Below are 72,089 nucleotides of genomic sequence, written 5' to 3'. Positions count from 1 at the left end.
ACTACATCAGAATTCTATGTTTACTCTGTTTTCATAGGGGAACACTATGAGGGAACAAAGAGTTGCGTGACTTGCTGGTACCCTCATCTCTTTAGAATGTGACCTGGCCCCAAACCTGGTAGTCACCTCAGCCACATCTTTCATTCCTTCATGTGTGCACCCATTCAGTAATCCACTCATTGCTTTTATATGTGAGTCCTATAATGTGCATTTCTTCTCACTGGCTTTTCTAGTTTCGTTGGTGTGGCTGACGGTCCATACATCCTGGGCCTATGGATCTTTAAGCCTCAGAGAAGAAGCTTTCCAAGAACACAAACAGCAAGAGGGTTCCTTCAGATGGAGCATGACAAGATGGAGGCCTTGTCCACAGGGCTGGGGTCATATGGGTGAACTTGAGGAGCGCTGGTGTACATGTTGTACATCCACGAGGGCTTGCTGTAAACACTCTGGTCCCCGTTTATAGAGCTAAGAGTAGAAGGGAAACCGGGCCCTTGTTGTCCAGGGTGGGGGTACATTCAACAGCATGTTCACTATTTGCCATGAAAACCACACACTCTTAAAATATCAAGAAAACATCCTAAAGAAGGTTCCAATTAGATGGGTATTTTTACTCAGGTTTATTGGTACTGGGGGAGCATAACATAAGTCCCAGACCAACCACAATTATGCAGAGTGGGTGTCAGCCAAGGAAATTTAAGAAGATGCAAACATTTAATCCCCAATATTAGAAATGTGCTCTTTATGCAAACCTCCATTGAACTAAAGTGTAAAACAATTGGAAGAAAGAGAGTTGAACACATTATAACAGACCCATTTATGCAGATGATCTGGAATGGAGATAAAGCAGGGGTCGCCGAGGGTCTAAATGTAGAAATAAGACATCTTATAAAGAAAAGAATTGCTCCTGTCAATGTGATATCAGCATGATTTAGAAGGAGAGCCTACTTCTTACAGTGCAAAGCAGAAGTTATTAAACACTCGCTTGGTTTCATCAGTCTCATGAATTTTATGTGCAGCTTTTTTTTTTTTTTTTTGACTGCACTTTTGCTTAATTCCAAACACGCAATCTGATCAAGAATGGCAATGGTAAGTGATAAAAAAGGCGAGGTTCTGCAGAACGTAAGTGTTGGAGTGGCCCCGTGTCAGTCAGCCCCAGAGCGTAGGAAAGGGAATTGAGATGCACTGCCCTTAGAGAAGGCGCACGTTTGGAAGTGGCTGTCCATCCTGGGTAGGTCACTCAGCGGTCTACACCCTAGGTCCCTCGGGAGCCCCAGGGCCTGGAACCAGCACCCCTCTCTTCTCCACTGGTCATCCATCGACTGCTTCCACCTCTCCTAGCTTTTGCTTCCGCTGTGCCTTCCACCAGGGGCACCTTTCCCACCGCCTGGAGGAAGACGCCCTTACTCAGCTTCTAACTCAAATGTCACTTCTTCTGTGAAGTTTTCTTGGACTCTCATGCCCAACTGCGAGCAGAAGAGGTTTCTCTAGGTGTTGAGTGACAAGCTGTGTGGTCCTGTCCTCTGGCCGATGTTAAGGGGTGCTTCTTATCATTTCACGAAATGTGTGGAAGCCGGACTCTTATCCGCTGACCTTTGTAGCTTTAGAATCTAGCTCCAGTTTTGGCACATAATGATTTTTCAAATAGTCTTTGTGGTATGAGCACATGTCAGATTCTGTTGTGTGTCCGCTGTCCACCCAGTAGAAGGGGCTACGGGGGCCTCCCACGTTCAGGAATCTCGCTCCCATTCCCTATTGCTCCTGGAGAAGGTGACCCCGGCTGATGTCCTGCTGGAGTCTCCTGGAGGCCGTAGCGGACAGGCATGGCCACGTGGCCACATGCCGTTCCTTGTCCTAACCTCTGCAGGTGGTCCAAGGGCTAGGAGGAAGGAACGGGGCCTTGCTCCCGGCAGGGGTGAGGCCATGCCCTCTCGGGGCCAAGCGGGGAGTGTATTCAATCACAGGGTCAAATGTTCAGGGAAGTAAATCAAGGTGGAATTAAACGCATGTTTTCCGAGAACTCGCATGGTTTTTGGCTGCCGAACAACCAGTGTACTTGGATGTCCTGTTCTCCACAATGTCCAATGGCCACCGCTCCCTGGGGCTGGAACGCATCAGGGCTGAGGCTGCCAGGAAGCTGCCTGAGCAGCTGTGCGCCGGGAGCGACGGCTGAGTGTTAGGTGTCACGGGCACGGAGTCGCCTCTCCTCTCATTATACAGGTGTACTGACAGGTGTAGCGACAGGCGGAGGCAGAGGTGCACCTGCACGTACAGGTGTGGGATTAGGTACAGGTGTAGCTGAAATGTCTGCAGAGATCGAAACCCCTGCCCCCATTCACAGCTCCCCTAAGTACAGCGTCCACGGGGACGCACCCATCGGCTGAATTCCAGTGGCATCACCCACAAATCAGGAGCTCTCTGGGGGACACTGGATGACCAGGAAACTGTCATTAAGGGGTGTGGATGGAAACATTTTCCCAGGCAAATGATCCAAGCAGGGTGCATAAACATAATTCTTCTCATTAGCGTAAAAGCTAGACTTCAAAAGTTGTTATATGTGTTTCCAGCTAATCCTTAAAGTAAGCATTTACTAGGAGGGATTGAAATTAAGTATCAGCTTCTAGTCACATTTCTGCCTACTGGGCTATTTTCCCAGCATCACCTGACTTCCTCCCCAGGCATCTTCTGGTGGTGTTTATTTTTATTTGTTAACAGTTGGTGGAATCTATGGGTCAAACACTCTTACTCTGGTAGTTTAATACGATAGAAGTTAAAATACTCTTGGAGTCATGAATTTTGGATGGTTTCTAAAATAAGAGGCTAAAGGAGATGCTATTTCTCTTTGGCCCGTAACTCTTCTCTTAAAGATTTATTTATTTATGAGAGCAAGAGAGAGAGCATGAGCAGGAGGGGCAGAGGGAGAGGGAGAAGGACTCTGAAGCAGACTCCAAACTGAGCGCAGAGTCCGACGTGGGGCTCGATCCCACAACAGCAAGGTCATGATCTGGGCCGAAACCAAGAGCTGGACACTTAACTGACTGAGCCACCCAGGCGCCTCTCAATTGTTTTTAATAATATGAATTTTTATTAACTTGAAGTATTCTTTGAAAACATATAGGCCATCCTTCCTGAGAAACTGGAGGATGAGGTATATAAAACCTGCATTTAATTCTAAAGCACACATTGACATTTTCAAGGATGAGCTTTATCCTTATCAAGCATTATACAATTAGAAGAAAAGTATATGAGTTTTCTTTTGCTACATAACAAATGACCAGAAATTCAGCAGCTCCAAAACCTACCATTTATCAGCTCATAATTTTTCAGGTTGGAAGTCGACATTGCGTGGCTGGATTCTCTCCTCATGGTCCTACTAGGCTAAAGTCAAGGGGTCAGCTGTACTGTGTGGCGGTCTGGAATCCCTGGGGAAGAATTTACTTCCAAACTTATTTAAATTGTTGGAGAATTTGGCTCAGTGTGTCTGTAGGAGGGAGGTTTCTATTTCCTTATTGGTGGTCAGCCGGGACCCCACCTCAGCTTCTTGAAACTATCCACATTCCTTGCCATGTGATACCCTCCATCTTCAGATCCAAAAATGGAAGACTTCTCTCCCATCAAATGCCTCTCATTCCTTGAAATCTCTTCTGTCAGGAAGAGAAGGTTCACCTGATTATGCCCAACCCCTAGAGTCAACTGACTTGGGACCTTAATTACATATTAAAAAATCCCTTCACAACAATAATCAGATTAATGTTTTATTGGATAACTGGGTGAAGATGTTCAGACGCCAGGGAGTGGAACGCTGGGGGCCATCTCAGTTTTGCTTACCACAAAGAAGAAAACATGAGCACTGAATTTAGACACTTCCAAATCCTTTCCTTCAGTGGACATCTACTGAGTATCTTCCACATCTGACCACACACAGTCCATGAAGAAGAGTTCTCGTGATCTTAGTTCACAATATTGCAGGAGCAAAAGACATGTAAGGAAGTGATGATTAAATGGTGTATGGCTATCCTCAACTTAAGTATACACCATTAAGTGTTCAATACCAGTTTAACAGAAACAGGAATAGTAGGAAACACATTTAAAATGTTAAACCATGGGGCACCTGGCTCAGTCGGTTAAGCATCCGACTCTTGATTTCAGTTCAGGTCTTGATCTCAGGGTCATGAGTTTGAGGCCCAAGTTGAGCTCCATGCTGGATGTGGAGCCTACTTAAAAAAAAAGAAGAAAAGTTAAACCAAAACGATTTGATGATTAATAAGAAAAACGGTGGGGGATCTGTGGTTTCTGGCAATTAATGGGGAGCCAATATCTAGAAACTGAGCCAGGGACTAGGAAGGGAGATATAGATTAAGGGATAGATTTGGGGGGAAATAATGAAGCCCAAATTGGCAACTTAAAGTACCAAGAAGACATTCAGGAAGATTGTTTGAGGGGTGTCCTAGCCCCCAGGAGAGATATGGGCTGTGGGCTCTTGGTGCCATTACTCTGAAGTGAAGATGGAACCATGAACATAGTTAAGCCAACTTACCTGGGGGGAGTATGTAGAAAAATAGCAACACTCAAGGATGATATTTTGGACAACACTAGCATTTTTCTCTAGACTTGAATATTCACGGATGTTTGTTTTATCTTCTAACTAGAAATTTCCTTTAGCTCATGTTAGTATGATGTTGCTTTTTCATTTTCCAAGCTTCCCCCAGGTAGTCAATGTAGTGAGTGGCCTTCGGTAGCTGCTCAAGGTTGTTTGTTGATGAGTTAATGATAGACTTGTAAACCAGAGTCCCCCAGATGGTTGCTTACGCCTTACAACTGTGCCAAATGCTTAGGCCAGAGGAGATAATGTATTGTAAACTAACAAGTGCTCTAATAATACACATTATTACGAATAGCAGAGGCAAATGTAAATAGCCCAGACAAAATGGTAAAAGGAGGGAGGATTTGAGTTCCCCAAGGCTTTACTAGTTCAGGCACCAGTTTAACATCAGTGTAAGCCTGGGGAACGTACGCCAACTTAGTGGTGGGGAGGGGGTGCCGCAGACCTGGGTGGGGGAAGTCAGGAAGAATCATTGCCCCATAAAGGAGAGCTCTTTGGATAGACTTTCATTTCCTCTTCTTGGAAAACCACCAGCTCCTGGTTTGAACAGGAATTTTCAAACAAAGTAGACTTCTCATGAGATCCTAGAATTATTTTGTCTCTAAGGATCCCCCATTATTGTCAGTAACCCAAACTCAACTTTAAAAGAAGATTCTCAGAGTGTTTGTCCAAGTCTCCCAGGCTTGAGACTTTGTGCCCTGTGAACTGTGTGCTTTTCCTCATGCAAGTCACAACCTCCGCATCCAGCTCCATGAAAAGAAATGTGGGAGCCGGTTCCCCCTGAGAATGGCTCTCTGACTGGGTCCTCACTTTTCCTCATGCCTGCCACCTGCCCGGTTTCCCATCTCCTGGTGCTTTCATCTTGTTCCTTTAGTGTCTGACCGCGGGGCTTCACCAGCTCTGTGCTGGTTCTCACAAAACAGGTGACCGATCAGCTAAATCCATCAGCTAAACTTAACATGGTCCTTGCCTATTTGTCTCCTTTGGTTTCATTTTTAATCGCATCACGATTTTATGGATTGCTCAAGTCCTTCTAAGTAGTTTAAGCTTCAAGCTGGGGAGCATCCTTGAATCTGAAGATAGGATACAAGAGGTCTCGGTTGAGAAAAGGGGGGGGGGTTGGAGGCAGGAGCTAACCATGTTGAACAAGGTATGATTCATATTCGCTGTCTACTGAATTAAAACTTGAGGAAATATTTTGGATGGTCTATACACTTGTAAAATAATTTAGTGCAATGATTACTGTATGCATTTATGTTAAGTTTTTCATGCTTAGTTCTACATTAATGAATGTTTTATATTCTTATGAATACTCTGATTTAAATGGGATAACTCAAGTATCCAACTCTCGCCCAGTGGAGAATACAAATTATCTGCAGAGAGATACGGCTTTTTAGATCTATCCATTCTGTTCAGAAGACAAGGAAAACTCTTCCTTTTATTTCATTGTTGGACCTGTCACCAACTATTGATACTTCCATTCCAATTTCTTCTAACTCTTTCTCGTTACTGTTATCACCAGAGGTGAGGCACTCACTACTTTGTGTCTGGTTGTCATTGAAGTAAGGACAGAACCGACCCACAGGGAAGAAGACTTAATTATAGTGCAAAATAATGGCAAGGGATGGTCAGAAGACCTAATTTAGGTTATAAGACCTAATTTATCCCTGTCTCCTCCCTCCTTCCCTCCTTCCTTCCTTCCTTCCCTCCTTCCTTCCCTTCCTTCCTTCCTTCCTTCCTCCCTCCCTCCCTCCCTCCATTCCTTCCTACCTTCCTTCCTTCCTTCCTTCCTTCCATCCTTCCTTCCTTCCTCCCTTCCTTCCCTCTTTCCTTCCTCCCTTCCTTTCTTCCTTCCCTCATAGACACATACTGAGCATGTATCATTATGTTCCAGGCATTGATCTCAGAGATAAACAGTAAAATCCTCATGCTCAAAGGCAGTGATGATAAAACACTGTCACAAATGTCATGGTAGAAAAGAGGAGGACTACCCACTTGGCATGGGTATGGGACCCTAGGGAAGGCTTCCTGGAAGTGGATTCACCATAGAAGCTGAGAGTTAAAAGATGGGCATCTGGTGAGCAACGAAGGTGGAGGATTTTTCTCCAAGTCCTGGAAGAGGCAGAAGCATAGGAAATGTCAGAAGAGAATACAGAACACTTGAGAGAATCATCTCAGGATGACTTGAGAATTGGAGCCAAGAGAAAGAGCTAGAACAGAGAGCTAGTGGGGGTGGTGGGACTGAGATGCTAACAGAACTTCCAGGCCATGCTAAGTGTAGATTTTGTCCAAAGTCTGATGCCAAATGATTGGAGGATTGGAAACCAGGCGAGGCATGAGTGGATTACTCCTTTCTGGTTTGTTCATCCCTCTAAAATGTAGGTTTCTGAAGGGTGGGGGCCTGGTTTTGCTTCTAGAATCAAGGAGGATGCCTCCTGTAAAATAGGCATATGATAAATATGAATGGATATTCATTTTTTTTCAAGCCTCAAGTGAAAAGAAATACTATAGTCAAGGTCTTTTGTGGATTCTGGAAGACAATGTTAGTAATCAGATGTACAGAGCCATGATAAAAACACTTATACAATCATGCAAAACCCAACCTCTTAGCTAAGATATACACTTCAGTAGAAGGATATGTAGCATCAGTGCAGTCTTATTCAGTCAATAATCGCATCTTTCTGTGACCATTTTGGAGAGCTTCTGGAATGAATGCCCACCACCGGGGAACCTACAATTGAGGCAGAAGTGTGTCCAACTCCATAGAGAAAAAAGGAAAAGAATATGGAAAATTGATGGTAAGTGTGCAAACCTGGCCAGCATGGTAGGCTCTGTGTGCCCCTCATGCTGTGTCATGTGAAATGGAGAAAAGAAAAACCAGAGTTAAGCTCTGCTGCTGTCCCGGATGTCACCACCCACTCCACTGTGATGGTCCCCGAGGACGGCTTTCTGGGTCTCATCTCCGCTCCCACGTTTCTGGTCCAGCCAACCTGCACTCTATCAGACTAATGCTCCCCAAACACCTGTTTCATCATGACATAGCCTGGGTCAAATAGTTACATCCTAGACAGCATTCATCTAACAAATATTTATGATTTGGCAGCCTGGGCTGCTGGGCCACAGCAGAGCAGATCTGAATAAGCCATTTGCACTGTCCTTGCAGTGCTCAGAGCCCGCAGAATGCTGGCCACAGGGGAGCACCTGGGTTAGGAGCTCAGGCTCCTGGGCTGGGCCGGACAGGCTATCACGCCAACTGAGGTATGAACTGGACGGTGGTCCATCTGTCTCATCTACCAAGTGGAGGCCTTGATTGCCTCTCACAGGGTAGTGCGGAGATTGCATGTGAGAGAGCACGCCAGGCATGAACTGCCCTATGGTTCCGTAGATACCAAGACATCCAGATGACTCGGTGTGATACTCATTTAGGACACCCTTTGTCTTGGTTCTGGATTACCTTGCAAACTTTTTTTTTCTTTCTGACTATTCCAATAAACTGTATTCCCACCTTGGGGAGCTATTTGCACCTACCTGCTTACTTCCTTTCAAATTTCAGGCAAGGGAAGGGAGCTGTGCATCTACTGAAAATAAGACAGAAGTTCTCAAGATGGTCAATGAGTTAGTTGTTTCTCTGTCCCATAACAGCAAGACTTCCTCCTCCAAGTGTTGGTTCTACGTATTGCTGGGAGACTAGATTGAATTCTGTCTCAGTGGTGTGGGGTGTGGTGCGGAGAGCAATATAAATAAATAAAACTGGGCCCATGTTTATTGTTAGGGCTGAGTATTTCAGCACATTTATGTTAACTCTTACATCACTCTGTGGAGTGTGGTTTATCATACTGAATTCTTGGATGAGGTAATTGCGACTCCTGGAGATGAGGGTGATTAGCTCCTAGTCACTCTGTAGGGAAATGTTCGCATCCTTACACCAAAGCCCAGATTCTCCCCCTCGTTCTGTCCTGACTCTAGAGGAGCATAAGACCATTATTTGACAGCTTCCTTGGGTCAATGTACAGGTCTGTTATTTCAAAACTGGCAAACTGCTTTTCAGAATTTGAGTGATGAGACAGCTCTCCTCTGGGGTGGATGACTGTCTGGCTGGGAGCGTGGTCTGCCCATCCCGCAGAGCCCTGACAAGCGGGGAAACAGGTACTGCTTACAAAGCCATTTCAACTAGAACCAGTCTGCTAGTTATTAAGTGTCTGGAAGCTATTTCCCAGTTTTTAAGTAGCCAGGATTTGCTGCTAATATAGTCAGAGTCAGCATTACACTCACTGCTCATAAATGACTTGTTTAGAAGGAGGCAAGACATGTTGTGACTTGGCGGCCTTCTATTCTTTGGAGATAAGGTAAAAGTTCCTAGTAACGAAACATGAAAACAAACACATTGCAATTATTTAACATATGTTACAAGTAAATAATTGGAGAATGCACATTTCCCTTCTTTTTTCCTGCCTTTTATTATTTCCTTTGAACTAACACGTTCCCCCAGCTGCCAAACACATGTTTTTTGGGCAATAGAGTCTCTGGGAGGAGCGGAGCCGGGTTCCCCACTGTCCCTTGCCTGGCGCCGTGGTGCCCAGTGGATGAGATCACACTCTCACTCTGCGCGTGGGTGACAAAGGTCCTGGAGTGCGACAGCCACGGGTCCGGTTCAAGAAATCCTGGCTTGTTATTTACCTCCGCACTGAAGTGAGAGGTGCCTTTCCTGGACAGGCCCCTAGTGTAGCCATCTAGTGGCTGAGTTTCTGCTCTCCTGAGAGTCAGCCCCTGGCCATGTTGGGGTCAAGCTGCCCGTGGGTGGAAGTGTGTGCTCTAGAATGGGGCAGCGGAACGTGAATATGGCTCCATCTCATTGCTCTGCCTGGAAAGTCCGACCCAGCCTTTCTGCGTCTCAGCTGCCCTGTGGAATTGACCTCTTGGGGTGTTTGAAGAGATTAGCAGAATTAATTACATAAACCCTGAGAGCAAAGCCTGAGCCATGGTAAGCGTTAGAGAGATGTTTGCTGTGATGATGATGGTGGTGGTTTATAGTGGCCATGATGTTGTTTAGGTTGGGTAGAAAACTCTTAGCAAACAGAGGATTAGAGGTACAGTCATTACAGTTCCAGTAGAACAAACACAAGGGGATAAAGATGGATGTCAAGTCACTTTTATTATTTATTTATTACTTTTACTTTTATTTAATACTTCCTTTAACAAATAAATGGATTGCATGTGACTAAAGAGTTGGGATAAACCTTGCAAGAAATATAAAATATCATCTTTTCACTTGTTACCTCATTTTGGAAGGAAAATGTTTTATTAATTAAACTTAGCTTGATTAAAAATGACATGCTATGAATCAGTTTATAAAAAAATAAACCTTTTCTTTTACCACAATCCAACCCAAGTTTTCCATGAGTCTCTTTTACTTAGGGGATTAAATATGTAACATTGTTTTTTGTCCTGTCTGGAGCACTCTGCTTGCAACAGTAGGGTACTTTGGTTACATTGAATTCACCAATATAATACATGATTATTAACTAAAGTTCAGGTTCAGATTGCTTTATTTTTACCCCATGTCCTTTCTCTAGTTGGGGTCTCATCCTAGATACCACATTATATTTAATAGGCATGTCTCCTTAAGTTCCTCTTGGCTGTGATAGTTACTCCCTCTTTCCTTGGTTTTGATGACCTTGACAGTTTCGAGGAGTTCTGGTTAGGTATTTTGTAGAATGTGCATTAAATGGGTTTGTCTGATGTTTTTCCATGATTAGGCTGAAATTATGGGATCTGGGGAGGAAGGCTCTCAAGACGAGGCACCATTTTCATTTAATCATATCCAGGGAACATGCTATCAACATGACTTACCATTGTTGACGCTGATCTTGATTTCCTGGCTGAGGGAATGTTTGTCAGCTTCTCCACTGAAAAGTCACTCTTTTTCTTCCTTTCCATACTGTGCTGTTTGGAAGGAAGTCAGTATGTGAAGCACACACTACATAGTGGGATATTGTATTTCATGAGTGGGGTATTGTCTTTGTCCGGGTTGCTATAATAAAATACTATAGACTGAGCAGCCTGTAAATAACAGAAATTTATTTGTCATGGTTGTGAATGCTTGGAAGCCCCAGATCAAGTTGCTGGCAACTTCGTTGTCTGGTGGGACCCTGGTTGAGAAATGGCTGTCTTCTTGCTCTGCCCTCACATGGTAGATGGGACACGGGAACTCTCTGGGGTCTCTTTTATTAGGGCATTGATCCAATTAATGAGGGTTCTACTCTCATGACCTAATCACCTCCCAAAGACCCCACCTCCAAACACCAGCATATTGGAAGTTAGATTACAACACATCAATGAGAAGTGGTGCATAAAGATTCAGTCTATAGCAAATGTCTACATAAATTATTTGGAGTTCTTCTGCATGGGAGATTTTTCTATTCTTCCCCATATAGTTATTTAATAATTTATGTATGTCAGCTGGGGTTCATGGGTATTTATTGTGTACTTTGAATTATAATTCAATACTACTTTACTTATTTTACTACTTAGGTGTTTAGCTACAGCCATAGGGAGCTCTCCCAGTTGGTTCCTGTGTCTCTTTGATATATCCTATTATTGTGCTTTTTGTTTGCTTATTTTTGAGAAATTCCTTACCTTCAGGTACTACAAGATGCTCCAAGCTCATTTTTTATATACAGTCAGTCATGGAATCAGCCCTTTATCTAAGGAGCCCTGGCTTCCTTATCAGAGTGGACTTAGAGGCTGAGATCTGGGAACCAGATGTATCTACTGCTCCTCGGTGTTGTTGCTTCTCGACCCTCTCAGCTGGCATAGCAAGGAAATACATGTGTGTATTGTAACCCCTTTATGTATAAAGATCTATACATATTTCCATATGGCACCATCTGTTTCTATATTTTGCTAATTATGAGTTTATATGGAAATTTTAGACTCTATTCCATTGCTTCATGGATCATTCTAGTCTCCTCTCCTTGCTCATCTGTATCTTCCCACTCCAGTAGTGAGAAAACTGACTCTCACTCTCTGCCATCCATTCACCTAATTATTCATTGACAGAATTCTTATAGAGCAGTAGTGTGTTCATTAATCTGTGCTCCCACGCAAAATAACCTTCTCAACTGAAGAGCAACGCTATGTCCAGCTCACGTTGTCTTTATTTTTATAGGTTCCACTAATATCAAAAGTTGCTTAGGATGGAGCTCTTATCCTCATTCACTCTAGGAGGTGTTTCACAAATTTGTTAGAGTGTTCGACTGTTTTGTCACCTTGCGCATTCCATCCGGGGATACCCTGACCTCCATGGTCAGGATGTACTAGAGTTCGTTTATCCATTCATCTATTATACTTCCTCCATTGTATTGCCTATGATTCTTTTATATAAATTAGTTCACTATACTTGTGTGAGCCTATACATATGCACTCTGTTCTGTGTTTTTCTGTGTCTCTGGTCTGCGTTTGTTCTTTCCCTTACCGCATTATCTTGTTGACTGTGGCTTTACGCTAAGATTTTAAATCAGGTAGTCTGAGCTCTTCTCCAACTCTCTTGTTTTCCGTATTGTGCTAGTCTTCTAGCTCATTTCTCATTTCATGTAAATTTTTGTTTTTGACTACTAAACAACTTGCTTGAATTTTGATTGGAATTGTGTTGGATCTATACTTAAAATTGAGAGAAATGAATATTTTAATGTTACTAAGTGTTCCAATCTATGACAATAGAATATCACCCCATTTCTTGGGATCTTTGATTTCTTTCACGAGAGTTTTTTTTCCAAATATAAAGCCTGTACATATTTTATTATAGTTGTGCCTAAGTCTTTTAATTTTTGGTGCTATTGTGGAAGATATGTATTTTTAAAATTTTAAATTCCAATTGCTTTTTGTGACGATACAGGAAAGTAACTCAGGTTTTTTATATTAACCTTGTATCCTGCAATCTTGCTATCTATATTCACTTATCTGTTCCAGGACTTTTTTTGTGTCAACTCTTTCAGATTTTCTACATATAAAATCAAGTAATCTGAAAATAAAGGCAGTTTTACATCTTCTTTCCCAAACTGTACCTCTTCTATTTCCTTTTCTTATTTTATTGCATTAGCTAGGACTTCCAGTGTGATGTTGAACAAGGGTCTCAAGAGAAGACATTCTTGTCTTATTTGCAATCTGATGGGAAAATTATATAGTTTCTCATTAAGTATGATGTAGGCTATAGGTTGTTTGTAGAAATTGTTTATCAGATTAGAAAAGCTCCATTCTATTCCAACTTTGCTGAGAGGGTTTTTGTTGTTTATCATGAGTTGGTGTGGGATTTTATCAAATGACTTATTTTTTACAACCGGTAAGATCTTACAATTTTTTTCTTTAGTCTGCTGATATGGTGGATTAAATCGATTGATTTTAAAAAGTGTTGGACCAGGCTTGCACAATTTGAATAGATACCACTAGGTTGCGAGTATAATTTTTTTCGGTATACATTGTTTGGATTTGATTTGCTAATATTTGTTGGGGATTTTTAAGTCTACATTCAAGAGGTTCATGAGAGAGATTGTCTGTAGTTCCCTTTTCTACAATGTTTTTACTTGTTTTTTTTATTAGGGTAATGCTGGCCTCATAGGATGAGTTAGGGAGTGTTCCATCTGCTTCTATTTTCCAGAAGAGACTGTAGAGAGGTAATGCCACACATTCTTTAAATATTTGGCGGAATTTGTTTTTGAAACCATTTGGGTATTTTTTTTCTTTTTTGAAGATTATTAACTCAATTTCTTTAATGATATAGTTTTATTTGAGTTCTATTCAGATTATTTCTCTTTTTGAGTTTTGATAGTTTGCCTTTCAAGTTATTTCATCAAAGTTATCAACTTGTTGGGCAAAGAACAGTTCATAGTCTGCTTTCATAATCCTTTTAATGTACATAGGATCAGTAGTAATGACATTTTTTCATTCCTGATATTAGTAATTTATGTCTTTATGTTTATTTATTCCTTAGCTTGTCTGGAATTCATCAATTTTATTGGTCTTTTTTTTTTTTAATTTTATTTATTTATTTGAGACAGAGAGAATGAGAGAGAGAGAGAGCACATGAGAGGGGAGAGGGTCAGAGGGAGAAGCAGGCTCCTTGCTGAGCAGGGAGCCCGATGCGGGACTCGATCCAGGGACTCCAGGATCATGACCTGAGCCGAAGGCAGTCGCTTAACCAACTGAGCCACCCAGGCGCCCGGTCTTTTTTTTTAAATAAAGAACCAAACTTTGATTTCATTGATCTTTTTGTATTGTTTTCTTAATTCTGCTTTTCATTAATTTATGCTCTTTTATTATTTATTTCTTCTACTTACTTTAGACTTAATGTGATCTTCCTTGTCTAGGTGGAAGCTTATGTGGTTGAGTTTGTATCTTATTTTAATTCTCTAATATACACATTTGATGGGACAATTGTCTTTCTAAGTGCCGATTTTGCTGCACCTGCAAATTTCGGTCTGCTGTATTTCATTTTCATTTACGTCAAAGCATTTTAAGATTTATTTGGAACTTCATCTTTGACTCATGGGTTATCAAGAAGGGTATTGTTTAATTCCCAAAATAAACATATAAGATAATTTTCTAGCTATCTTTCTGTTACTGCTTTCTATTTTAACACCCTTGTTGTCTGAGAATATACTTTACATGATTTCTAATTTTTAAATGTGTTGAGATATGCTTTATCGTCCAACCTGTGATCTCCCTGAGTGGATGTTCCAGGTGAGTGTGAGGAGAATGTGTATTCTGCTGTTGGTGGTGGAAGAGGCTGTAAAAGTCCACAGAGTAAGGTGATGGATAGTGCTGCCCAGGCCAATTATCAACTTTGCCGCCTTGACTTCACAACTACCAACAGAGGGTTGTTTAAGCCTCCAGCTATGATATGTATTTGTCAATTTCTCCTATCTGTACCATCGGTTTTGCACTCTGATGTAAGCAGCAAACACGTTTACGACTATGCTAATGCTGTCTTTGGGAAGAAGAGCATTCTGGGGACTGCAGAGATGGACCTTTGCAGATGTGATGAGGTGGTCTATTTTAACACAGGAAGATGATCTTGGATTACCCCTTCAGCCCAGTCTAAATACGTGGGCCCTAAAAAAAAGCAGAGAAGTTTCTCTGGCTGGGGGCAGAAGAGAGACACGGCAGATGGGGCAGCTGGAGAGAGTCCGGGCATGAGAATGTGGTATAGAGGGTGCTGTGAGCAGGGATGTGGCTGCTAGAAGCCGAGAACGACACTGGACTCACAGCTAGTGAGGAGTAGGGGCCTATAAGCACGTGGAAGTGAATTCCACCAACAACCTGAATGGTCATGAATTCTTCCTGAGAACCTCCAAAAAGGAACACAGCCTGTCCACCACCATGATCTCGGGGACGTGAGACCCGGAGCAGAGAAACTGCATGAGTCACACTATGTCCAGGCTTCTGACCTACAAAGTGATGAGGCAGTAAGTTTGTGTTGTTTTGAGCTGTTAGGTTTCCTATAACCCATCACAGCAGCAATAGGGGTCAACTGCCCCGTGCCTGTGCGTGGGCTCTGGAGACAAGGGGGAAGAATAGCTCACTGAAGAACCTGGTGACGGGCAGGTTACCAGAGACCAGAGAGCGGGGTAGGGCTGGGGCATCTTAACAGCTTGGGCGCCATGACAGAACAGCACAGGCCTGCAGCTCAAATGACCACTGTCTGTTTCTCACGCTCTGCAGGCTGGAAGGGTGAGGTCAGGGGACAGGAAGTGTGAGGTCAGGGGGCCGGAAGCGTGAGGTCAGGGTGGCCAGCACAGTGGGGTTCTGGTGAGGGCCTCTTCCCAGCCTGCAGCCTGTGTGCTCATTGGGCCCTTTCCTGGGTGACGCATGTAGAGGGCCCATCTTCATGACCTCATCTAGCCCTGCTCGCATGTTGGGGGCACACACACGTTAGGTCCACAGAAGGATGCATTAATATCTCCTCCGAGGTTGTGGTGATGACTCCAGAAGGCACAGAGCACAGGGACAGCACAGGGTGGGCATCCCATATTCTCTACGATTACTATTTAATTACCTGCATGGGAAAGCAAGCCACCGTGAACCCCAGCCTCCCTTCTCCCTGTCCTATTCCAGACTCTGCCTACACGGCCTGATCTTCATCCCCAGGGGTGTGTCCTGGTGTGTCCACCAGAGATGCATCTTGCTGGACGTCGCCTGAGATCCAGTGAGTCCCAGCAGTCCTGAAGGGCCAGGAATCCCTCACATCTGTGGGTACGAGTAATGCTCACCCAGGAGCCCCTGGGCTACTCCCCGTTCCTACCTCATCTCCGGCCACACTCCATTGGTGCCAGCCACACGGCTCCTTTCTGCCCATGGATTCGGCCCAGGGTTTCCAAGCCAGGCCCTATCTAGCCGCCCTGGACACTGCACGGTCCTCTGCTCACTTCCTGCGTTCTCATGGTGCTGTTCACGTGCCTTGATCACAACACCGATGACACTAGCTTACAGCTGTTTCACTAAGTACCAGAAACCCTCTTCCCTGGGCAAATGTTCAAAGCAGAGACACCTGGTACCCCTGGGGACTTGCATGTTCCCAGCAAACAGTGGAGTCCCTTCATGTGCTTTGGAAGAATAGAGCAGTGTGCAGACTGCCTGGGGCCATTCTTGGCCAGATGCCGCCCCTGCTACCTGGACTGTTAGCTGTGGACACAATCTACAAGAGCTGGGAGCTCACTGCTTCCAATAAAACTGTGCGTGTCCGCAGCGTGCTGAGTGCCAGAGCCGAGGCGGTGAACACGATCACACAGTGGCCCTCCTGTTAGTAAGCAGCACACTCCATCAAGGATGCAAAAATCATCACCCTCCGAGGTCAGCACTGCAGAGGGAGTCCTGGACGGTCTGCCCCAGGGGAGAATGCCAGGGGCCTACATTTGCCCAGTCCAGGAGGCCTTCTCTGAGTCCCAGGTGCAGAGTGGGCATAAGGATATACCAAGCCACGAGGAAGGAGAGGCCAGCTTGGGCACGGCACTGGAGGACTCCCGGGGGTGGAGCAGAAGGGAGACTGGCGGGGCAGGTCAAGGAGGCTAGCAGGCATGCGGGCCCAGACCATCGAGGTGGACTGGGGGGACCATGAAAACGCCGGGTTTGCAAGGATTCCGGGCTTCTCGCAGAGACTGAGCTGGAATGTGTGAGGGCTCCTCTCTCAGCCCTGCCTGCAGGCCGTTGCCCCCCCGGGGACACTGCCTGTGTCTGAGCAGCTAAGTGCGTTGTTAAGAACGAGGTCAGAGGGGACAGCGCTTGGGTAAGTGCTCTGGGCTTGATGCTGACTCCCTTGGTGGGAGCAGCAGGCTGCCCGTGGACATAGCGTGGAGGCCACTGGTTCTCCCGAGTCTTCACACGCCATAGGGCCACTGGCCGGGGAGGCTCTGGGGGCAGACTGGGGCTGGAACCCCTCTGTTGGTGGGAACATGGGAAGATGCTCCTGGTGGTTTGTCCATCAGTGTGACAGGGCACTGGGCTTGATGTTGTGGACCTTCACTTACACATAAGTTCCAGACTCCACAGCTGCTCGGGGAGTGGGGTCTGTCCCGCGCTCTGGCCTCCTTCCTCCCACAGCTTTCGTCACTAAGTGCAGACAGTTGAGATGGGTTGGTGTGAATGCACATTAAATACTCCAGGCCGGGGCCTTTAGCTGCACTAGCATTTCAGAAGTGCGCACCATCCGTGGAGTCCAAAACAGGCACGAGGATGCAGGTTGTTGAAATGTAGACAGTTTTAAAAATTGATTTGTAAAACCAAAGTCCAAACAGCATTGTCCACATCTGGGTGGATGTTTTATATCACTGTTTGGATTCGCCAGGAAGTCATCTGTTGTTGACTAATTGAATTGGCTTTGACAGTAGGGCTCTCCGGGGGGATCCTGCGTGGTTCCCATGCTGGTTGTAGGGCCAGGAGGAGCCCATGAATCCCCACGAATCCCCTCCTGAAATCTCTTGCTTTCTTGTGTTTGAGCTATGGATTGCCCTTGGTTAGATGCCTGAGCAGGAGAGGCCACTTGCCCTCTAGAATGATCTTCCTCACCACATCAGGGTCCTGAGCAGGGCTGGCCAGCAGAGACCCCCAGGGAATTCTTCTAAAAGCCAAAATCACCATGTCTCACTTCAGTTTCACGGAACGGGAAAATTCTCTGGGTCGGCCTGTTGGGGAAGTCCTGACAGGCTTGGCATCAACATCTTACCTCATCCTGCTGCCCTTCGTGGGCAATGAGGTAACGTGCAAAGCACAGATGATTGCAACGGAAGATTAAATGAGTAGTTTTAAACAGTTACCCCGTACGGGAGAAGGGTGTCTGCACCTGAGGTCAAAATGCAGCTTCCTCCTTGCGCTCTCAACCCCACTTCCCCACCGGAGGGCCCGGCTGGCTTCTCCTGTGACAGTGCGCCCCTCTCTGCTCTGCTGACCGCTGGCCTGGAGGAGGCAGGGAGGAGAAGGGATTCCTTGAGGGTAGGAGACCCAGGAGAGGGGAGAGCAAAGCCAAAGGAGCTGAGTGAAGCTTCCTTCCAGGGACCTGAGCCCTAAACTCCAGTCGGCTAGCTGCTGTCCCTTGGGGCAGAGTGAGTGAGTGGGAGCAAGAGACAGGAAGCTAGAAATTTCTTCTAGAGCTGGGGCATGCAGAGGAAGACTCTCTGCTGGAGGAGATGGGGACAGGTGACATTGTCTCTCTGCTGATGCCAACATCCTATTTTCCCAAACACCCTTTCCAGGCCTCACACTCCAGCTCAGACCACAGGATGTGAAAGTTGGACACGTCCCCAGTGAGGGGCCAGGAAGCCAATGGACTGGCTCCTCCCATCTTTGGAGGCAGCATCTGACCTTGAAACTTGAAATGCCCTTCAGCCTTCTTCTGCTCTTGTTGTGTGTGTGGGTGCTCCTCTGGCTCAGCTACTTCTCCATTCCTCGCTCTGCTCTCATGATGCAGCCTTGCCCTGGACGCTTGGACCCGTGTTTCTCCAACTACCACCCTTGGCTCTTCTTTACTCATTTTTCTTCTGTATCCAGACATTTTGTAAATCTCTACACTTACGTACCTGACTGGCTTCTAGATTTGTCTGCCTGGCTGTCTTCGGGGCTGGGTGCTGTTTGAAAAACACCCCTCGTGTGTAGGTCACTGTTCTTCACCGAGTCTCTGACTTGAGGGAAAAGGCTGTGATGTGGATCGCCAGACCCTGAGCGAGCCTGGGGCAGCACCTTGCAGAGTCCATTCTTTACAAAGTCTGTTCTGCCCAAGGTCATGTGTGGAGGTCCTGGGAGCCCTGGTACGCCACAGTCACCACCTTCGAAGACGCCCTTAGGGAGCACACGTGCTCCGCCCACCACACATTCAAGGTCATGAAGTATCTATCTCGGGGCGCTGGGGGCGGGTTCCGGGAGGCACTATGCTTGCTGCGGGTAGCCTGCCTGGCTACCTGCTAGTCATGACAATGTGACATGACCCCCATTTCAGGCTTAGCTACTGGAATTCCCTGAGGAGTCCCACTTTGTGATTTTGATAGTAGGAAATGAATCCAACAGAATCAGCAATAGGCTCTGCTAGGGTCTGATGAGCCTGGGAGTCTGGGGGCACATCCATAATTTGTGGGTGAACATGACATGCATGGCTGGGTCAGGCTTTTCCGTGAGGTGCCAATTTGGGGTGTTGTGTCTCCTGTTCTTTCTGCATTGATGTTGTGTTTTTGTTTTCTCCTTTAATTTTTGTTTGTACTATTGCTTTCTTTCATGCAATTTTGAATAATCTCTCCAATCTCTAGTTCATGGGCTTGTCCAGGATGACCTTACGATCCGCCTCGGTTTGACTCAACTCTATGCAGATTTCTCCTTGAGCCTTGGCCCGTGACTGCCCTTGTCTTTGAGTATTTTCTTTTGAAACTTGTAAATCCTTTTTCCTGGGCCTTTGCTATACATGGAACACTTTTAAAAACCTCTTGCCACTTTTAAAACCTAACGATGTCTTTTCCAAGAAGCTGGGAGCTGTGCCTTTGACACGTGACCATGAAGGCAGATAGCAGCCGAGTCTCCTAGCCTCTGTGGGAGGGTCGGAGCCTTACTTTGACTGGTGACAATCAGCAAACACTGACGGCCTCGTCAGGGGCAGAAACCTTTGTAGATGCAGGAACAGCTCATCGCGCTGGATGCACCTCCTTGACCAACCTCTTCCCTTACACCCCCCAGTGCTTTTCCACCAGCTCATTGAGAAAATTGACCCCCTGCCACCAGACTGAGTGCGGGTCCCCCACCCTATTGCAAAAACCTTGAATAGTCTTTGCCTGTTTAACCTTGCTCAGTGCAATGTTTGCTTTGATAGTAGCTGGGTTGTATTCTTTTCCTGACCCAGATCCAATAGGTCAATGCTATTGATTCAAAGTTACAGGAAAAAGTGTGACTAACAAAAGATAATGGGATCCATGCAAAATCAACCATGGAATATAGAGGCAGCATGCAGACACTGATCAGACATAGGGAGACTCCAAACTTATTTGAGCCAGAGGGGTTCTTTTTGCATTGGACATAAGAGGACTTGGGGCTCACTCAGTGCTGTGTCCCGAGGCCCATGTTTTCAGTGCACTTTAGTTCATACAGACTGTCTTTCCCTCTCACTTCTGCGTCAGAGGCCTTGGCTGGGGAAGATACATCTCTGTACCCTGGACAAAGGTAGAAACCATCTTTGGTTTGCTCCTAAAGAAGAAATTGCTCTCTTTCCCGTGGAACCCATATTCTTTGAGGTCCCTTCTTGTGCTCAAGGTCATCAGTCCCAAAGCCCTGGTGAAGATGGGGCATTCTGCCTGCTGTGGACATCTCTGGGTCCCCCGCTCTATCTACCAATGCTCTCTTTATTTTGTATTCTACCCAAAGAGCTAATTCAGAGCTTCCCATGGGCACCTCCTTCCAGCTGAGTCCCAAAGGATCCTCTCTCTATACAGCATTTTTCACACAGCTAGATTAATCTGTGTTTCTGGATCTGCTGAGAGGAAATTCTGCCCTTAATGCCCTGCATTTTCAGCAAACATATTTTTCACCCTTGGACACTGGAGCTAGCTACATTAACTCTATTAATTCTATCACTGATTTATGTTAAATCACATATGGCAAACTTGTCATGACACAACATGATAGGACAGCCAGTAGGAATTTTAAAAAGTGCTCTGAAACTTTTAAAGTATTTTTCTGCATCTGGATTTTCACTTTGAATCATCTGGCTGTACTTTATCAGATTAGGTAATGCTGAAGAAGAAAACCATCCCCACCTCTAAAAGCATACCTCAAGGGCTTTGTTTGTGGTGAAGAAGCATTTGTTAAATCAAATACATTTGTGATTTTTGACCAGAAACTGCATTAAAGTTTGGTAATTAGGGGAATCAGCGTGAAAAATTGTGCATCATGCAATCCAATCTCCCTTGTGAATCAAAAAAATTGGAATCCCATCAAGCGACTTGATTAATCAAATAAAATGGATCCATTAGGGTTATTAGTGTATCAGCGATTTACTCTTAAAGTAGCAATATATTGAAGATGACTTTTGGAATCATTTTCAAAACTGAAAGCAAATGCCTTTATCTGAGTGGGCAATGCATTTCTCTAGGAGCAGCACACTCTCCTCCCACGATCATGCGCATATTCTCAGTACTGTGTCAGTGACATCTGTTCTTTCTCTTTCTGCTTGAAGAATAAAGTCCATTAGATTTTAAGAGAAAAATACATTTCTAAGACACTTTCAAATTCCGGTTTCTGCTTCATTTTGGTTTTCTTTTCTTTCTTTCTTTTTTTTTTTTTCATTTTGGTTTTCACCTGATAGTTGTCTTGTAGGGTTTAGACTGACCATGTTTTTGTGGCCCATTTCATACACTCTCTCCTTTAAGATCAAGGGAGGCACTTTAACAACCTTTTTATTTTCTTAATGTTTTTTATTTGAGTATGGTTGGCACGCAATGTTAGATTAGCACAGGTATACGACAGAGTGATTCACTATTTCTGCAGTCTCCGCTGCGCTCCCCACAGTGTAGCTACCGCAAGTCACCATATGACGCTGGTCCAGTACCAATCATTATATGCCCTGTGCTGTGCCTTACATCCCCGTAACTTACCCATTCCACGACTGGAAGCTTCTACCTCCCTCTCCCCTCATGCCTGCCCCTCTGGCAACCATCCATGCGTCTTCTATACTTAGAGGTCTGTTTCTGCTTTTTAGTAACAATGTAATTTTCAATTAAAATGCTATGTATTTGAGTAGTACTTGTACATATTCTGCAGATGTCTTTCCAAAGTAGAACAAAATGGCTCTTTACTTGTGCAGTCCTATACTGGGGCATATTCTTATTTGTGCACAGGGGCAACACGGATGGTTTAAAATGTATCACCGGAGCATGGGGGGTGGTGGGGAAGAGATTGAATTCGCTGTTAGGAGGATTGGCACTTGGCTAAGGTAAATGACTCCGTTACTCCAAACAGGTAACCGGGGAATGGCACCCATCCTACCTGTGGCATAACCAGAACAATCCTGTCTCTGCCTCCCCTCCTCCCATCTGCATCTCATGGGAAAACCTTAAATTCAGCACACAGCAACAACCACACCAAACAAATGGTTTGGAAGAGTTTCTTGTCCTTATGTTTCTTTGTGTCCTCAGCATCTGCATAGTGGAAGGGATGCTCTGGGTTCACAACATAGAGATGGTATCTGTGACTTAGCTCAGGACCAGAAAAAGCACTCACAAAAATACATTTTCAATTATTGTGTTGCCATCAGATAGCAGAACCTGAGTATTAGCCATACATTTGTTTTATAATTCCATTAGTGGTAATGAGATACATGAACAAAAACACATCTGAAAATAAACCCCTATTTTAATTAAAAATGCATCACAAAACCCTGTTAATTAAATAATAAAAATGATAATATATTTGCATATTCACTACCAAGTAGAATACAAAATAGAAGGGTTTTCCAGAAATTGCCATGGACGCTGCAGCGATGTATGAAACTTCTTGCCTTGTTTCCTGACATTTGAAATGTGAAAATTCATTTTGACGACACAATTGGTGTAGAAAATCATTTAACTGGTGGTTCGTTGAATGGGTACCAGCACAGCAGCCGCCAAACGTGCCGACGTGCCAATTAGTATTTTTACTTGGCTTTATATCTGCTGAGTCATCTGACTTCCAAATTGCCAAATTTTTCTGCCTAATGAAGCCCAGGGGTCATTGCCACAGGGTATTGGGAGGCTCTTCCTCCATGGGACGTGAAATTCTGTGTTTACATTTTTCTTTTTAAAATCCCAGTGTTTACCTCTGCGTGCTTACCAATACACTTACTTCTGTAACTAAACCAAAGGAACCTTGGCTTTTCTCACCCATTTCTATGCACGGATTGGGGCAGCATTTTCAATGCCTCCTCCTGGGTGAATTGGGGCATGTAGGTGAGGGAGTCTCACTTCTGCTGTTGATGCTGAGACCCATGATCAGGATGAGCTCACATGTATCCCGGAGCACAGTTGGTGCCCCGGCCAGGGGCCCGAGGACGTGCGGAAACACGGAACGCCTCGTTCCCTGGAGACCAAGGGATGTCACTGTATGGATGCATTCCAGAAACTGTGAACTTGAGAAACGGAAGGGAGATTGTCACTTTGTGTAGCGTTTCCCAAACTTTTTTGATCTGCGAGAATGTTTTCTCTTTTTAACGTCATACTTGTTAACATCAAGTAAAACTCTGTTACCTTGACAACATTTAAGAAAATGACACCATCCTGCACTGTGTTTCAGGGTTTTGCAGAAACTATGTTGGGGGCAAAATGGTCTGAGGCGGTCTGTCAGAATTGTTGTGGTCAGAGGATCACCAAGTGAAGGGCAGCTCTGTTCACTGAACAGTAAGCCTGCCTGCAAGTTCCGAAGGGGTCGTTCATGGTTCTCAAGCACAGAATCAAAGTTCAGGTCTACGTAGCAGTTAAAGAGGGGATTCAAAAAAGATTCAGAGACACATATAACCCTTGATTTCTGCCAAGACACTGTTTAGGAGCCTTTCAGGTTTAGTTACTGTTTTGGATTTGGATGAGACCACCTAGCCACGTTGGAGAAAAGCTTCATTTCTTTTCTTTCTTTCTTTCTTTCTTTTTTTTTTTTGAAAAGCTTCATTTCTAAAAGCTGTTTGGATTATGCTCAAGACGTAGCACGACAACCTCCAGATTCTGGGATCAGCAGGAATTCTGGATCATTCCATCACATCAGCTCCAGCCATCAAAGGTGGTCCAGAAGTTCCTGACCACTTCCTGACTGATACTTTTCTCATTTCACTAAACACTAGGAAGCTTAGACCAATTTTTCTAGTAAAAGTCAAACTGGGCAAACTTCCTTGCTCAGCGGGTCAATTCCATTCACTTTTACCATCTAGAAAGCATGCTGTCGCCTGGGAGCTGGCGTGACCCCATCTCTGTCCAGGATGCCGCTGCTGAGCACCCCTTTCGCCCCTCTGGAGCTGTGCTGGGTCACATCTCTTCACACCTAAATGAGTGATGGCAGAAGTGTATATAGCTCCTGAGAGTGCGTTCTTCTGTGCTGTGGACGCAGGGACAGTTGTCCAGTCTGCCCAGATTGCGGTCATAAAGCCCCACAGACCGGGCAGCTGAAACGGTGGGCATTGACTCTCCACAGTTGCGGAGGCTGGATGTCCAAGATGAGGGAGCCAGCAGGTCGGGCTCCGCTGGGAGCCGTCTAACTGGCCTGCAGATGTCCCCCTGCTCTCCGTGTACTCACAGAGCCTTTGCTCAGGGCATGGGCATGGGGCGGGGACAAGCCCTCTGCTGGGCCTGACACAGAACCTCACCCAACCTGCAACACCTCGCAGGGGCCCCGTTTCTGAATACCATCACGCTGGGTGTAGGGCCACGGCATGTGAATTTCGGGGGGTGTTGTATTGGTCTTTGCCGATTGACAATGATGCTCTTGGCTGGGAAGGCGCGAGGCCCCCACCCAGGCCTGCAGTACTTGCAGTGAGGCCCCAGACATTCCCCTTCTGGAGCCAATGGGGCTATGCCAGCCCTTGTGGTTCTCATTATGATCGCAGGATGCACTTGGGCAAAGAGCTTCAGGGAACTTTGGGAACAAGATTTATTACTCACGGGTCCTGCAAGCTACACGGCATGCCCGAGGCCACATAGCCAGACATGGGTAGAGAGAGAGCACGGGCAGATCTGGGGCTCTGCTTCTCCCAGGGTCGAGTGTGGGGTGCCTCAGACTTATGGGCTCACTAGAGGCTAATTTAAAACAGAAGAGCAGGACTTAGGGTGTGTGGAGGGTGAAGTAGGGTCATTCAAATCTAACATAGACACCCAGGGCTTCCTATAAAGGGCACTTCATGCGGGGCAGCCTCCTGCCTTGTCTGGTTGTTTTCCTGGTAGCTCTGTCCTAGAGCTTGCGGGGTGTTTCTTTGAGATGGATGTCCTTGAAATGGATGCCCTGGCAATCCAAAGGTTTAATGTCGGGCACTTGTATTATAATCAAGAGCTTCACATCAGGCCTTTCCTCTCCAGGGGTATACAAACACTGGGTCCGTAACAACGGGCTACATAAAGACTCCATCCTTCTGGCTAAGAAGGCAGCAAGGCGTGCCCCCAAAGCCGTCCCTCCTGCAGGCTCGGCCTCTGCAGCCGAGGCATACCTGCTGCGGGTTCGAGGTCCTTCAGGTGCCAGTAACCGTCAGCAGCCCTCGCAGAAGAGCGCGCCAGTCCCAGGCGACGCTTCGGGCTTTGGCTACGAATGCAAGGAAATGCTTCCACTCTAGACTCAGGCAGCGGCTGGTCCTCGGGCCAGCTCTCAGAACAAGATCATGCTAGTGTTCTCCCAAGAGCATTTTCTGTATTTTCAGCTTCAGAAAAATAAGTTACCAGCTACTAGAGGCGTTCTTTCCCGCTAAGGACAAAATCATGTCCTCCCTAAATTCATACATGAAAACCTTAACCTCCAATGTGACTGTGTGTAGAGACAGAGCCCTTGAAGAGGTGATTACAGCTAACTGAGGTCATAAGGGTGGGGTCCTGACCCAATAGGACTGGTGTCCTTCCAGGAGGGGAACAAACAGGAGGCACACACGTGTTTGGAGGAAAGAGCACGTGTGGACAGGAGAAGAAAGCAGCCGTCCGCACACCCAGAAGAGAGCCCTCAGGAGAAAGTGAACCTGCCCAACCTTGACCTTGCACTCGCAGCCTCCAGAGCTGGGAGACATAAATGTCTCTTGTTTAAGGCACCCAGCCTATGGTATTTTGTTACGGCAGCCCAAGCAGATTACTGCATCCCTCCTCTGCTGAACATTTTGGATAATTCCTGAGTTGTGTTATCTGAATCTGTTCTCCCTAAGTGTGGAGCTGCATCATCCACACCTACTGAAGATACCCCAGAATGTTTAAGCATCAGTCCGGTGACAGACCTACTTTCTTCCTTGGCCAACCACACACTGGTCCTGGGCTGCCGGTTTGCAAAGATGTGTAAAACTCCCAAGGCCCGGGCGCCTGGGTGGCTCAGATGGTGAAGCGTCTGCCTTGGGCTCAGGTCATGATCTCAGGGTCCTGGGATCAAGCCCTGCATTTGGCTCCCTGCTCAGCGGGAAGCCTGCTTCTCCCTCTCCCTCTGCCCCTCCCCCCACTCGTGCTCTCTGTCTCTCAAATGAATAAATAAAATCTTTAAAAAACCCCAAGGGCATCTATCCACCATCCGCAGTAGCTTGCCTGCCAAGGACCATACACAAAGGAAAACAACACAGTGTATGCCTCCAACTCGTATGCCCTGCAATCTAACAGGAGGGAGGGATGGCTTGATTTGAGACGAGTTATCTCCAGCAATGGGCTCAGGATCTTCCAATGTCTCTCCGGTTCCATTTCTAGAAAAAACAACAACAGTGTCTGGACTCTAGAATTGGTTATTAGAGCAGCTTTCCTTCACCTGGTCTGCAGTTTGACCTTCTCCTCTGGCTTTGGCGCTCCTGGTCCCCGAGACCCTGGCCGTGACCAGGCACCGGGCAGGAAGAGTGAAAACGTTGGTTTGGGTCAAGGGTTGCAAATCCACTGGAAAGACTCTGCTTCTGTGAATGTCATCTCTTGGCTGCTGCAGGCATGCAACTCACATGCATCCTTTTCGACTGCGTGGCTTGGGTTCACCACGTTTGAGTTCTTGCTGACGCGGCTGTGTCCTCGGTCCACCTGCCACACCTGCCATGTGCTCGTCATGCTGCCTCGCACAGACAGCGCTGCCCTTGCAGGGATGCTTGCGTTTTCCTAATTTAGCTGCAACACGATGCTCCCCATCTGTTATCTGGTAACTAACGCATCCAGCTTGTACCATAAAGCGTGTGCCATCCTGTAACAAGATCCTACAGCTCACTTTGCATTCATTGGGCCTCATCAAGAATACTGTGCTGATCTTATGAGGACCATCACTGTCTGAAAGACACATTGTGTACTCTGCAGACTCTCAGAATCCCCACATTTCAGCGGCCTCACGTGTGTTAGATGAGGCTCTCCAGGCCCCCTTTTGTTCAAAGCATGGTTACGAAATGTAGTTTCACTTCGTGTCTTAATAAATTAAAACTTTCTGAAATGTGTAATCCAAGGATCTAGATTTTCAACCAAATCTCAACCTTCTGTTTCTAAAAGGAGGATAATAAAAAGCCTTGAGTACATAGGCTTGTGTAAAGTGACAATTGCATGCGGAGTATAGGAAAGAACTTTATAAAACATGATCTATAAGGCATTTCTCAAGGCTATTTTTATCTGTAGCAAATCCCATCCATCTTTCTGGTCCAGAATTCCCGTTCTAGGAAGTGTCAAGGAGCTGCCCGCCTCACCCCTGCCTCTTGGTCCGGGAGTGGGTACATGGACCCACCTGAGTCATGGTAATGCTTTGCTCTTCATCCCTTCTGTCCTCCAGGCCCAGTTCACTAATCCAGGTTGGATTCCTAAATAAGGCAGGGCCAAGGGTCGAGCCCCCCGAAATGTCTGGATATGGAGTGGGGAGAGGAATGCCAGGTCACTCTGTCACTGCTCTGCGAGAGGCTGATGACCATTCTGGGAAGCCGCATTCTGTACAATATAAATGCCACAGTCAGGAAGCCCCAAGATAGCTTTCTAATTTCCAGTCCTAGCCTGGCCCCAAGCCCAAGCCCATCTTGGCCCTCTTGGGGTATGAGTGCACAACAGCCTCCCGCAAACCAAAGCCCCCTTTACAGAAGTTGAGGTGGGCTTGCATCACTTGCCACCCAGCCCTAACCAACACTATAATAATTGGTATTAAATCACACAGTTCACCCGGCCTGACAGAGACGGATTCCCAATTGCACTGTGTTTTCTATTTTATAAGAACCAAGGATTTTTAGTTGACTTATAGACTTCTGTGATATTATTACTACTTCTTTTATATGCACACAATTTAAGCATGACATCACCATCATCTCTGGACTTAAACTCTTCCTGCGCGGTTGAGTATATTACAGTTCAGAGCCAACGGGGCTAATAATTCCAAGTATTGTTTGGGATCTCGATAACATAGTCACTACCTAATTGTGGAACTCGGTAGGAAACTTTCTCTGACAAAGGATTCTATGTCAAGGGAACCCTGAGTTTTTTTTCCATAAGGGAATCCATTCCTTCAATGGGGATTTTCTCTCCTATCCTCTGATTTGGGTCACCCACCGAAGGTTCTGCATAGCATGTATTAGGAAGAAGCTAGAGAATGCACATAAACCACATAGGCGTTGTGATGGTAAGAAACCAATAGATGATGTATTCCAGAAGAATCAAATAGCAAAGAGCTTTGAATTATGAAAAAAAAAGGCAACATGGAAATTTATCATAATTCTGTATTGAACTTGTGACAAGTGACTACACTGGATCTTTGACTCACTCCTTGCAAATTAAAATGTTTCACAAAGCAGCATCTCTTCATGACAAATACATCATTCCTTGCAACACAACCTTTAGTTCTTTCAACAGCAGAAGAGCCTGGTGTCACCATGGATGGATCTAGGGCGCTGAGCCCTTTGGCACATTCCTGGCTACCTCATGGAACTGGAGTTCGGAGTGTTCAAACACACTTGTCATTTCTTCATTAAGTGGGTGAACCATGTGAAAACATGTTTTGGAACCAAACAGTATCTGATTACTATCCCCTCTGCAAAGTAATAGGTTTGTGACATTAGCCAAATTATATTCTCTGAGCCACGTTCCTCTCTGGAAACTCATTGAGATGAGTCTGCGGTTGGGACCTGGGAAAAACATTGCTTTGGTTCTTGGTCTTTCAGAAGTCAGAACATTAACAGTAAAACAAAGAGGAGCAAATCATTCTTTGGGAAGAAAAAGTGGATTTCAAATCAGATTAGGCAGAGTGGAAATAAATCTTGTTGGTCATGAGAAAGAACACAATCCTGGGATAGAAGCACTGGTCAGGAGGCTGGGGTCTCACACCGTTATTGAGAGTGGGGTGCACTGAACTTTCTATTTCCTGGAGATAGGGAAGCAACTAGGGTCTGGTGGTGATGTGGGTTCTAGCTAGGGTAACCTGCAGCACATGCTGGGGAGAGGGCAAGTGTCCCTCAGTGTAACAGCATCATAGATCCGGCTCTGCATATGTAGGCACATCTGCCTTTGGAAGGAAGATTACCTTCCCTTGCCTTCTACACAAACTCATCCTTGGAGAGGAAGAGACATGTTTTATTTTAGTTGCAGAAGTGCATTGTGGAGGGGAAGACCCCTCCTGCCTCCCCTGCATCCCACTGGCTCCTCTTCCCTGGGCATTGCTCATGGCCTTGTTCCGGCCACTCTGGGACCAGCATGATCGCCTGGGCTCCACCTTCCATTGGCAGCGGCTGCTGGGGTGAGGCCCCGGGACGTCTGCATTGCAGAAGAGGGTGGGGCTCCATCTCTGTGCTTGGAATGGAGAAAGGGGAGCAGAGGTGGGGGGCTCTGGGGAGAGCTTAGGAAGACAGACATTGAAGGGTGGGGGAGAAAGGAGAGCAGGGATGTCCACCACGTGAATACGCCTCAAAGACCTGGGGGCATTCCCAAGACAACCTCACAGAGAGCTGAGTGATGAGGCCTGGGCCAGTCAGGAGAAGAATCAGAAAACCATCCTCAGGACGCCTGGGTGGCTCATTCGGTTAAGCATCTGCCTTCAGCTCAGATCATGATCCTGGGGTCCTGGGACTGAGCCCAGCTTTGGGCTCCCTGCTCAGCGAGGAGTCTGTTTCTCCCTCTTCCTGCCACTCCCCCTGCTTGTGCTCTGTCTCTCTTTCTGTCAAATAAATAAATAAAATCTTTAAAAAAAAGAAAGAAAAGAAACTATCCTTTCTGGACCCTGCAAGCCTCCAGGGGGATTTGTGTGCAGAATGGCAAGGGATGTGATATTAAGTAAAGGTGGGCATTTTGCATTTTGTGTCTCCTTCTTCCTGGGACAGAGGCTGATATTCCAATGTCCAGCTGCAGAAACACCAGCACCCGTGCCATGTCCCAGCTCCGTAGGGGCCCTGGGAGTGCGGCCTGTAAGACCGGGTCTCAGGGATCCACAGGGGCAGCGAGACCTTTATCAGTTAGCCCTTTAGTGCCAACCAGAAACCTCAGAGGAGTATGACAACTTGGAAATATCAAGGGGGAGAGGCAAATCCCAACAGAAAAGCAAACCAAAACCAACCAAATAAATACACAGAAATAGACTGACTTAATTTCTCCAGAGAGCATCCAAACACATCCATTAAAGTGGAACACAAAACACTCTACTATCTGCATCTACAACCTCACAGGCCATGGGACTAGGGGGGAAATAAAAAAAAAAACCAACAGTATCTGATTACTATCCCCTTTGCAAAAGAATAGGTTTGTGATGTTAGCCAAATTATATTCTTTGAGCCACGTTCCTTCGCAGTAGTTTGGGAGCTGTAAGGGAGCCTCACGCAGACCCTGAAGGCACGGTGTCAGCTACGAGGCTCATCACGCCCGTGACACTGAACCTGATGCTCCTTCGGCCTATGAATACCGAGCACTCAGTGTAAACCACGCATGTTGCTCACCTTTCAAATGTATTTACTCATTTAATCTTCACAAAAACTTCATGGAGCAGGTTCGACCATTTTCTCTGTTTTATGGAAAAGGGAACAGACAGAGAGGGGTGAAGTAACTGAGCAGAAGTCACACAGCCCGGGGCATGGCTAAGATCCCCAACTCATACACAAAAATGGACTTCAATCCATTTTACAAGATTACAAGTTCTAGAAATAATTTCTAAGGGAGCAGAAACATCTTGACATTTTGTTAATTACTTTTTGCAAGACAAGTCGATCAACAACATGGCCGCTGTTACAGAATAGGTAAAAGGACCGACAGGACAGGGAGCCCTCAGGGGTCCTCGTGTACCTTAGCATCAGGTATATGAACAAGGTGCAATCAGGTAAATGCAGAAAGGATACATATTGAATAACTTGTGCTGGAGAGCAATCTGAGAAAAAGAAGTCAATTTAAATGCCTTCCTCACACCATGAAGAGAAACAAATCACAGATAGTTTAAAGATCTAAATAGGTGGAAGCAAAACTACAAAATGTGGCTCTTAATGGGCTATCTCGGAGCACAGATGTTTTTTCTTGGGAATAAATAAAACAAAGAACCCATCAAGAAGATTAAAATAATGGTTGAAAATATCAAGCAGCAGCCTGGAAAAAACTATATGCCATGATATCCATGAACTACAAAGAGATCTTGCAAACCAAGAAGGAAAACATCAATAGGTGAATGGATAAAAAGATTTGGCGTGTAGGTATGTGCATATAGCCTGCCTGAGCATGCTTGCGCACGCGCGCGCACACACACACACACACACACACACACACATGGGAATATTACTCAGCCATAAAAAAGAGTGAGATCTTGCCATTTGCAACAACATGGATGGACCTGGGGGGTATAATGCTAAGTGAGATAAGTCAGACAGAGAAGGACCATTATCATATGATTTCACTTGTATGTGGAATCTAAGAATCAAGACAGATGAACAAACAGAACAAAAGAGAAACAGAGTCACAGATACAGGAAACAAACTGTGGGTCCCCAGAGCAGGGTGAGCAGGGTGGTGGTTGGGAGATGGGCAGAATAAATGAACGGGATTAAGAGGTACACAATCCCCTTTATGAAATAGGCCACGGGATGTGGGGCACAGCATGGGAGATGTAGTGAATACTCTTGTAATAAGGCCATATGGTGACAGATTCTAACTGGACTTATCATGGGGATCAATTCATAATGCATAAAAATATCAAAGGGCTAGGTTGTCCTCTGAAACTAATAGGATTTTATATATCAATCGTACTTCAAAAAAATCCCAGGGGAAATATGTGCAAGGTTGAAACGGCAGGTCACAAAGAAACGAAATGCACAGAGCCAGCTCACGGGTAAGAAGATACTCCCTCCTTGATGTCCAGGAAGACGCAGGCACACCAAGGAGCTGCAGTTTCCTATGTGAACTTCGAAAGTTTGCATGTTGAAAATACCCAAGCATAGCAAGACATGGTGAAACTGTCACACATGGTCCACGTGAATAGAAATCACCACAGGCTTTCAAAAGAGTATTTGCTATTAGGTATCAAATTTAAAATGCACGCATGCTTTTGTTAGCCTTTCCAGCTCGAGGACCTTCCTCGGCAATCCTCACACATAGGATCTCACCGGCACGCGGTGTGGCAGCGGGATCTGTAGTTGGGAATAACGGGAAGGGATCCAGTGTCCAAACAAATAGAATGTAGAGTAAGTGACGCCTGCTTTGTCAAGCCACCGAAAAACGAAAATGAGGGCAAACCCGGGGATCCTGGTTCTTGGAGAAGAGCGGGGCCACCACCATTCTTGCTCTCCGTACATCTATTTCCAGGGTCAGTAGTGTGTACGTGTCCCTGAGGCTTTGCAACAAGAAGTGAGTATCAGGTGAAATGATCAGCATTGCTTTCCGTGTGGGACGCCGCCGAGGACGAGGAGACGCACATCTACAGGTCGCAACCCCTGTTACCTTGTTTTCTTGTACTGATTCCTCTGTAACCTCCACAGCTGGACTGTAAACTTAACAGAGGTGGAAACGAGCAACGTGTCCTTTGTCCTTTGTCTCTCCCCCGCCCTGTGACTCGAACACTGTCAGGCATGGGGCAATAGTTAGAGTTCTGACGGATTTCCTTCTCACGGTGCCCCTGATTTGGGGCTGCACGTCCTGCTATCTCGGTGAGTGAGCACCATTCCCCTTCTCTCACGTCCGAGCTTCTGGAAGGACACAGGCTTCTCCTCCTGGGGGTATCAGCTGTGTCCTGCCTCAAGATTTCCCTCTCGAAGGTCCTCGGACCTGGAGGCCCACCTCTGCTTCTCAGAAACAGATGCCACGGATGCCTGCTGCCAAAGGGCTGGGCCTCGGAGGCCCTGGGGATGTGAAGCTGGCCACGGGGCCGCAGCCCGGGCTGGGAACACTGCCTCCACGGGGCCTCGACTTCTTGTCCTCTGGATTCGGAAGCTTTGACATGGTGGGGCCTTGGTGATGTTGGGGGAGTGGCCCCTCCCAGAGTTAGCCAACAAACTCTTCCAACGTCTTCTCTAGGAAGAGAGGGTAGGGAATGAGCCCAGAAGCACACCTTCCCAATGCAAATCAACCAATCCAGAGCTCAGGATCAGCCAACCGCGTCCTCTCTTGGGCTGTCACGCTCACACTAGGCATCTCCCCGAATCAGCCCAGGGCCAATTACCAGAGGCGGAAGGGAGGCTGCTGGGCCCCAGAGCCAGCTGAAATTATTCACACTCTCTAATCCTAAACCCACTCACGCTGCCTCCCTTGTTTCCTCTTGCGGAAACCACATCGTAGCTCGTGTGCGGTTACCTCTGTCCGCCCAGGGCTCCCCCGGCTGGCCCTGGACGGCCATGGGTACCTAGTGTCTCTAGGGAACGCGGAGAATAAGACACTCCTTCCTTCAGGACAGTCGCTTCCGTCCCGGTGTCTTACTGTACTGATTAGAACCCTTCCTGGGGACCGTTAGAACAGCTTTGGCATGGCTGGGGCTTTGTATGCCCGAAGTGCCGGGGACAGTCCACCTGCTGTCGGTCTTCTGGGACTCTTTCTAGCATTTCTTTAGGGAGCTTCCACGTTGGGTCCCCTCCATGGCCTCTCCTGCCGGTGACACGGGAGCCCACCCCGCCACGCCCCAGGCGTCTCCCCCACCACGACTGCTGGTTTGGAGGCCGTGCCTCCCGCGTGAGCCGGGGCTCTGTAGGACGGTCTCGAAAATACCTGTGTGGTCCTTGTGCGGGAGCCCAGAGGGGGCTGCTGACCCTGCGGAGGTCACGGGCCAGAGCCCGAGATGGGAAGGCCGGGCTGGGGCTGAGCAGCGTGCTGACTGCCGGCGGTCTCCACGCCGTAGGCAGATGCTCTCAGACGTCTCTCGACCTCGCTGCTGTCAGAGCAGGTGACACCTGCAGGAGAAGACGGGTGAGAGGCCAGCGGCCTCCTCCAATGAAGTCGGCTGGGGCTTCGGCTATAACCTGACAGGCCGATCTGTTCGCCGAGTGCGGCCGCGGCTGCCCTGCAGTGTGCCGAGCGGCCCCTGGGTGGCAGCACAGCCCCAGTCGGCGCCGGGACAAAGGCCACCCTGTGCCAGGAGTGCCCCCAGGGCCGGGCAGCAAGCTCCGCGGAGCGTCTGGGGCTCTCCCAGCTGGGCGGCCGCTTGGGCGGTGTGTCCTGAGGGGACAGGAAGGGGAAGCTCTTCCTGAGAGGGGTTCCCAGCCAAGGAAAGGAGCGCTCCAGGGAGCACTGCGGATGCGTGTGCGGCCAGAAAGGGGAATCCGGAGTCCATCCAGGAAAGCCAGGGGCTGGGGACGGAGGGGTCAGCCGTGGGGACAGCGCACTGGGAGGCGGGGGCCTGGGCTCCGTCAGAGGTGAGCGCGGCTCGTCAGACGCCCGGCAGAGGGCCGCCCTGGGGTTGGGTCGGGAGCCCGGGGAGGTCAGGGTGCCCCCGATGGCCCTGCCTCGGCCGGGTGCCTGGACCGGCGGTGGGAGGACGTCCCCGCTCCGGACAAGAATGGGTCATGGGGACACCGCGCTTGCCTCAGACCGAGACCTGCGTTGGAGACGCAACTCCGTTCTTACAGGGGTTCACGGATGGATGCGTTTGTTCCCAAACAGGAAACATCACTAGTTTTGTTACAAGTGTCACCCTGATATTGTAACGTGCGGGCTGATGTCTTTGCTCTGAAGTTCGCGACAAAGGCCAGACCGGCTTTGAAGGAGCAGTGGGAGAGAGCAGGCCCGCCTAGCACGACGGGGCCGCCCACCTCCGTGGTGCCCCCGCCCGGGACCAGGCCCGTCACCCCGCAGCCAGCACTGCAGCACCTGCCAGGGTCCCCCAGCCGCGGAACACACCGCGCCGGCGTCCCATCGTAAACGGAGGCTACACGTGATTCTTACCCTGAGCCACACCGACGACAGAAACCAGTTACTTCTCAAATGCCCGCCGTGGCGGTTAATCCCAAACCGCACCACTGAGTTCCGCTCCCGGTTCCCAGCTCTGTGCAGCCATGAGACAGGAAATGGTCGAAGGACAGGGACAGAGACGCTGAGAAGAGAGGTGGGGGGACGGGGCTGCCCCCGGAGCAGGGCCGGGCGGGAAGCACGCTCTGGGCCGCAGCTCTTCCGCTCACCAGGACCGACAGCCGTGCCTGTCACAGGCCCACTTCCTAGGTTCTGCACTGGCCGAAGGCATGTTCTGTGCAGGCCGCTGTCCCCAGTGGGACTGTCCTGCTTCTGCCCTGGGATTCATATCTCACCTTCTTCCTTCCTCAGATTATGCATCCCCTCCCCAAACCAAAAGGAGAAGGCATGCAGGCACGGCAGGGAAACCCCACTGCTTAGTTGGGGGAAACCACAGCAGGATCTGTAGGTGGGACATCCGCGGTTCTGTTCGTGGCTGAGCCCACGGACAACTAGCTTTGGAAGAGGGGAAACAAGATTTGAGACTTATGTGTGTCAAATCCCCTAACTTACAAACAATTCCTTTGGGCCCACTGTCAACCTTTTACTGATTAGAAGACTGTTTTCAGGGTCCCTGGGTGGCTCAGTTGGTTAAGCTCCTAACTCTTGATTTTGGCTCAGATCGTGATCTCGGGATCTTGGAATCGAGCCCTGCATTGGGCTCCTCGCTCAGGGGGGAGTCTGCTTGAGATTCTCTCTCTCTCTCACCCTCTGCCCCTCCCCCGCTCTTTAAAATAAATAAAATCTTAAAAAAAAGACTTTTCAATTATTATGAACTCATTAATTCTACTGTGACAAAAAGCTGAGGCTGATATTGTTCATAAATACACATAATTTAGAAAACGCAGTAGAAACAATGACATAAAACTTAGAAAAATGAAGTAGGTTGCGATTTAGCTCCTGTGGCCTCATGGTCAAGGAATCCCGTACACACATCGATCATGTCACTTCCATAATTGGTGTAATCACAGCACATTGATTTAGACGTCTTCTACAAACTCCATGGGCTGCAGGGAAGTTCCAGCATGATTTGCCTACATGCTTTACCCCACCAATACATCTGGAGTGACCGGAAAGATGTTAATAACCCCCATCCTCAAGAAGCTTATAAACAGGAATTAAGTTTTGTGGGGAATAGATTTCACTTGGATGAAATGCTTAGCTATCAAAGAGTGTGATTTGCCTGCTTCTGGGCACAAAGGAAGGCTTTACTTTATCATGCTGCACGGGGAGAAGGCCTGCCTCCAGCCCAGGAGGCTCGTTCTCCGCCCTGCAAGGCTGTTCGCTGTACCAAGATCCCCGAAAAGCTAGTCTGGAGTAAGGCACTTGGTGGCCCTGCTTACAAAATGTGCAGAGATAGGAGAGACCCACGGAGGATTGCCTCCCAACTCTTGCTACATCTGCCCGTAAGGGTCCCCGGCACTTAGAAGCCGTTCACTCAGTATTTTTGAATGTGTGTATAGATGGGTTAGAGGCCAATGAGGACAGAGATTGGTGACGGCCGTCTGACAGGTGCACAGAGAAGCCTGGTGCCTCCTCCCCACTTCTCCTGCTCAAGAGGTCTGCTGACCGTGCATTTCAGGTCTAATGGGAGTCAGCTGTCTGGACATCTGGCCGGTCCTATACAAGCGGCATTTACAAGTTTAGTGTGCAACACGTGGTGAGGGCCCATGTACACATTCCAGGGTATTTTTAGGCCCAGCTTGTGGCATCACCCGGCCCCCGGCTGCAACCCCCAGGGAATACCAGCTGCAGAGGACTTGGCCACTCAGGGTCCTCCAACGTATAGGCCCCAGTCATTTGGTTTAATGAGCTGTCCCCGATTGTTAGAAATGTGTGCTTGAACAAGGGAGATTGCTTCAGCATGTCCCAGCATTGACAAGTGCCCTTCTGGCGTTAAGTAGCCATAACTGGGAAGTGCAGTGCACTCCCTGCAACCCCTCCCAGGGGAGGGAGGCCCCTGAATGAAGGTCTTGAGAGCTACCAGGTCTGCAATCCTGTTCCCTTAGCAACTTGTCTTCATACAAAGGAAGGCTGTGTCTTCCCCAGCCCAGTGTGGCCTCATGGGCTCAGGCCAGCTTGTACACAAAGTGACAAATGCTAGTGTTTTAAATGACAAAGCCCACTTCTTCTCCATGCTTTTAGGCTTTGGGATGATAGTAATGAGGAGGAGAGCCTCTCCAGAAGGTGACTTAGACATCCTGGAATCTCTGAACTAAAAAGAGACTCCCAAAGTGGGTTTTTGAGAAATTCTCCTCTGCTTTCTTCTGGAATCCCTTCCTGAAACCTTTTGTGTCCAGGAAGGTAGATGCTCACTTACAATGGGTTAGCCGTTGGTCTCTACTTTTATGTGTATAAAAATGCTTTGAAAGCCGTGGCTTTGCTAATTGCCCCTGGCACATTTATGAAAGAGCAATTAAACAAAGTAAGAGCAGGGAACCGATGCAGATGATTCAGTGGGATTCTCAAGCCTTTAGTTCCCAGAGAACTTGTCACACAGATTAATACAGTGAGCGCATACTATGTGCTTACAGAGCAAGCCAGCCAAGTCTTCTGTGACTTCTAAGTGGTTTAACACACGCACCCGTTAGCATCCTGGCTAGAACGGCCCAGAATCGTGACTCAGACAGTTCTGGAAGGCTGTGTGTGGTGAAGTGCAGGTTACAGGATCATAAGGCATTCGTATGAAGCATTGTGCAGGTTACACCAGGTGACACTTTTTTCTTTTTTCTTTTTTTTTTTTTTTTTTAAAGATTTTATTTATTTGACACAGAGAGAGAGAGCGCGAGAGCAGGAACACAAGCAGGGGGAGTGGGAGAGGGAGAAGCAGGCTTCCCGCCGAGCGGGGAGCCCGATGTGGGACTCGATCCCAGGACCCTGGGATCATGACCCGAGCCGAAGGCAGACGCTTAACGACTGAGCCACCCAGGCGCCCTGGTGACACTTTTTTCATCTGCTCACTCGGCACATCTGAAATGTTTCCTAGATGGCAAGCCGTGGGGACATAGGATGATGTTGGCTTATAGGTTCCTACCTGAGGGTCAAACTCGGTGGAGAGATTTCTAAAAGCCATGCAGGTGAACACAATATAGGGTGACCAGTAAAACCAAGAGGAAGAGCAGATCCCCACTTAGATCCCACGGCCCAAGGTGAATGGTGTTCAAGCTGAGATTTGGAGAATGAACAGAATCTATACAGGGAAAGAGGGAAAGTCAGGCACCAAGGAGAGGACAGTGATGGGCCCTGTAGCTCCAAGGGGCTCCTCACTTCCTGACTGGTTATTAAAATATGCAGTTTGCACCGATGATCTCGTTTCTCTTGATTTCAGGAAACCGACTTTCTTTGGCACTGGGAGTTACAGATAATAGAGGAAAAAGAAGAAAGGTGTATTTTATACCTACTAGATAAAAGGCATGATGAAAAGTGTTTTGTGGGCATCATCACTTCTTAAAACAGATCTCAAGCAACGATCACCCGGACCATCGCAGTGGTCCCGAGCTTCGGAGCTTAAACCACTTTCCCAGGACCCATAGCTGGCTGGCCGTCGTATCTGGATTCTCAAACACACACCTGCCTGATACCAAAGTTGGGGGACCTCCACTCTTCCGTGCGGCTGTGTCTGAAGGTTTTCAAGTGAAAACTAGACCTTATTTCTAAAGTTTTTTTTTTTTTTTTTTTTTGACAGAGAGAGACACAGCGAGAGAGGGAACACAGGCAGGGGTAACAGAGAGGAAGAAGCAGGCTTCCGGTGGAGCAGGGATGCCAACTCGGGGCTCGATCCCAGGATCCTGGGATCATGACCTGAGCGGAAAGGCAGACGCTTAACAATTGAGCCCCCCAGGCGCCCCAACTAGAACTTATTTCTAAATAGTATGCATTTTGCTCCCGCAGTGCTAATAAAGGTAAATTAAGAAAACTCTGAGATCTCTCTGGCTTCTAAACAATTGGGGCTAATTCATACTTTTTGTCCAAGGCTGCCAGGTTGGGAGATTTCGCATCTAATGAGCCCTGTCTAGGACTTGGCAGCAGTGACATGACCACATGTACCCCGTGGGCCCAGGACACAGTCTGCTGCTGCCAGTGGGTAATGGCCCAGGCTTGTCACATGTGCATTTATGCACAGGTCACAAAAATAGAGGCTTTTAAACAAAAACAACGCCATAAAAATCAAATAAAACAAAATGATGTTTTACATATATTCATAAAAATTCGAAGACCAGTTCTCTGAATTTCATAAGCAAAGAAAGATGTGTACAAGCTAGTTCATTGGTTTTAGCTTGGATTCTGTTTTGACAGCCAATCGGCACCTGCCTGAAACGTGAGCTGTTGGAAAGCTCTGGTCGCTATTAGGGAAAATAAGGAGTACACGTGCCTGTTATTTGGACACAGTATTAGAACCATACATTTTTCATTACATTTTTAGTGAAAAAAAAAGATGTGAGGAACGATTTTCCTATATCCCTAAGAGTGTGTGTTTGCACAGGGAGATCCAGTCAGGCGGGTGCTTCTAATGACAGGTCCTTTAGCAGTGGGTCCAGCAGGAAGGCTCCTGGCACCACTGGCCTGGCATGGGGAGGCATTCTTCTTACTGCTGGAAAGCCTTAAGGGAAGGGCTAAGGACATGCACTCTGGACTAGGACAGATGATCATCAATTCAAAAGATGCCCTTGTTTCCATAGGGGTTGCTTCAAAGTGAAAGGAATTAAGAGGTGAGAGGAACAGCAGTCTTGGGAGGCAGTGGATTTCAAGGGCTGGAGGAGGATCTGACTTGCCCCTGGCAGTCCCCACTGGTTGGGTTGCAGGACCTTGCCCCTGGCAGTCTACAAGTGGTTGGATTGAGGACCTTGCCCCTGGCAGTCTCCAGCTGGTTGGGTTGAAGACCTTGCCCCTGGCACTCTCCAGCTGGTTGGGTTGAGGACCTTGCCCCTGACAATCTCCAGCTAGCTGGGTTGTAGGACCTTGCCCCTGGCAGTCTCCAAGTAGTTGGGTTGCAGGGCCTTGCCCCTGGCAGTCTCCAGCTGGTAGAGTTGTAGGACCTTGTCCCTGGCAGTCCCCAGCTGGTAGAGTTGCAGGACCTTGCCCCTGGCAGTCCCCAGCTGGTAGAGTTGTAGGACCTTGTCCCTGGCAGTCCCCAGCTGGTTGGGTTGCAGGGCCTTGCCCCTGGCAGTTTACAGCTGCTTTGGTTGCAGGGTCTTGCCCCTGGCAGTCTTCAGCTGGTTGGGTTGCAGGGACTTGCTCCTGGCAGTCTCTAGCTGGTTGGGTTTAGGACCTTGCCCCTGGCAGTCTCCAAGTGGTTGGGTTGTAGGACCTTGCCCCTGGCAGTCTCCAAGTAGTTGGGTTGCAGGGCCTTGCCCCTGGCAGTCTCCAGCTGGTTAGATTGCAGGGTCTTGCCCGTGGCAATCTCCAGCTGGTTGGGTTGCAGAGCCTTGCCCCTGGCAGTCTTTAGCTGGTTTGGTTGCAGGGCCTTGCCCCTGGCTGTTTCCAGCTGGTTGGGTTGCAGGGCCTTGCCCCTGGCAGTCTCCAGCTGGTAGAGTTGTAAGACCTTGTCCCTGGCAGTCCCCAGCTGGTTGGGTTGCAGGGCCTTGCCCCTGGCAGTCTCCAGCTGGTAGAGTTGTAGGACCTTGTCCCTGGCAGTCCCCAGCTGGTTGGGTTGCAGGGCCTTGCCCCTGGCAGTCTCCAGCTGGTAGAGTTGTAGGACCTTGTCCCTGGCAATCTCCAGCTGATTGGGTTGCAGGGCCTTGCCCCTGGCAGTTTACAGCTGCTTTGGTTGCAGGGTCTTACCCCTGGCAATCTCCAGCTGGTTGGGTTGCAGAGCCTTGCCCCTGGCAGTCTTTAGCTGGTTTGGTTGCAGGGCCTTGCCCCTGGCTGTTTCCAGCTGGTTGGGTTGCAGGACCTTGCCCCTGGCAGTCTCCAGCTGGTTGGGTTGCAGGGCCTCCTGGAAGGGCCTCATCCTCATCCTTTCCCTTGAGCCTCACAAGTGCCCTGAAGGCATTCCTGGGGCATCTGTTTTCTTCAGAGGCCATGAAGCTTCCTGGAGCACTCCCCCAGTCCCAGCACAGTGCCACAGGGCACTCACTTCTCTCCTGATCCCCTGCCCTTAATTGCCCTCCCTGTCCCACCATGGATCCCAGCCAATGTGGAGAGAGAGTGCTGTCACTGTGATCCTCCCAGCTTCCTCTTGCTTCCTGGAATGAGAATTCCTTCCCAGAAGGGACTTTCTAAATGGCACAGCCCCATGATTGATATAACTTTGAAACAGGGGGCCCTATTGCAATACATCAGAGCTTGTCAGCCCCGCGCAGCTGATGCTGAAGGATGAAAGTGAGCCTCAGTTGCACAGGATGCCAAGGGCTCCTTACACGTACGCTATCTCACCTTCTCCATGAATCATCCACCATGAATTGAGCTAAACTTTGTGTTTATTTTAAAATCTGTATTGTTTGCCCTTGCTCCGCCAGGCAGAATTCTAGGTGTTTCCCCACTGTGTCTTATTTAATTTTCAGAACAAGCACATTAGACACATATTATGGATCTGACGATGGGAACATCTAGATGCGAACAGATTTTAGCCCAGGGCCTAATGTTCATTTGCCAAAGAGGAAGCCACGAAACCCAAGAGGCTCCTCAAAACTTCTCCATGAAAACATTCAGTTTTATTCTCTTTTTCTAAATTGGAGTTTGTTTCTTTTTATGAAATTACAACAAAAGAATTCATAGACAAGTCTTACAGAAACCTTGAATTAATTAATCAAATGGCAGTATCTTACATTTGTACAGCGGTTTTAAATTTTAGGAACAGTTACACAAATCTCATTTCAGTGGAGATTATGAAAAGCCCTTCAAGTTCATTTATGAGTTACCCTTTGAAGTACATAACTGCAAATCTGGGTGACCCCAACAATCCTGGTTCCACGTAGTGGCACTGACTTAGGCAGTTGGTCTTTTGTGCATCCGTATGACAATAATGGTTAATATATTTTTATTTAAGTGTGTCATCCGTGGATGGCAAGCGGGCAGGTTTGTGGTGTCACTCCTGTGGCCACCAGGCATGTCTGCGCGGAGCTCAGCACCACACGCCGGTGGGGGAAGGGGGGCGCTCTCCCTCCCCCAGCTCCGCACACCCCGCACCTTGTCTCTTCCTGCTCTCCGTGCACGCACAGTGAATCTATTCAGCTATGTGCTCCTTCACGTCTGCTCCTCTCATTCAAGCTTGTCTGGGTGAAGTCCATCCAAGTTGTTAGACGGGGCAGAAGCTAATTCATTTTCATTATTCTACAGCATTCCAGGCTCTGCATATACAACACTTAATCTAGTTTGCTCTAGGTTGGCATTTGCATTCTTTACGGTTTGCAGCTATCAAGAATAACGTCGCTGGGATATTTCTTGCACTCACTTTTTTTGTGCCTGCACATACACTGCTAGTGAGTATCCCAGGGGTTGGGTTGGGGCATCGGAGACATGTGTGTGTTCTACTTCAGCGGGTGGCCGCTAGCTAGATTTCCAGCATAGTTGTGTGGGTTATGCCCGGTCGGAGGGGAGGAGAGTTCCGGTGGCTCCACACCCATGTCATCATTCCCTATTGCCAAGTCTGTGTTTGTGTGTACAGATACACACACATATCTATGTGACTGTGGACTACATGTTATATACTGGTTTATACGGTACATGTGCTGCTTCGTATGTAATATTTACTTACATGTATTATACATAGTAGTTGATATGTATGTGTCTATGTGTGTGTGTATATTAGTGTATTTATTTTAGATGTGATCATACCCTAATTATATTTTTTAGATAGACTCCATCTTTCAGAGATACACTTTGAAATAGTTGCTTCAAATTAAGATGGGAGTGGGAGAGTGAATGGAGGCTGCCCATAGTCCCATTTCTACCGAGGCTGGGTAATGGTGCACTGAAGTTCATTTTACTGGTCTGCCAACTTTCGTGTATGATTGAAATTCTGCATAACATAGACACTCATATAAACTAATATACGATGTATAAACTGTCATATCATGTGTATTATACACATATATACACACATATGTATTATACACACATACACGCACATATGTGTATAATACACATAATATACTAGTTTAAATACATTATACATTATACAGCGTATCATATACATAAGAGATACATATATCATTAAAAACCATCTTCATCATGCTGATGAGATATATATATATATGAATTATATGACATACTGCCAGGTATATACACATACATGTATATCCTTTACATTATCCTTATCCACTGTTATCCTTAAAACAATTTTCTCTCTTTACCTATATTTAGATCTAGATCTGTATTCATAATCATATACATATTTGTATCTACATTTATCTTCTATTTGTTCTGTCTCTCTGGAGGACCCTAACTAGTATAACTAATACGAATAATCCACTAATTGCTTGTCTGTTTCTCTGAGGGAAGCATGAAGCTTTGAGCCAAAATAAATCTAACCGTGGAAACAGAAGTTGGAAGCGCACGGGGCTCTGCCTTTAGAAAGAAGTCCTGAAGTCATCCACCAGGGAAGGGGCCTTTCTGTGCATCTCTGTGAACACTGCTTCCTAAGGATGGTGGTGGCTATGTACCGGACAGATTCGGGTTTTAGAAGCGGAGAGGGATCAGAGTCCATTCCATCGCTGGTGACACAATCCAAAACGCCTTGTTCCACAGAGCATTGTAGCCTGGTCAGAGAGGGACTCACCCTCTGTCCCTGATGTCCTTTTACTGAGGGGCCGGCCATGGATGGTGGTCAGTGTTTCCAGATGTTCTCGCTTGCTCAGTAAGTCTCCTCCCTCAGTATCAGGCCCCAATCCTGCTCCTAAGAACCTGTGGCTTTCAGTGCAGGCTCTTCTCCCACCAGCCAGCAGGACTGTGTCCGAATCCTCGGGCACTCCCTGTGGGGCCCTGGCCACTGGGGAATGCAAAATCAGTCATTCAATCCTCAGAGCTCCCCAGGAAATATTGGCACGTGGCTCCCCGGATCTTGAGGCCTTAAAGAGGCCCAGATAATCAGTGAGGAAAACATCGTGAGGTATGGGGCACCTGGAGGGCAGGGGACAGACACAGGCCCTTGGGGCTGAGAGGGGTGGTGATTCTTCAGATGACCTGCTTAATTAGCTGCTTCATAGCAGAGAGGGAAGAGCTGGGGCCCCACAGAGAGGGGGCACCTGCAGGGAACAGGGCTCCCACCTCAGGAGGGATGTCCCCTGTACTTACAAAGTACATCAAACCCCTGATGCGGTTTTAAATGTCACATACAATCCACATTGTCTTGTGGATTTTATCATTTAAAAATCTCTTTTTTTTTAAATGAAATCTTGCCATTTGCAATGACATGGATGAAACTGGAGAGTATTATGCTGAGTGAAATAAGTAAACCAGAGAAAGACAATTATCATATGATCTCACTCATATGTGGACTTAAGAAACAAAAAGAGGATCATAGGTTAAGAGGAAAAAATAAAATAAGACAAAATCAGAGAGGGAGACAAACCATGAGAGACTCTTAATCATAGGAAACAAATTGAGGGTTGCTGGAGGGGAGGTGGCGGGATGGGGTAACTGGGGGATGGACATTAGGAGGCATGTGATGTAATGAGCGCTGGATGTAATATAAGACTGATGAATCACTGACCTCTACCTATTTAACCAATAATATATTGTATGTTAATTTATTGAATTTAAGTAAATTAATGTTTAAAGAAAAAACCCTCACTTTTGCCAGAAAAAAAAAATCTCTTTTTTATAAACATCTATGAGGGACCAACCCTATTCCCCACATCATGCATGAGGGCAGGGAGTGTCCATCCATTCTTCAACTCATGTGTGTGTGCTTGTAATAAATTGTAGCCTAATTTCGCATGCATAGTGCTGTGATTCTAAGTTGGACTCCACCATCAGTTTACCTAAGAAAGTTACTCACCTTCCCTGTGTCATCGTTTCTTCATGTGAGAAGTAGGATGACAATAGCACCTACTTGTAGGGGTTGTTTTAACGATTAAGAATGGAAAATGTTTCTGAAACACTAGGCAGGATACCTAATGAATGATAGATCTCATTGTTCTATTATTGTGTTTCTAGAGGAGAGATTCTCACATGTGGGCAGTTTTGCCCCCCAGGGGACTTTTGGCAATGTCTGGAGATACTTTCAGTGTCCATGGTTGGGGACGGTCGTCCTGGCATTTACTGGGAGGGCAAACGTGCTGCTAACTAGTTGACAATGCACAGGATGGTCCCCACAACAGATAGTGACTCGGCTCAAAATGTCATTGGTGCCCAGGTCCGGAGACTTTGCCCTAGAGCGAGAAGAAGGAGGGGCAGACAAACACAGGGTGAGAAACCTACAGTGTTGGAGTCTGAACCTTGTGGTTTCTGGAACACTCTTCACCCTCCCACAAGCAGGGATGCATTTTCTTCTCATGGTCTCTAAGACTTTGGAAGTCTAAGTTTCCTACTAATCCATTAATGAACTTGGAAGATCTCAGGTGTTAAATAAGCATCTGTCCTTCCTCATGGTCCTATGAGATCATGGGCATCAGGGGATGGGCAAGAAAAGACATACTTTCTGGAGACCCCTCCACCATGTCCATAGAAGCCTCCTCCAGGGCCCATCTCAACGACTAGACCCACTTCATCTTCCCTATTTGTGCCTTTGAGCTCTGAGCAGCCCGAGTGATTTTGGAACCTAGATTCCTCAGGCAATACTGTAATTTAGTGTACAGAGCATGCAGAAACATGAGAAAAGCATGGATATTTCCATCAAAAAATAGATAACATCATAAGTATCATCCCCATGATTGTAGTTGATTTCAACACTTAAGGTTAATAGTTGGAGAAATATTTCAAATGACAGAATTGGCCATCGGTCTTCTGGGCTATTGCCATAGGCAAAGCCTATTGCTGAAGTATTTCTATATCCCCAGTGGCCTAGTTCCAACAATAACTAGATGTTTTATGCAGCAGGATCCATAAAACTATGCTGGAAAGAATTACCCTTGGTGATACCATAGCAAACAGCGAGTTGCCTCAGAAATGGAGGCTCTCGGCCATCCCTCCACATGGGTACCGAGCAGTTCCCACCTAACGCAATGCTGTGGAGTCGATAGAGCGGATGCCGTACAGGGCGAGCAACAGAAACCCTGGCTCCCAGGCTGTGTGCTCAAGGCGGATGTTGCATCATGTTAAATATGGCCCCACCCATCTTACAATTGACACCTCGATGCCAGCTGCTCTGACATCACAGAGGGAGGACCCACGGCCTTGCCGAAGTATGGGTCCACACAACGTGCACTTGCAAGCGAGTCCTGCTTGCTGGTGTCCAACACTTCTCTCATCACGGAGGCACCGGCCACACCCAGGGTGCACCCTTCTCCAGGCCGGCGCTGTGTGGGCCTTCCTAGCCCTGGCCCTCCGCCCAGGCTCCCAGGCTGGACCTCACCACTGGGGCCCCTGACAATGGGCGGAACCCCGTTGCCATGCCCAGAGCTGCACCCCATCCCATAAGGCCGCGAGAAGGTGGCCTTGGAAGTATGAAGCCAAGAGATCAGAAAGAGAAAATGCAGTGGCCCCTGGTAGCAGCTTTGGAGATTGGTTTCCAGAAGCATTTGCGGATTCTTGAATCTCCTTTGCCGTCATGTATTTCGGGGATTCCTAGGCTGACTATATTTAGGTCTCACAACAGAAATGTAGGTGATGAAACCGTACGATGTTGAAGGTTGCCCAGACCGTGCACAGACCTATAGCATTGGACTCTCTAGATGACCCCGCCTGGCATGCAAAGCTCTCTCCCAGTGGAGGGCACAGTCTGCCCTCATGGGCTTTGCTCTGGCCTAGTTTTATGCCCTTCACCATCACTGGTCTCTGTACCTGTGGCTTTGCCCCACTCCCCACATGGCTTCTCAAGGGTGGGGACCACGGACCCAGAACAGCTTCAGTTGTGCACATTCCTCAGTGGGCAGTGACTCATCCCTTCAAGCTGGCTTAGAACTACACATGAAACGACCCAGCTACAAGTTAACATCCATCAATTTCTTGGCTCAGGTTGTCACGATTCACACACTGAGCAACAACCGCCCCCTCATCTTGATAAATGGAACCTATACAGTAGCATCGGGCCAAAGGCAGCCTGGTGCTGACCTGCATCCGAGGCCCGAGATCACTCCTGAGACTGTCTGTGCATGCTTACTGGGTCAGGGGTCATCAGCGACAGTGTCCATCCATCCGAGGGAATTAGGATGTCTCAGCCACACACAGTTATCATGACAGATGGAATTGCTTCGGCCCCAAAGCACGGGGGCTTTTTGATCATTTACATTAGAACTTCAGATAAAACTCTCAGCAGATACACTTCCATTCCCAATCACTGTCAAGATATCCTGTTCCTTGCGTCCGAGTGCTCATCGTCGACCCAGAGCCAAACTGCCCATCACGTTGGCACACACTGCTCCACACCCCAGCGCTCTCCTCCCTGCTGCTCCCTGAGGGGCCTGGAAGCCTTTCTCTGTGGGGCCAGTATGTGAAGCTGACCGCGTACCCCGGGCCAGGTGTGAGTTAAGGACTGGATGGTTTCAATGGTCTGTCTGGTGAGGAAATGACTCACCGGTCTGTAGCTACAGTACTGACTTCTCTTTGGAGCTTTAATCCCCTCTGTTTCCACCTGTTGCTGTTGGTTGATGGCGTCCTGGGTGTCTGCAGCCTGGGGACTCGAGGCACTGGGACAGAAGTTAGCTCCCATCTTCCTCCACCTTCTGGTCTTTCTTCTTGAGCTTGCAGCTCTTCCTTCTCCAGGCTGCAGAGCCATGGTCCCGAGGGTGGCTCTTGCTAGGCTTCACGTCCAGGCAGAGAGTTCGGAGGCCCCTGCCCTGACCGCACAGATGACTCATGGTTCCTCAGCCTGGAGTCAAGGCCAGGGACTCTTGCCCCCCGTCCCACCATGAGTCCTGTTTGCTGAACCCTGCCCAATCTCCCCTCCCGGTGACTTCCCCTTCTAACCCACCTTGAGCAATGGGCTGGCTCCCAGAGCCTTTCCTGTCCATCCTGTGACTACATCCCCCGTGGTGTCTCTTGCCAAGCCTGCTGGAGTGTCCCCTCAGAAGGAGGACCCTGGCCCCTCAGCCCCCATTGAACTACCCTTTATGGTACTTTTGCGTTTTTACCTTTGGTCATCGTGAGTCATGAGTATCCTCTCTCCTGCAAGGCCAGATGCCCTTTGAGGATTTAATTTTATGTTTTCTATACAGCCTTGGGCATGGGTGGAAAGCCAGCCTCTAGTGGATAAGGGGAGAGTCTGTGGAGGGAAATTACCCCTACATCTTTCTCCAAAGTGGTTCCTTTTTTCTAGCCATCTTTAAATTTAGCATTTTGTACTCTCCAGCGAGCACTGAGCTAAGGGGCACACACTGCCCTTTGTCCATTCCCTTGGGAAGTCTTTGGACTTGTCTACACCTCAAGGTTCTCTTTCAGCTGGAGTGGTTGTTGGCAGAATTCAGATCATCACACTGTAGATCTGATGTCCTCACAGTCCCCTGGATGTGGTCCTATCAGGACATGTCCCCTTGCATCTTCTAGGACACCAAGAACATCTCTTGCTTCAGTCTACTTGGAAGGCTTCTTCTAGAATGACATATTATCAGGGAAAGACATCCCCCTCACCTTGGCCACATTCTCTTGGCTGGAGTCAAGGCAGGAATCCACCCAAACTCAAGGGGAGGGGATTACAAGGGTGCAAACCACTGGGGTCACCTCAGACCATGCCCACCGCACCATCCGGGCCACCACCCCTGACAGCCCCGTTCAAAGTGGTACCCATCTTCCCAGGCGTGCTGCACCCTCTCAGTTCTTTCCCCACACTTGATTTTTGCCCACAGCAATGATGACCAAGTTGTATTTACTTGTTCATTTATTCTTTGCATATTTTCTGTCTTCACTAGACAGTCAACCTCACACAGGCAAGGCTATGCCTGCGAGGTCTATGTTTTGCCCTAAGCACCTATCACCGTGGTTGATGTACACTAGGCATGTAGGAGTATTGGTTGGATAAACAGAAGTGCTAACAATCATTCCTATTTAGTCCACCTCACTGAAACCACTCCTGTCAAGGTGACCTCCTACCAAATGCAATGACCCCCCTCAATCTTTATCTTTCTTTACCATTCAGGCAACATTTGAACCAGCTGGTCATTCCCTCCTTCTCAAAGTCTTTTCTTGACTTGAATTCCTTACTAGTATATTCTCTTGATGTTTGAAATTCCTTCATGGCCAGCAGCAGCTCTCAGGTTTTTGTCACCTTATCGGGGGGGGGGGGCTCTGGAACTGTGTCCTGAGGACCCATCCCCCGGTGCCTACACTCATGCACCCCGAGATCCCCTCCAGGCCCAGCTGGATGACCGATGACTCTCTGAACCCAGCCATAGGGATCCTTTGAAACCCAGTACCCTGCTCTCATTCTGCTGACTCAAAGACTCCAAAAGTCTCTCTTTGCACTTCACAGTGATATCCAAACCCTTGGTATGGTGGCCTCTAACACCTAACGCGGGGAGACCCCCACATCCCAGCAATAGCATCTGTCTGCTCCAGGTCAAGCCAGGCCCCTCTCCCTGCTGGCTCCTGTCGCGGATGCTCTTCTACCCACCCCTGCACGCGGGGCAGGCCCCAGCTCCTCCCTCACACCTCAGGCTGCACAGTGGGAGGCTGCTGCCCAATTGCCCCATCGAACCCCACCCTTTAAAATTCCTTGACCCCCTGCACTGCCATTCAGTGTTTGTAGTATTTATGGATTTACTTACTTGTTTTCTATCTCTTTCCCTACAAGAACATGAGTTCTAGGAGACAAGGCACTCCCTCATCAATCCTGTGCATAGCGGATGCCGGCGCGTGGCGTGGGGGATGTACTGATGAGAAACTCACCTGCAGGCAGAACAAACGGACGAGTGCTGGAGCTCTGGCCCCATCGGTGTAGGTGGGAGTTCCCTGCTCTGCCAGGGGTTGATGACACACCACCCTGGGCACTCGGGGGCAGAGTGCTCAGGGCGTCGGAACAGGGTTACTGGACAACCCATTTCTGTGGGAGGGGCCTACAGTTTTCAGCAGAACAGATAATTCCATGCTAACATTTCAGGTGCTCTGTGGATTCAATCTGTACCCTGTAGGACAGGATTCTAAAGTCACCTGGCAGAGAATAGGGTAAGAAGAATACTTTCGTGTTTTTCAACATTTCTAACGTGCGTGTGTGCATGTGTAAGTTAATCCTTTGTTTGTTTCTTCTGTTAAGCTATTTCTTCTGTCCATAAAAGAAAATGTGCCTCACCACAAAATTGGTCTTAGCCCTGGAATCAGAAGCGGGGCCACAAGCACAGGACAGTAGAGTGGGTCACCACTGGGAAATGCCAGCTCAGGTTTGAGCATAAACAAGGATGCAAAAAGAGAACGTGGAGTCCCCTCCCTTCCAAAACACAGAGAAATCATCCTCTTGCTCATGTGAAAGCTTCAAAGCTACTCTTGCTTCAATAATTCTTGTTGGTTTTATAGGAAAAAAATGCAAATCTAAGTCCAGCCATTATCAAGGTTTAGCTAAACTTTCTGATGACAAACACATCCATTTCTCTCATAACTTGGAGGCTTCCTGGACACCCTGATGATGTTATCCCGGGACGAATTACAGAGGACACAGCCAATTTCATTTGGTGTCCTGTCTTCAGCTGGGCTCTTCAAAGGGAGGCAGAGCATCTTGGTCTCAGAGCTCATGATGTTCTCACTCTTCCGGGAGTGCTCTCTGCATCCCCGCTGGGCAGCAATTTAGATCCTGAATGTGAGAGTTAATGGGCCTTGAGATTTTACCATATTTAGAGCATCAATAGATGCTATTCTGATTCTAGGGCTGCATATGTGATCCATTATTTCGGTTTCTGAGGCATCTGGGCTAGTATTTTACTGTGACATAGATAGTGACAACAATGCTATATTCTATACCCTATGCTACCCTGCGATGGGGCACTTTCTTTTTCACCCTCTCTGATCTCTCAAACTACGTTTTTTTGAAGTTAAAGAGAGAATCCTTGGCCCTAACTCCAAAGTTCATCTCCCCACTGGCTGATGGTTTGAGACCCGTCTACCACTTTTAAAAAGCGCAAGGATATCTGGTATCCTCTCCCTCAGGGAGTGTCTATGTGGGCAGCCAGATCCAGAATTTAGTCATGGAGGATAAATGCTAATTCACAATCTACCACCCTGTAATATATTTCAAATTATTTATTCATTTCAAAGTCCTACTCTTCAGGCTCATGACACTATCCTATCTCAGGATATAATGAATAATCTTCTGTTTCGTGCATCTCCACCAGCTTCCTAGGTCTTTATTAGGAACAGCTACAGTTCCAAAACTTGATAATTTAAATTCGCACCATGGCTTCCAAGACACCTCCAAGGATTATTTGGGATTTTGCACGTATAAATAGAAGATGCTTTTTTTTTTTTTTTTTTGCATTTCTCCACCTGAATGGAGTATTTTGTTTCCTTTTTTGCAGGCGAGTTGCTAGAGGGAAAAAAACTGACATTTACAATTTCCCCACCATGGTCTTCCACCACCACCTAGAAACCACCAAGTTGCTTTCTATAACTACAGATTACTTTGTTTTCTCTAGAATTCTATGTCCATGGAATAATACATTATGTACTCATCTTTTTTTTTTTTTTTCTAACTTCCTCACTCAGCATGATTATTTTGAGATCCATCAAGACTGGCATGCATCAGTGCTTTGTTCCTTCTATTACTGAGTAGTGTTATATGCTAGGAGTGCACAGCGACTTGTTGATCCATTCATGTGTTCATGGACTGTGGTTTCTACTTTTTGGCTATTACAAATTAAATAGCCGTGAATATCTGCGCTCCAGGTTTGTATGCACAGACACTTTCTTCTCTTTGGGGTCAGTGCTTAGGAGTGGGATGGCTGTGTCATAAGGTAGGCATAGACTTAATTGTTCAAGAGACACAATCTTTTTCAAAGCAGTTGTGCCATTTTATATTCCAATCCGCTGTGAATGGCATCCGCATCCTGTTTGCGATCTCCACTGGCAAGTGTCCCATCTTCCTCCTTAAGGGTATGGCTGGTGCTCTAGCTTTTTCACAGATGCCCCTCACCAGGTGAAGAAGTGACCTTCTATTCCTAGTTTGCTGAATGTGTTTATGAAAAATGGTTGTTGGTTTTTGTGAAATGCTTTTTCTGCTTTTACTCAGACGTTCATGCGGCATTTTGCTCTCAGTCTGTTAATGTGATGAATCACGTGGATTGATTTTCATTTCTCATTCCTGGGATAAATCTCACTTAGTCATGAGGTATTTTATATGTCATTGAATTTGATTTGCTATTTTTTTTTTTTAGAATTTTTATTCTTGCATGTTCATAATGTCTACAGCTTTTTTTGTAATATCTTAGACTTGTTCTACATGTGGGAGGCTGCTGCCCAATTGCCCCATCGAACCCCACCCTTTAAAATTCCTTGACCCCCTGCACTGCCATTCAGTGTTTGTAGTATTTATGGATTTAATTACTTATTTTCTATCTCTGTCCCTATAAGAACATGAGTTCTAGGAGACAAGGAACGGCCTTACTGTTTCCGTAGTAATTACATCATTTTATATTCTCACTAACTGTGCCCAGCGGTCCAGTTTGTCCACAGTCTCACCCATCTGTGTTATTTGGATTTTTCTGTATCCCCTCTAATGGCTATGAGATGAAAGCACCTTGTGGCTGGGTTTGCAGTTCCCTGATGATTAGTGATGTTGAGTATTTTTTTTTTTTTTAATATTCTTTTTGGTGATTTGTATATCATCTTTGGAGAGATGTCTGTTCCAGTCCTTTCCCCATTCCTTATTGTCTTTTAATCTATAGTGATGCCATCTCGCTCATTCCTGATATTGGAAATTTGTGTTTTCTCTCTCTTTTTTTCTGACCAGCCTAAGTAGAAGCTTACCAACTTCATTGACCTTCTAACAAGCAGTTTTGGTTGCATTTTATAAATTTTATTTTTTTCTATTATTCATCTTTCTTCTATTTCATGGATTTCTGTTATCTTTATGTGTATGTTATTTAATAATTTGGGCTACATTCCCTCTTCTTCCTCTAGTTGAATATTGAGGTCATCAATTTGAGTTCATTCTAATTTCCTAATATAGACATTTAATACTCTAAATTTCTGAACAGATTTCAGTGGCATCCAACAAAAGTTGGTAGGTCATCTTTGTATTCAGTTCAAAATACATTCTCTTTCTTTTTATTTCTCCTTTGAATCATGGTTTATTTATAAGTGTATTATTAAGTTTTTAAGATTTGAGGATTTTTCTGGAGATATTAGTGTTATTGATTTTTAATTTAATCACTATGTGGTCAGGGAAGAGCCTGGCTTAAATCCTTTTAAATTTATTGAGACTTGTACAGTGGCCCTGAATATGGCTTATCTTGCTAAATTCTTTTGTGGCCTCTTAAAGGAATATGCATTCTGCTATTGTTGGATGGAATCATCTATAAAATTTAGTTAATTCAATTTGGTGATAATTTTGTTCAAATCTCTATCTTTACAGATTTTCTGTCTACATATTCTTTCAATTGTTGAGTGAAGGTATTGAAATCTCCAACTCTAACTGTGGATTTTTACTTCTTTTTGCAATTTTGTTTATTTTCACTTTGTGTATTTTGAAGGTTTTATTGCATGCATACAGGTTTAGGAATCTACATTCCCTTGAAAAGGGGTCCCTTGACCCCTTTATCATTATGAAATGGCCTTTTACTCCCTGGTAATATTCCAATATACTTCTCACTGAAATATACACTTTGTCTGAAATTAATATAGACTTCTAACATTTTTTTTTAAAAGATTTTATTTATTTGACAGAGAGAGACACAGCAAGAGAGGGAACACAAGCAGGGGGCAGTGGGAGAGGGAGAAGCAGGCTTCCCGCGGAACAGGGAGCCCGATGCGGGGCTCGATCCTAGGACTCTGGGATCATGACCTGAGATGAAGGCAGACACTTAACGACTGAGCCACTCAGGCACCCCTCCCTTTCCTAATTTTCTGCCTTCCTTTGGATTCACCAAATATCATTATGATTACATTTTATATTCATTCTTGTCTTACCTATACTTCTTTCTTTTATTACTTTAGTGGTTTAAAGGTTTAATATATAAAAGTTTCATTTATCCCAGTCTGCTTTCAAGTGAAGCTATACAACCTGGCATGTGGTATGAGAAACTTACCATAGTATCCTTCCTTCTGTTCCCTTTGGATTTGTCTGCTATTTTTGCCATACACTTTTATTTTATATATGATATAAACTCTACACTGCATTGTCACATTTTTGCTTTTATGATATTTGCTAAACCATCTTTAAAAGAGGATTTAATAATCAAAATAGTCTCATATATTTATCTGGGTAGCTACAATTTCTGGTACTCTTCATTCTCTTGCTAAATGGACCCACATTACCATCTGGTCATTTTGCTTATCCCTGAAGACCTTCTCTTGATGTTTCTAGTAGTGCTATTCTATTTGTGATAAATTCATTCATCTTTTTATGTCTGAAAAAGTCTATTGCATACATTTAAAAATTTCTCTTTTCTCTGTGTTTTCTTTAGTTTATAGTAGTATGTTTTCAAGTTTACTAGTGTTTTCTTCTACAGTGTCTTATCTGTCATAATTCCCATCCAGTATATTTTAAAATCTAACACAAAATTTTTATCTTTAGACATTTGATGTGTTTTTAAAATCTTTCATGTCTCTACTTAGCACTTTGAACATGTGGAATTCAGTTATAATAATTGTTTCAAGACATCATCTGCTAAATATAACACCTGTGTTAGGACTGAATCAGTTTCAATGACTGGTTTTTCTCCTTCTTCTGGGACAGGTTTTACTCTCTATTTGAAAGTCTGGTAAATTAAGAAAAAATATTATTTCTTTTGAAGTATAGTTGATAAACCATGTTATATTAGTTTGACGTGTACCACATAGCGATTTGACAATTCTATACGTACATTGTGCTGTGCTCACCATGGTAACTAGAAAACTTGATGAATGTTTATATGGTACAAGATACTCTGGTTTCATCTTGTGTGCTAGGTAACTGTGTTTTCTTATAAACATCTCTGAGCTTTCTCTTGGGATGCTAGTTACTTGTAAATAGTTTAATATTCTCATATCCTGCTTTTAAAGATTTGTTATGCTGAACTGAAACAGTCTAAAGCAGGTCAATCCAAGGCTGGTCATCTGCACCTGATGAGCTAATAATATCAGGGGTGCTGCTAAACACCCTACGATGCACAGGACAAACACCTCACAACAAATAGATTTCAGACCAAAACAGTGATAGCGCTGAGATTCAAAAGCACTGATCTGGGGCTAATCATTCTCCATGACTTAGACAAGACTCTTCTGTATACGTTGTCCAATATCCCATGAATTACGAGTTTTTCCTATCCGGCTGATGGGAACAGGCACTATTCTTGGCGCTTTGTGAGTCTGTGACACTGGCCTGAGTCTCATCCTTCCACGTGGGTCTTTCCCTTGCTTCAAGTAGTTCTCCCACATGCATCTGGTCAACAGGACTCTGCTGAATTCTCCCTGGGACTCCCTGCAGGTCTCCAGAGGTCTACAGGGCTGTCTCCTTCCTGGTACTCTGTGCTGGAAGCTTTCCTGCCTTTCCCACCTGGGCTTGCACTTCTCAACTAGACAGTCTGCTGGGCTCCAACGGGGACTCCCTCCCTCTGCCTGAAAGCTCTCCGGGCAGCAAGCTAGGGCAATTGTAGGCTTCACACCATCACTTTCTCATCTCTCAGGGATCATTGCTTGATTGTCTGGTCTTGACAATGTGCGTGTCATACATTTTCTCCATTCTTCTGTTTGCTTGACAGGAAGTAGGAGTTGCTCTCATATGTTTGTTTATTTTAACAGTCTTGTAAAGGACGTTTTTATTTTATATATTCTATTTCTCACAAAACAATAAATAACTCGTATACATATACAGATATATGTATATAAGAAAATGTTACTTTAGTAATTAATCTATCCAACTCCACAGAAATTAGACTTCTAGGGGGATGATAATATAATGCGATACTTTTTTTTTTAAGATTTTATTTATTTATTTGAGAGAGAGAAAGGGAGAACACAAGCAGGGGAAGTGGCAGGCAGAGGGAGAGGGGAAAGCAGGCTTCCTGACGAACAGAGAGCCCAATGAGGGGCTCCATCCCAGGACCCTGGGGTCATGACCTGAGCCGAAGGCAGATGCTTAACCGACTGAGCCACCCAGGGGCCCCAACACTGCAGTACTTTCAAAATTTCACTTAAAATGCATTTATTTGATTTAAAAATGTACTTCTGTTCTTGAAATCAGAGTTGTTCATTTGGGTTGAATTTAAATTTTACTAAATAAAATGCAATGAATAAGAAAATTTAATCTTTAAAATCGCAGGGCAAAATTATGAAGAAAAGGTAACATAGAGTCCGATAAAAAGTTAATGTAGTACCTACCAGTATGTACTGTAAAATAGTAAACTTCCTTGGCCATAAGACACTTCTTGGTCCCTGAAGGTCATTGTCTATGCCAGAACCTTGATTTTTAGCTTCTTAGAGAACAACTCAGGGCCAATTTTACATTTATGTTCATGAAACTATAAAGTGCTGTTGACATCAAAATAAATGGAAGGAATCTGTCCCTCTAGCCTGCTTATGATCCACCCCCAAATCATTCTTGTGAAACAGATTGCTTGGAGATTGTCCTTTCGCTCCTTCTAATCTTTTAATCATCATGTGTGTGAGTGAGTGTGTGTGTGTGAGTGTGTGTGTTGGCTCAGCCTAGAACATCTGCTGGGAAGGTCATGATGTCAAACTCCTCCTACTCCTCCGTGGGGTATAGACTGGGATAGAGAAGCTCAGAGAAGGAGCAGTGTCACGGGGTCAACCACATCACCAAAGCTCCTACTGAAGCACGTTGTCTCTGTTAATTTAGCCTTTGTCTGCATTCTTGCCTTAAGATCTCATTACGGCTTCCTAGTTGACTTACACAGGAAAGACAATCAAATACTAAAATGCACATTCATAATCATGTCATTTTTCTCTTTACTTTGTGTTACGCTGTAAAGAGGTTTGACCAAGGGCACAATTCCTGCTTGTGTGTAAATTCACATAAATTTACATAGAGTTGTTTTACTCCTTATATTAAAGTCAGGTCTATGCTACTAGAAAGTGTTTACTAAACTTGGTAATTAAGTTTAGTTGTGGAAAGAGTAAAGGATTCGATTTTAAGAACTTGAAATTGGAAACGTCTTACAGGATGTTATGTTCATGACCCTTAAATGTCTGGTTTCGTTCCTGCTACGGCAGGCAGAGAGCAGACCCCTCCTGCTCTGGTGGGCTGGAGGGCACAGAATCAGTGACTTCAGCTTTATCTGTGCTTTGGCACTTTCTGGTCATTTATTGAGCTAAAGAAATCAATATGACTCTAATAAAACCACAGATGTTAATTAGTTCTAACCATTGAAGTGTTCCTGTCTTCATATATATATATAATATATATATATATATATTCTGAAAACTTGGACCAGATGCACTGTGGGGATTTGGAGAATTTGATGGCGCTTGTATTTGCACTCACTTGTGTGCATTTAAAAGAAAGAAAGAAAGAAAGAGAAAGAAAGAAAGAAAGAAAGAAAGAAAGAAAGAAAGAAAGAAACCTGAGTGAGGCTTTAGGCAGAATGGTAAGGGAGAAAACCATATAGTCTAACCTAGTAAGAATTCAATGCTCCGAAGCCAGCTTGCTTTAGATGTTTCCTTCACCCCATGTCAAGCCTCCCTGCTCCTTGGACAGTGTTTGGATGCAGAAATAAACACTGGCCTTGCTGCTTCTTTGGGAGGTGGGGGGGCAGTAATATGGAAGCCCTCCCTGGCCTAAGGACAACTCCCCGGCAAAGAGGAGCTGTTCCCTGAATCAGCGGGTTCTGACCCCCTGCCTCTCCCAGTCACTGGGAATCTTCCCCTGGCTGAACCCGAGATCCAGGCCCAGGGCCCAGGGAAAGGTCAGCATTTTCGTGTGGGCAGTTTCATGGATACCGCGGGAAACCTGCAGCATGAAACCTGAGGGGGTCTGAGTCCCCTTTCTGTGCACCGGGAGATCAGTCTGTTGGCATGAAGGAGAGCGGCGCCCAGGGCAACCAAATGGTGGGGCTGGCTGTTCCCACCCCAGAGCGGGTAAGCTCAGGGCTCCTTCCCCGTGACAAATCCTGCAAACACGATCTCTTCTTGCAAGGAGAATGGCCAACAATAGTGCGGAGTCCCCGCAGAGCCTCGCGTCTGGGGCCTCAGCATGCGAACTGAAAACAAGGGATTGTGACTTCATACTAAACCTGGGACTTTAGAATGTTAAGCAACAACTCGATATTGAAGGTGACAAGCCGAGAGTGCCTGGTCCCCACTGAATACTAACTGCTGCAGTAGAAAGAAGCGTCAGGGTCATAAAAACTGTCATCCGTTGGCGGGCGTCTCTGCGGCACACAAGCCGGTTACATTCCTTGTCAGCACATGTTTCAAATCAACCAGGAATAGAGATGAAATATCCAGCTCCAAGACTCTCTTGCACTTGGCACGCAGCGACACCAAGGGCTGCCCAGTCCCAGCTCCCTCCGCGCCGGTGGATTCTGGAGCACGGGAGGCTGCCAGTGGCCCAGGCCTCCTGCCCCGCAGCCCAGCCCAGGACGGCGAGCCCCACAGGGGACCCGGCCTGACCCCGGCTTCTCCCTCCACCCACCTGCTCTGCACCTGACTCCTCTCCCTGGGCCTCCCCTGCAGCCACCTCCCTTCCATCCTGGGGCCTCGGTGACCATTCTGCCCCTTGAGCATCAGGGGCATCTGCTCTCAGGCTGGTTTTCTCTTGATTCTTCTGAGAGGCCCTCTTCTTCCACAGCCTGGAGCTGGAGTGAGCAACCACTCAGCTTTGAGAGCAGCCTCTGCTGCAGACCCAGATCGCAGGACCCTTTCGTTTCTCCCCAAAGAACTTGATTTCAGAGCAAAACCAATCTGACCGGAACTCCTTTTCTTCAGTCCTGGCTGTCAGTTTGGACATGTTGGGGGACGCAGGAGCCAGTAGGGGAGCTGGAGGGCACGACGCCTCCCCGGTGGCCTGGGGGCTATTGAGGTGGTTCCGGAATAGGGCTCGGGGTCTGGAAGCAGGCGGGCTGGGCAGCTCCCGGTCCTCCTCCCAGCTCTCCCCGCAGAGCAGAGCGCCGATGCCAGACAGGAGCGGTGCCGCCCCCCACCACAAAGTGCGGTCTGAGGAGGGGGCCCCAGGCAGCCTGCACTTGCGCGGTGGGCCCCAGTCCCAGCAGCGGAGCCACACTCCTGCCGGCAAGCAGTGTGGTGTCCCCTCACAGTCTGAATGAACCTCCCCCAAAAGGTTTTTGTGATTTTTAGTATTTATGACCTGTGCTTTCACCCCTAAATTTTGGCTCTCTGCTCGTAGGTGAAGAGTGTGTTTTTCCATTAAGGATTGCCAGCACACACTGCCTTGGGAACTTGGGGTCTTAACTAGCACCCTGCAGTTGCAGCCCTACAGCGCAGCTCGGTGTCGGGGAGGCTTTCTGCCTGGATATGATGTATCCGTCAAGCCTGCTTTTTGGTTCCAGGGCGGAACAACTTTTGGCATCGTGAGGTACAAGTTTCCTATCATCCTTCTTATTATTGGAAGTTGTGTCCAATATTGGGCAAATAAAGAAAGAAGCCCCTCTTTGGCCCATGGCAGGATACATGCCGCAGTGTTCTTGGAAACATGACCACGTGACAAGTTACGGTAGCACCTGGTTTTCGTTGCCTTTCTGTCGCCCTGGTGGATGTCCAAGGCGCTGGTCCCGGCCAGAGCAGCCCCAGCCTTCCCCTGCGGCTCAGACGCCCCCGAAGGAGCCTGAGCCCTACACCTCTCACTCCTTCATGCCCACCACCAGACCAGGGACAGCAAACTTCTAGAAGGGGCCAGACAAGAAGTATTTTCAGTGTCCATGGGCAACATGGTCTTTATTGAAGTTACTCAGCTCTGCACATCTTGCCAAGACATGGCTACGAGAATGAACGGGCATGGCTGAGTTCCAATAAAACTTGATTGGTGGCCTCTGAAATGTGAATTTCGTATCATTTTCATGCGTCACAAAATGTTCTTTTCTTTTTATTATTTCTTTAAACATTTATTGCTTAAATTTTCTTATGAAGATAGAAGCATTTTTATTTTATTTTTTAAATTTAAATTCAATTAGCCAACACATAGTACATCATTAGTTTCAGATGTAGTGTTCCATACTTCGTCCATTGTGTATAACACCCAGTGCCCATTCCATCACGTGCCCTCCGTAATGCCCTTCACCCAATTTAAACATTTAAAAATGTAAAACCTGGGGTGCCTGGGTGGCTGTCAGTTAAGCATTCAACTCTTGATTTAACTCCCGTCGTGAACCCGGGGGTGTGGGATTGAGCCCCATAACCGGCTACGCGCTCAGCGGGGAGTCAGCTTGAGGATTCTCTCTCTCCCTCTCCCTCTGACCCTCCCCACCCTGCTTGCACACACTCTCTTTCTCTCTCTCTCTAAAAAAATAAAAATAAAAATAAATAAAATAAATGTAAGACCCATTCTTAGCTTGTGGACCATACAAAAGCAAGTCTTTTTGCCAACCCCTCTTGGGGACCCATGTGAGAAGAGAATAGTTGTGTCTTGGGCAGGCCTTCTTAAAAGTTCCCTTCCCTGGGGCTGGGGTCTTAGGCTCCAAAGAGAGTGCTGTTTGCGTGCAGACAGTCACTGAGCAGCAGTCACTGAGGGACCATCAAGGGTTAACAGTAACTCATGCAGCCAACCCACCAGGCTCAGCGAGCATATTGAGGCAGAAAAGCGATCTAAATGTTTATACTCAAAATTAACTAGGTGAGATGTCTACATAACTTTCAGAAACTTTGTCAAACCACAGATGGGTTTTCAAAAAACTTTTTTTTTTTAAATTGTTTTTGTTGTTTTTGGTGATAAATTTATTTTGCTTCAAATTAAGTCAAGTTATGTTAAGGTACATTATTTTTATTTTTATTTTTAAAGATTTTATTTATTTATTTGACAGAGAGAGACACAGTGAGAGAGGGAACACAAGCAGGGGGAGTGGGAGAGGGAGAAGCAGGCTTCCCGTGGAGCAGGGAGCCCGATGTGGGGCTCGATCCCAGGACCCTGGGATCATGACCTGAGCCGACGGCAGATGCTCAACGACTGAGCCACCCAGGCACCCCAAGGTACATTATTGAAGCAGCACCTTAAAATTGTAAAATCTATTACTTTATGTGAGAACACCTTTTCATGTGGAAATCTGTTGTCTTGTTTCCCTCTTTTATATCCGAAGAATCTCACAGAATCTAGTTTGTTGTTGTTAATCTCATGCCTTGGCAGCCCTTGCCTGGCGCTTTGCCATAGCTCTTACTGGGACATGCATATTCATAAAATAATTCAGTATTTTGGAAAACATTCCAGTATGAGGAAGGGGAGGAAAGATTTCTTCCTTTGGTTTTATATCAAATTTTACTTTAAAAACCCTCAGTCTCTCTATGTCTCCTTAGGGTGTAGCTCCATCCGTGACCCCCACCCCTGAAATTTTGAATTCCTCAGCGATGCTCAGGAAATGCTAAGCTCTAGTCTTAATTTTGCTTGACATAATTTTTTTAAAAAGTACATTTTATGCAGGTTCTTGATTTAACTTGGTTGGAAATTTCTATTCAATAACTTTTTTGGTTCACCACCTTTATTTCAAGAGGAAGACACAACTGTCATTTTAGGGAAATGTTTGGGATAGGATTTATTTGAATCAAAGGTTGTGATCTGTTCCTCTTCTCCTGGAGCACTCTGGGAAACTAGGAAAGCAGAATAAACTTCAGAAGAGAATGTTCAGGATCAGTTTAGCGTTAGGTCCAGAGTGTGCTGCAGAGAAATCTCACTTTCCGAGCTCATGGCTCCTGTGATCGGATTTTCCTGCACATTCTGACTTACGGTGTCTATGTAGTGGCAACAAGCCTTTCTGGATGCGGCCGTCATGGCTCCAGCCGTCCCTAATGAGTCCTCCTTTCTCAGACTGTTAGCTTGGGTGGTTAGAACATGCAGCAGACAAGGGATCATTCTTGTGCTGACCCTTTTTTTCTTTGCTCTGTTCCTTTGTCACCGATCCCATCCCTGGAAACATCCAGCGCTCTCGCAAACACATGCTTTTGGTCACCAGGGGGACTGGGTGGGAGATCGTGGCTGGACCAGTTCAAGTCCATCACCCCCAGTTGAAAACGGCTCAAACCACATGGCTTGGTGGCTCAGAGCCACCCAAGACATCTGCGTGGACAAAGGCAGCATCATAATTACTGACAAACCACAGGCTGCCAGAACGCTTTCCATCTCTCTAAGTCCGGGCTAACGTGTTTATTCCTTTCCATTGCTCTTGCATTGGTTTCTGCATCATTTTAGGCATCATTAAGAAGTGGGCAAAATCCATTTATCATTCTAAATTGCACAATACTAAAGCTATCCGTCAGCGTGCTGGAGAAGTTAAAATGCAAGTATTCCAATAAGGAGTAATTCCAATCCATAATGTTTACATGGGGTTCTTCTGCCCATATCCATGAGCACTCACTTGGATGGCTGTAGTTTATTTTTGGCTGCAAATAATTACTCATTAAATAGGATCATTTGTGAAGCATAGCTTATGTAGGTCAGCAAAATTTTTCATATTAAGGGAATTTTACTTACTAAGATCTATTGATTTGACTCTAACTGAAACACATTCAATTTTCTTTATTACACTTTTTCTCCCAGATGTCTTCATTCAGAGATTTTATCATTTTTTTTTCTTTCAATTACTTGCACTGCCTAAACTTCTATGACTGTCTCCCTTTCTCGTCTTCATTTCTTAGGATAATGTTAGTTCAAAAGGAGAGAAGGAGAAAGGGAGCTTCCTTCTGAGGGCAGGGTGTTGGCCAGGGCACAGAGCTGCATTTCCTGGCTCTGCGGTGTCCCCAGGGGCCACGGGACTGGGGTGTGGCCCATACTGCTGCCTCCTCCAGCCCTGGGATCCTCCTTGAGCTCCTCCTCCACCAGCGGACGGGATGCAGTTCCCTGCTGAGGGTGCCAAGGACCTTGGGGATGGGCTGCCACCAGACAGAAAGTCCCCAGGTCCCTGAAATTCCATGGAGAAGGCCACCTCTCCAACCACCTCTGCCCGGATGGTTTTCAAGCAGCCCCTTCTGCCCAGGGGGGCGGCTTGGGCGGGCTGCCCCCCACTGACTGAGGATGCCCACTCACTGCTGAGTAGGGATATGAGTGCTCCTCGGAGAATGATAGCCCGGTTCAGGCGGCAAAGCCTGCTTGTCACGGAGCTGCCCCCTCTGCCCCCTCTCAGGCCCCTCGCCCAGCCCAGAGGAGCTCGGTGCGTGCAGTCACTCACCATCCATCTCTTCTCCCTGGCTGGGAGCTTCCTCTCACACCTTGCTCTCTGTGCGTCTTTCCTTTTTCCTTCATGAATGCAGAACTAAGGGAGACAGGCACCAACCCAAAATCTGCACTGAAGCTGCTGTGTCTTGCTCTTTTGGCTACAATTAGGGTGCCAGGTAGAATCCCAATTCTCTCAGAGACTAATGGGGGACAGTCAGTGTGAAGAGGTGGTGATGCTCCCAGGTAAAGCTGAGCTGGAATGAGGTTTGTTCTATCTCAGAATCCCACTAGATCTGTAGGAAATGCACGGGTCCTCCTTGCAGGAAGAATGCTAAGTCCTTCCTTGCAAAAGCCACTGTTGTTTTGCCTGGTCATTGTTGTCCCCCAACCTTGGCCACTGCAGCTGCTTGAGGGTGGGGGTTCGGTCACAGGGAATGCATGCCCCCATGCGGGAGGGTCAGAGGGAGGCTCCATGGGAGGGGCAGGCACTGAGGCCAGAGGGACCAGCAGGATCCCTTTTGCAGAAGCCTGGAGTGGAGCCCTTGTCCAGAGCCCTGAGATGGGCCGTGAAGGGATTTAATCACTCTCATTCTGTGATCTATCTTCAGATTCTCATCTAGAGGAATCACACCGGCCTGCACAGTGAGCGCGCACAGTGTGTGTGTGTGGGGGGGGAGGAGGAGTGGCAGCTTTCAACATAGAAAATCCAGTGAAGGAGGAACGATGGCCATAAAGAGGGGGAGGCATGAAGACCCAAACTATGGCACAAAGAAACTGGCGCATAATGGGGGAGATGTACTTGAGAGAAAGAGGAGGAGTTACCATAAGCAAACCTGGCTGCTGATCAAAGGAAGCGTCCACACAGTTCGCCCCGGGACTGTGACAGTGTCCGTTCCATGTAGGCACCCGACACACAGGCACGGACCAGAGGAAAGGGTACGTTCATTTTATTTATTTATTTATTTTTTATTTTTTATTTTTTATTTTTTATTTTATTTTTTAAGATTTTATTTATTTGACAGAGAGAAAGACAGCCAGAGAGGGAACACAAGCAGGGGGAGTGGGAGAGGGAGAAGCAGGCTTCCCGCTGAGCAGGGAGCCCGATGCGGGGCTCGATCCCAGGACCCTGGGACCATGACCTGAGCCAAAGGCAGACGCTTAAGGACTGGGCCACCCAGGCGCCCCAGGGTACGTTCATTTTAATTCAGACTAAAGCTTTTCATTTAAACTTTCAATTTTCCAATAGCTGGGGACGGATAATAAAATTTAATACACACATTCTTTTTTTTTTAAAGCAAGCTCCATGCCCGGTGGAGCCCAATGCTGGGCTGAGATCAAGGTCTGAGCTGAGATCAGGAGTCAGATGCTTAACTGACTGAGCCACCCAGCGCCCCTGATACATACATTTTTAAGGAATCTATTCATCTTGTACAGAGCACTCCATTGAGCCACAGAACAGAGTTTGTACACTAAGAATGAATTTAAACATCATTGAAATTCAGTGCATGCTAATTTAAGGGAATCTATGTTTCTCTTTTTAAAAATTATTTAAACACATCTATGTCTAGCTTGAGCTTTGGAGTCTTGTTTATTCTATAAACACTACTCATTTGTCCTTTGGCTGGTTTTCTGCTTGGGGGACCCATTCAAGGAGGGTCTGCTATTCCATAACGGAAATTGAAAAGTAGGCCTCTCTTGGTTATCAGTTTACTATGAGAAGAACTATGTTCTCACCCAATTAGAATTATAATAATTTTAAAAAGATGCTCCACATCTTTCTCTTCTTGATTCTGTCTACTTTGTTCTGTAAAGTACCGAAGGTAAGCCATCATTGTTCTCTGTGGTGAAAGACAGAACGCCTCTCTACCAAGGGCTATTGGAAGAATTGAAGTTCGCCTGCTCCAGGGAGGAGAATGCGTCTTCCAAATGTGCTCTAACGTGATACAGTCCTGTGGGGAGAACAAGACCCGCTGGTATGAGCATGTACCTGAAGCACTAGGCTAATACATTTCCCACATTCCTCCTTCTGTGCACCACCCTTGTCACTACCTAATAATTGCCAAATAGGAGACTACAGCTCCTCATCCCCAGCATGCCTAGAGCCTCACTGGGATCGTGCTTGGTTCCCAGATAATCCTCCTGCTTTGCGCAGACCCAGCCACCCTACCCTGCGGAAGGAAAGAGAAGTTCCCATGTTGGTGGAGGTTTGCTCTGGAGGGTTGAGGCAGGACAAACCCCAGATGTGAATTAGTGGGTGATGGGTGCACATGCCAGCAAGGTGACATAGATGTGGCAGTGTAGGACAGGGGGCTCCCAGGGCCTGGGGGGACTGACTTTCTCATGCAGACATGAGCTGGGGACCCCTAGAAGGGAGAACCGATTCTCCTCTGCTGCCTGGTGCTGGCCTCCAGCTACACCAAGGGGAGTGAGTTAGGTCTCTATCGTAGGACTCTACGGGACCGTGTTTATGGAGATAGGACACCGAGGAGCCTTGAAGAGCAGACCCCATGTGTGGAGCCCGAGTGTCCTGAAATGAGGTCTGATTCCAGCAGGACCTGAGAACGTAGCAGGACTTGCCAAGGTTTGGGGTTCAGTCCCAGGAGAACAAGCCCACGCTGGGGCGTAGCGTGGAACACCAACCTAAGTGAAATCATCCTCTCTGCAGCTGTCAGATTTTGGGTTAAACACAGCCTCATGCACTTAGGAGTCAGTATTCCTCTTCCTGGCCTCACCCCCGGGTCATGAGAGGAGAAAAGACAGTCTCAGTATCCAGTTTGCAAACCACATAGCCACATTCTGGCATGCCTGCAAAAAGTCCTTGTTCAACCTGTTCTAGCAGCTCACAGAAGCTCCAGTCCACTCCTCAGGAGCTTCAAGACACACCGTGTGTGAACGCGTTGCTTGGAGGTGGCTGCAGGGATGTGGGGAGGCCAGGAGCACCTGGGCTTGGGGCTGCAGGGAAGAGCAGAGTCCTGACGAGGGGTGGGACGCAGGGCCAGCTGAGCTTCAGATGATGACACGAGGTGAGGAGCTTGTCAACCATGCATGTGGAAGGTGTCCTCAGGGTGCAGGCAGTAGCCTAGAGTGAGTCCTGCCAGGTCAAGGACAAAGCACGGGACAAAAGCTCAAGAGGAGCCCAGGCTGGTCATACCAGTGGCTCAGAGATGCCCGCCGTGGTGCTGGAGGACAAGGAGCTGACCTTTTCCATTCCTGAGCAGGGAGGGGCCTGAGAGCTGGATCCAAGAGTGGAGGCGACTGGAGCCGAGTGCAAGCCAGAGGGAGGCAGTGAGGACGGGGACATAGCTACTGGCATCCAGGGCTTGGTGCATGAGGATGAGGGGGATCGAACTCAAGCTGGTCCAGGATCCCTGTCCTTCCCACCCAGCTTGTGGGGTTCTGAGGTTTGCTTTCAGAACACGACATATGGTACAAATGAGAATATTTGCTTTGAACGAGAAAATAAATAACAACAAATTATTATTTAAATGGAAACACTTGAATGAATGAATGAATGAGTGAATGAATGAACTGCTACACATCTACTATTTTATTTTCCTATAATTTAAAGGTGCATAGTATTTGATTATCTTTTTGAATGATAATATGTAATATGTTTTCTACCAAAAAAAAAAAAACAAACCTAGAAAGATAAATTAGTCTTTGCCTCAACCTGCTTGCTTAAGTTTTATTTTTGTTATTGAACACAAAAATACATAAAACAAGCAGCTTCATGTGTGGAAACTCTGGTCATTTGTAGTATTGAATGGGTGTGCGCCCTATAAACACAAGAATAAATTCTATTTCATGAGATTTCCAGCCAAAAGGAAAAGAGATTATGGGTATTTTTCTAAATATCACTGTTGTTTTGCTGATCATGCTTCTGTTGGGGAGAACATCCATTCTGATGAAGGACCTGCTTCTGACTCTACACATCTGGGGCCTGGAAGATATTCCCTTAGACCACCTCCTAAAACCATATGTTCTAGATCTTTCTCCTCTGCTGCCGCAGGCTCGGTGCCAACACCTGAAGGACATATTCTCATCACAGGTCTCAGCAGGTGCCTTATGTACTGATGGTGAGGACTGCTACCAGTAACTTCATTATACAAGGAAGCGACTGCAAACCCACAAATATTTCAGGTTAAATTAAAGGTTAAATATATCATTTAAAAAACTAAAATGCAACTGGCCATTCAACATCCCCAGACATGAGGGGAAGGTGGGCAAGGGGAGTCAGAGTAGAATGGACCTTAATTCCAGTTACATTCTTACTTTGGCAAATTTTGTTAAAACATACGCCCATACCAACGTGTTACTAGAGTCCATCCTAGGGGACCAAGGCCAGCAGGGGTAGGGGCTGTTGCTGGACCTTCGTGGCATTGCCACAAACCTAGTGGTAATTGCCAAGGTGCCTTGCAAGCAGTCTCAATCAGGATTTGTTTTAATCTAATGTGCATAGACTAACACAGATAAAAGGGACTTTACAGAAAGACAATACCCACTTCAGGCCATAGACTTCGGCATATCACACTCAGCACCGCTCTAGCCTGGAACAGAGACCTTGCTGCATCATAGTTGGGGTGCAGGTCAACAAGTCCCGTGTCCCATGCTGTGCCCAAGTGGAAAGGCAGCAGGAAGGCAGGTCGGCGAAGAGGATGGCTCATCGGGAGACTGCAGACCCAGGGTGCTGACCCTGAGAGGCAGATCCCACCATTTTTCCTGCAGGTAAGACCATGAGCAGCGTCGAGAGAAAAGACCTATGACATCAGACGTGGTCAGCTCCCTCTTGACTACCTGCTGTCCTCAAGAGCGGGATACCCAGGCACTTTACTAAGAATTAAAAGTCACCTTGAGAAATGCTGATGTCTCTTTGGTACATCATTCTTAAAAGTAGAGGCATGGAGGGGCACCTGGGTGGCTCAGTCGGTTAAGTATCTGCCTTCAGGTCAGGTCATGATCCTGGAGTCCTGGGATCGAGCCCTGTGTGGGGCTCCCTACTCAACGGGGAGAAGTCTGATTATCTCTTTCCCGCTGCATCTCCCCCACTCATGCTCTCTTTCTTTCTCTCTCTCTCTCAAATAAATAAATAATAAATAAAATCTTTAAAAAGAGGTACAGCCACTTTGGAAAACAGTGTGGAGGTGCCTCAAAAATTAAAAATAGAGCTACCGTATGACTCAGCAATTGTACTACTGGGTATTTACCCCAAAGACACAGATGTAGTGAAAAGAAGGGCCATATGCACCCCAATGTTCATAGCAGCAATGTTCACAATAGGCAAACTGTGGAAAGAGCCAAGATGCCCTTCAACAGATGAATGGATAAAGAAGATGTGGTCCATATATACAATGGAATATTACTCAGCCATCAGAAAGGATGAATACCCAACTCTTACATCAACATGGATGGGACTGGAGGAGATTATGCTAAATGAAATAAGTCAATCAGAGAAAGTCAATTATCATATGGTTTCACTTATTTGTGGAACATAAGGAATAGCATGGAGAACATTAGGAGAAGGAAGGGAAAAATGAAAAGGGGGAAATTGGAAGGGAGATGAACCATGAGAGACTATGGACTCTGAGAAACAAACTGAGGGTGTTAGAGGGGAGGTGGGTGGGGGGATGGGTTAGCTCAGTGATGGGTAAGGAGGGCATGTACTGCATGGAGCACTGGGTGTTATTCGAAAACAATGAATCGTGGATCGGTACATCAAAAACTAATGACGTATGGTGACTAACATAACATAATAAAATAAAATTAAAAAAAATTTCTTAAAAAAAAAAAAGTAGAGGCATGGAAAGAATCTTAAGTTCAGGAAAAATGTGATCTTAACAACCCTGAGTCCGGAGTAGGCAGCCATACTATGTGGACAGAGGGAGGGGTAGTGGACACACTGCACTGAATATCCCCGGATGTGGGAAAGACGCATGTACGATGCACAATATATTTTGTGGACTTTGATTTCTATTTACATTTTGCGGGAGATGTGGAAAGCTGCATTGTGCTCAGGCTAGCAACCTGGGCCCAGGTGTTGTGGGGCCTGAGCCCCTCTCTGATGCTTTTTAGCTCACACACCCTCTCTCTTTCTGTTTTGTTAATGCGTAGAGACAATAGTGCATATATTTTACCTTTTGTGTTGTGAGCTGAAAAATCCCGGCCAGAAAGATGCGGTTGGAAGATGAAATTTCTCCCAAATGAAACCAGGTGCATATATACAACCTCAAGTGTTAGAGAGGAATGCTTAAGTGCTCGCCAACAGCGACCATAAACTTAGCTGCAGGGGGCACCAACGTGGGACCCGGTAACTAACAAACAGAGCCCCACATGTGGGACAGGCACGGTTTAATTGAAATAATCTGTGGTCAGTGATTGCATTTCCAAAGTAAATTAATAACCAGCCTCCTAAGACTATACATTGCATCTCCAGGTCTGGACAATAGATGTGGGCAGTCATATTCATTTGGGATGAACTAATCCTTTTCTGACAAGGAAGCTAAAAGAAATTATTTATAACAGATTTATAGGTCTCATGGGGATGTAAAATATACTTCCAAACATACTGAATCACATTTCTTCCAGCCTACACACCACCCCACAGACAGTGCAATATTCTCGTGAAACCCTTCCTGACACGGGGGAACTCGGGACAAAGAGGCAACTTTGGGGAAGACGTGGGTAAGATAAAGGCTCTGTAGAGTAGACAGTATTGAGTCAGTGGACAGATCATCTGTTATTATTTCCCTGGAGTGACTTAATTTAACAGAGATAATTTGAAAAAGATACATCTACGGGAGCCGTCCCTCTGACAATGGTCAATGTTACCTCTGGAAACATCACAATCATATTCATCATATGATTAAGGTAATCATATTTTTAAAGGGGGTAGAAAGCTGAGGATAGTCAAATGAGAGCAGTGACAATAATCGAAAGGTCAGAAGGTAGGCCTAAGGGGCGAAGTCTAGCTGAAGCAGGATATTCAGCTAACTTCATGTCAGTGAATACATATTGAACAGAAAAGAAGAAATGAATGAAAGATTATAATAAAGAAGAAGTGGTGGATATTAAAAGTAGAAAAAACTTCAGAAACCACATCAGGGGCCCTACTGATTGGCCAATTAGAATCCCTGGAGCTAAGGCCCAGAAATCTGTTTTTTTTTTTTTTAAATCTCCGACTGGGTTCATTGATGGCCAAATGGAAGGCCAAGCATCACTCCATCTCCTCCCATTACAGAGAGGCAAGGTAGCTGGATGGAAGAGAAAAAGCATTCTGATTTTCTGCTTAATTAGAAATTAGGGAATTCTATTCTTTAGATTCTGTAAGCTCATTTCCAAACACCCCAAAGAATTCTTTTCCTGTCTTTTACAGGATGGGGACTGGGGGTCCATTTTAGGTATTTGGGACGGATGCTAATCAGTCCTCGTCAAGAGAGGTTAGCCAGGCCTGATGTTTTATTGCAATCAGGAAGACTGTGTACTTTTATTTCCCTCTGGACTTGGATATGTGCTTTTATTGTTCTCTTTAGATACTTCTCAACTCAGCAAGAAGGGCCTCCCTTACACGAGACAGATTTAATTTGGCAAAGCCCCGCACTGTTTTCCTTATCAAACAGCACTCGGGAAGCACCTACTTTTGCATAATGGAGTGCTTGGCACGGAGATTCCACATGCAATTGCCAGGATGCTCGGTGTGTTTGCTGTACTTCACAGGACTCGTGTTGAATTTTGAAATTGTGTTCTGAACAGTTATATAATCATCATTCTTGTCCTAATGCATATTGGTTTCAATTGCTAACATTGTCAAGATGCTCTAAGTTGGGCTTTGTGGGTTTAAAAGGTGGAAGGCCATGGGAAACATTTGGAAGTCATCCCATTCACTCAAGTTGATAATAACTGGATAAGAAACATGCACAGATTACTCTGCACTCCCAGGGAAATAAGACAACACAAAGGAAGCAGAAGAAATTGGCTCCATTTATTCAATATGATGGTTCTATTAAAGAGAAGCATGATTATGTCCTCTTATTTATTAGCACAGTTTTACCCACGTGCTGTTCTTTCCTTTCGGCCTGTATCACCCATAGTCAGCCCCAAATCTGCTTCGGACCCATCTCTGCCACTTGCTACCTGAGAAATCGCTCCCCTTGCTGGTTCTTGGCTTTCTTAATTTCAAATGAGAATAATAATAAGATCTACCTCATTGAGTAGCCGTAAGTATTAAATGAGTCAAATGTGAAACTCCCAATGAATGTCATAATTTTCCAAGCATGTGGTATCTGAACCCCTGGAGGACTGCAAATGACCTGTCCTCTTTGCTGGAGTGTGGAAGCCCACGCCCAGGTAGCCAGTGTTCTTCGAGGATTTAAGTAACAGGCAAAGTGTTGAGCCCAGAGCCCCAGTACTTCCTACTTGCCGTCTCCTTTACCCCTTCCTCACTCAATGTTGAAATACTGGAAAAG

The sequence above is a fragment of the Halichoerus grypus genome, chromosome 2 (genome assembly GCF_964656455.1).
Source record: "Halichoerus grypus chromosome 2, mHalGry1.hap1.1, whole genome shotgun sequence".
NCBI lineage: Eukaryota > Metazoa > Chordata > Mammalia > Carnivora > Phocidae > Halichoerus > Halichoerus grypus.
This window is presented reverse-complemented; position numbering follows the sequence as displayed.